Source organism: Phyllobates terribilis, unplaced genomic scaffold, assembly GCF_046119375.1.
Source record: "Phyllobates terribilis strain yellow unplaced genomic scaffold, ASM4611937v1 Scaffold_5__5_contigs__length_657084704, whole genome shotgun sequence".
Lineage (NCBI taxonomy): Eukaryota > Metazoa > Chordata > Amphibia > Anura > Dendrobatidae > Phyllobates > Phyllobates terribilis.
Genome location: NW_027362765.1, coordinates 315,077,809 through 315,149,897, shown reverse-complemented (window position 1 = coordinate 315,149,897; position 72,089 = coordinate 315,077,809). Strand labels below are relative to the sequence as shown.

Here is a 72,089-nt window from a genome sequence, read left to right as displayed (position 1 = left end):
ACCAAGAATGTTAAAGCTGATGCTTTGTCTCGCAGCTTTTCTCCCATGGTCGGTGCTGAGGAGGAGGAGAGCATTTTACAAGAAGGTGTTGTGATTGCTGCTTTGGACTCCGTTTTGGAGGATGAGATTCTTAAAGCTCAGGAGAATGCCCCATCTAACACTCCCCATGGGAGGTTGTTTGTGCCTAGGACCTTTAGGAGAGATTTGTTTGTTGAGTGTCACGAGTCTCGGTTGGCAGGTCATCCAGGAATTTCTGAGACCAAGAGACTTGTGGGTCGCAGTTTTTGGTGGCCTGGATGGCAGAAGGAAGTCATTAAGTGGGTGCGTCAATGTACTGTGTGTGCTAGATCTAAGTCTTCGCATGCTCCTGCTGTGGGGTTGCTTTGCCCTCTGGAGGTTCCTAGTGCACCTTGGACACATCTGGCTATGGGCTTTATTACTGACCTTCCCCCCTCTGAGGGTTTCACGGTCATCTGGGTGGTCGTGGACCGTTTTAGCAAGATGTGTCACTTGGTTCCCTTCATCAAACTGCCTTGCGCTAAGACACTCGCTAAGGCCTTTGTCAAGGAAATTGTGAGACTACATGGCGTTCCTACTGACATTGTTTCTGATAGGGGACCTCAGTTCGTGGCTCGTTTTTGGCGTGCCTTTTGTGACAGGTTGGGAGTTCATTTGTCATTTTCATCCGGATATCATCCGGAGTCTAATGGCCAGACAGAAAGAAAGAACCAGGATATTGAGCAGTTCTTGTGTTGTTTTGTGGCAGACAATCAAGAGGTGTGGTCTGAGTTTCTGCCACTTGCTGAATTTGCTCTTAACAACCATACATCCTCTTCTGCTGGGTGTTCGCCTTTTTTTTGTTGTTCTGGGAGACATCCGTCTTTTGGGTCATTCTCCAAATTGGTATCGGCTGTGCCTGAGGAGGAGAGTTTTTCCCGTGATTTGGAGAGAGTTTGGACGGATGTGCGTGGTAATCTTCAGGAGGCTAACAAAAAATCTAAGAGGTACTTTGATAGGAAACGGCAAGAGGTTTCGTTTGCTATTGGTGACATGGTTTGGTTGTCCTCTAAGAATCTGCGATTGAGGATTCCTTCTAAAAAATTGTGTCCCAAGTTTGTAGGGCCCTTTAAGGTGCTTCAGGTAGTTAACCAATCTGCTGTTAGGTTGGAGGTTCCTACCTCCTGGAAGATTAATCCGGTGTTTCTTGTTTCTCTATTGAAAAAAGCTGATGTGTCGGATGGTGACGCCTCTGCCACTGTTCCTCCGGTGGTGGAGGACGGGGAATATGAAATTTCCCGCATCCTAAATTCTAGACGGTATAGAGGGAGTTTGCAGTATCTCGTCGCTTGGAAGGGTTTCGGACCCGAGGATAACTCATGGGTGAGGGCGGATGATGTTTCTGCTTCCAGACTTGTCAGAGCGTTTCACAGGAGGTTTCCTGATAAGCCCGGGCCTAGGGGATCCGGAGGATCCTCTTAGAAGAGGGGGTACTGTTAGAACTCTCCTGTTAGGTTTTTTCTAGTTTGCTGGTCACATGACCTTTTTTGCCTATTTAATCCGGCTCCGCCCTCCTGGCCTTGCTGGACTTCATTGTAATTTCTACTCATGAGCTAGCTTGGTGCTCTGTTTCCTTTCTTAGTCAGTTTTGCTAGGTCTTCGGACCTCTATGTTCTATGCTGTTTGTTTGTCTTATTTTTGCCACAATTTCTGCTAGAAGGTGTCCATCTTTCTCCCAGTCCCTAGTTCTTGTAGGGATCCCTTCCTCACATCTATAGGTCTTCGTTCAGACTAGCCGAGGACTTAAGCGGGTCTGATCGCAGGATCAGGTTCCCCGTTACATCGTAGGGATCCAGCTTAGTTCTATTGTAGGGTCAGATCTCCTGTCTTTCCTTAGTGCTTGTAGCAGATCATAACACTCCAGGCTTGAGGGTATGACAACCTTCTGCATCAGCTGGATCTGGAATAGAAAATGATACTAACGCATGGGTGTTAGTTAAGGCTTTGGCAAGCTGAATCACATATTGCACAACATAATCTGTTTCTTCTGATAATTGTTGTGGGGTAAATCTAGCTATGGCTGGTTGTGACCCAAATAGTATCTCATAGGGTGACAGTTTGTGTTTCCCTATGGGGGTGGTGCGTATGTGATATAGTGCAATGGGAAGGAGCTCAGGCCACTGGGCCGTAGTTTCCTGCATCATTTTGGTTAATTGCCTTTTCAGTGTGCCATTCAATCTCTCCACCTTGCCACTTGACTGTGGATGGTAAAGAGTATGTAACGTCACTGTTGATCCGATCATGGTAAGTATTTCTTGATATACACGAGGAAAAGGCTGGTCCTTGATCACTTTTGATATCTTCTGGGACTCCATACCGGCAAACAACTTCAGAGACCAACTTCTTGGCGGTAGTCTCACAGGAGAACTTGCAATCGTGACAAAGCCTCTCCTTGCCCAGATCTCCCCAAAATCATGTGCAATCCCGAAGGCGTATCTCGAGTCAGTAACTATATTCACACGTTTTCCTTCGGCCTGTTGACAAGCAGCAATCAGAGCTTTGAGCTCTGCTTCCTGTGCTGACATACTGGGAGGTAAGGCTGCAGCCTCTACCAATGTATCTTCAGTTGTGACAGCATATCCAGTATGAAACCTGACAGAGGTGTCAGCATATCTTGATCCATCCGTATATAATGTAAGTTCTGGGTCATCCAAGGGTACTTCCCCCACTAGATCAAGTGGAGTTGACTCCGCAGTAATTTGTTCCAGACAATCATGCGGTGGAGCCTCTTTCCCCTCTCCGTCAGGAGCTGGTAGCAGGGTGGCCGGGTTGATGGTGGTGCACCGGTGTAATTTCACATTTTCTGGCAAAATCAACGAACACTGCAGCCGTAGATGTCTCTGTGTGGACAGATGTTAAGGTTGCTGTAAAGCCAGAACAGCCGCAATATCGTGTGGAGCATAAATGCGAGTCTCATGTCCAAGGATGATATCCGCCGTCTTTTCAAGTAACTGCTGTGTGGCGTGAACCACTCGTAGACCGCTGGGGGAAGCCCGGGCTACTGGGTCCAGATGCGCTGAGTAATACCCGACTGGACGCGGCTTTGTACAGTGTCTCTGCGTGAGTACTCCGGCCGAATGCCCTCCCGTCTCAGAGACATACAAATGGAAAGGTTGAGCATAGTCCGGATTTCCAAGGGCAGGGGCTGTCATTATCCTTGACTTTAGTTGCTCAAAGGCTTGTTGCAGCAGTTCTTGGTGGTCCTTGTTGTTTACATCAGCCAGAGTGTCTTCTTTTAATGCATCATATAAGGGCTGCATCAGACGTGAGGCGTCTGGGATCGATCGTCTGCAATATGTACATAGTCCGAGGAACCGTTGCAGCTCTATGGGATCTTTTGGAAATGGTAGTAGGTAGATGGCAGTCTTCCTATCTTCTGTGAGATGTCTGGCACCCTGAGTAAGGCAGTGGCCTAAGAAGACCACTTGACCAAGGCAAAACTGAAGTTTCGAGGCTGAGACTCGACAATTCAGTTTTGCTAGATGCTTGAGGAGGCTAACACTGGCCCTGATGGACATTTGCTCCATGGGGGCACACAAAAGAAGATCACCCACGTATTGTAAAAGTACTACCTCAGAGTTGTCCAGCTGCCATGGCAGCAGACAGCTAGACATGATCTTTGCAAACTGATTAGGGCTATTCTGCGCACCCTGCGGCATCACTGTCCAAGTCAATTGCCTGCCCTGATATGTAAATGCAAACAGAAACTGACAGTCTTTGTGTAGTGGAATGCTGAAAAAAGCATTTGCTAAATCAATTACTGTAAACCAGACAACGTGTATGTGCATCTATTAGAAACTTAAGGATATATCACCATCTAGAGCAGGGGTCTCAAACACGCGGCCCGCGGGCCACATGCGGCCCCTGAGGCTGCTTTATGCGGCCCGCAGGCACAGACCCCTTGATGATCCTGACCAGGTCCAGGAGGAGCCGCCGACAGCAGCGCTGAATTGCCACACAGAGACTGTTTCCCAGCACAGCATTTCCAATGACAGCCGCTGACCAGAGGCCAGCAGCTGATATCTGCGTGTCGGCGCAGTGAGTATGACGTCATTGCCGTACGCTGATGTCAGCTGCTGGCCTCTGATTGGCCGGCGGCTGGCATTGGAAATGCTGTGCTGGGAGACAGTCTGTGTGCGGCAATGCAGCGCTGCTGTCGGCGGCTCCTCCTGGACCAGGTCGGGATCGTCAAGGGGTCTGACTATGAGGTGCCTGCGGCCACATCTGCAGGAAGGACGCCGAGGGAACGGAGGACAGGTGAGAATCATCTTTTTTTTTTTTGTGTGTGTGAAGAACAGCACAGGGGGCACATAGCCAAAAGATGGGGACCTGGATGGGGCACAGAGCCACTAGATGGGGACCTGGATGGGGCACAGAGCCACTAGATGGGGACCTGGATGGGGTACATAGCCACAAGATGGGGACCTGGATGGTGCACATAGCCACAAGATGGGGACCTGGATGGTGCACATAGCCACAAGATGGGGACCTGGATGGGGCACATAGCCACAAGATGGGGACCTGGATGGGGCACAGAGCCACAAGATGGAGACCTGGATGGGGACACAGAGCCACTAGATGGGGACCTGGATGGGGCACAGAGCCACTAGATGGGGACCTGGATGGGGCACAGAGCCACTAGATGGGGACCTGGATGGGGCACATAGCCACAGTATGGGGACCTGGATGGGGCACATAGCCACAAGATGGGGGCAAGGATGGGGAACATTGCCACAGGATGGGGACCTGGATGGGGCACATAGCCACAGGATGGGGACCTGGATCGGGAACATTGCCACAGGATGGGGACCTGGTTGGGGCACATTAGTACAAGATGGGGACATTACTACAAGAGGTTTGCCATTATTACTATATGATGCTAATTGTAAGACAATTTTACTGTATGTGGCCAATTGGGGGAAAGAAATTGTAAAAATCAAAAAAATAAAAATAAAGCATGAAAAAATATTGGGCACTAAAAATGCTGTTTTATATGTAAACTAAAGTAAACACAAAAAAGTACACGTTTATTATCGCCACATCCATAAGGACCCAAGCTATAAAAAAATAAACACGGCAAAAATGTTCAAAAGGTGTATACAAAAAAAAAAATGGTATCACTAAAAATGTCACATTGAACAAAAAATGCGGCCCCCCAAATTCAAATTTTTTCCATTTGCGGCCCATATACCCAGCCGAGTTTGAGACCCCTGATCTAGAGAATTAGTTTACATCACCATATTTTGGCTCTAATGTCAAAGTGGACCTAAATATGTGCTGTTGGGGGTAGTGCATTGATCAGCCAACTTATCCTGAACCCATATTTTAAGGGCTTGACAGAAGTCAACCCCACTCTCCTACGTATTGGCGTCTAATGCTCTGTCACACACTGATCATGATGATCTTCCTCATACACATTCCGGGTGTAGTGTGTATTGCTGCCTGTATTCCGGGTGTGCCAAGATGGCCACCACCAGAAGGAAGCACACTACAGGAGGGGTGCACCAAGATGGCCACCACCAAAGGGACATCTGGTCAGAGGCCAAAGGTGATGCTATGGGTGTAGCAACATGGCCGCTGCAGGAAGGGTTGGAACTTTGGGCGGACATAGGTATAGCAGATGAGGATAGGGCACTAGGAGTGGCTTGGGTAGTAGCAAAGGGTGGGCCTCCTGGATGGGGCACGTACATGCAACACAATAATCTTTTGACAGGAATTCTGCTGGCCACAATTAGAACATTCCCAACAATTCATTACGCCGCCATTATCGGAGAACAGTATCTTTGTAATACACATAACATAGCGTCTTTCCCTTATTGTCTGCATTTTCTATATTCTCTGCTGTTCCGTACCAAGCCAAAGCTATTTGTAACAATCCTCTATCTTCTAACTTGCCATTTTTCTTCTTCATAATTAACCGGCCCTTATCTGGTAGCTTGCATGTTTTAGTTAACTGTTTAAGATTCTGTACATAACTTTTCCCTTCTTTCAATAAACCCAGCGCAGCATTTTTTTCACTTCTTTCAATAAACCCAGCGCAGCATTTTTTTCACATCAGCCTCATTTTGTAGCACAAAACAGTCAGACACTGCTGTTGCAGTGCTAGATAATTCTCCCTTATTTACATAAAAATAATTAAAAACAACCAGGCTTAGTCTCCTCCTCTGCGAGCGAGACGGCGGATGGCAGGCTGAGGTCTCCCTCCCACAGGAAAATTTAACACCTTAAACACTTTTAGAGCATTCTTAAATGATCTTTTCCCCTCTCGACTGACCATGATATTCATCACATCTTCTCCCTCCTGCAGGGGAGACAAATTCTTTCTGCTCCACGGAAACATTGATTAATCACTACAACTGACAAAAAGATCCTTAGTTTTTGTGCACAGCAGAGTCCGGCCGGACCTCCCAGCTGTTCCACTGACTTTATTTCACCCCCTCCCCCCAGGGGAGTCTCGAACGGTCAGATGAAAGGAGGAGAACTCTCGTCCGCAGTTCTCCGGACACTAGATATATGTAAATCTGTGTGCGTGTCCTACCCAATCTTCGATCACCCTCCCCGAACGGGTTTACCCCGAACCGGTTTAGGTGAAAGGAGGAGAGCTCTTGCCTGCAGCTCTCCGGACACTAGATATATGTATATCTGGGTGCGTGTCCTACCCAATCTTCGATCACCTGCCGCGACCGAACCTAACCGTGTTCAGTCTCCTAAGGATCTTTTTCAGAAGTTGAGAAAGATTCACACAATATTCACTTGTCAATCCGAGGTGATACTGTTCTGAAAGTAAATAATATCAGACCCCTAATGGGACTACACCCCTTATAGTCTCACCTTTGACTATATCCAACCAAGACGTCCGGAGATACTGCAAACAACCACACACCATGTGGAAACCACGCCAAACGGTCAGTAACACTAGTAAAGAACTTGTGGACTTACCGTGGCTTTTTGTGGGGGATGATCAGTCCCAATTCCAGTGGGGGAGGCTGAAAGCAAGTCTCTCTTTGTGGATGTCCAGAGGTGGTGGGGCGTCCCTGGTTAGGGATCCGAGTCACGGCACCAGCTGTTAAGGGAGGGCAATAACCCTTCACGGTTGACCAAGTGAGTGTCAAATTATTATGTTGATTGCGCAATCCACAGACAACCAAACGGAGGCAATGCTCTGTATGGGAGGATTCAAAGAATCTCTGATCCCATTTATTTTGCTTAGCATTTTATATTGTTTTGAGTTTATTAATGTCCAATCATCTACAGCCGTACTACAGGCTTGAACCAATGTTAGTACAATTATTACGGAAATACATATATGGTCATATTATCGTTAGTTCGAAGCCTGCTGGAAATTTACAAGGTCGATCCAGGCCTAGACTAGTTAGATAACAGGAGCGGGGTGTCTGACAAAATGTTCTTGAGATAAAAAGTGAGTGTGAGAAAGTTCCATGGGAAGAGAAAGAAAGAAGTATGTTATGCAAGGAGTGATAATAACATGATTTTAAAGCAAGTTGACAAAATGGAGTTGCTCTAGCATGAGTATCAATATGTCCTTTACACTTGGATAGCATGAATATTAATATGTCCTTAACAGACCCTCTTGCACTATATGCACTGCAGTCTGCCACATACTCTGCCTGCCTAACTCCTGCTATCACCTTCACCACTGAAAATATGCACCTGGATTAGTCCTCAGAAGGACTGTTAGTTCAGATGGATATATATATATATGTTGTGGAATACCTATACTAACTAGTGATGAGCGAGCATGCTCGTTACTCGAGATTTACGAGCATGCTCGGGTGTTTCCAGAGTATATTCAGCGTGCTCGGGTTTTATGTTTTAGTCGCGCTGTGTGCATGATTTGCGACTGTTTGACAGCTTTAACACATGTGAGGAATGCGTGTTTCTTAGGCATTCCTCACATGTATTAAAGCTGTCAAACATTGTAGCCATGTCTATAATGACCTGGGGAAAAGCGGAGAGACAGTGCTGGAGTGTCAGCAAGCCTGTATACACTGCTCTAAAAAATAAAGGGAACGCTCAAATAACACATCCTAGATCTGAATGAATTAAATATTCTCATTGAATACTTTGTTCTGTGCAAAATTGAATGTGCTGACAACAAAATCGCACAAAAATCATCAATGGAAATCAAATTTATTAACCAATGGAGGCCTGGATTTGGAGTCACCCCCAAAATTAAAGTGGAAAAACACACTACAGGCTGATCCAACTTTGATGTAATGTCCTTAAAACAAGTCAAAATGAGGCTCAGTATTGTGTGTGGCCACCACGTGCCTGTATGACCTCCCTACAACGCCTGGGCATGCTCATGATGAGGTTGCGGATGGTCTCCTGTGGGATCTCCTCCCAGACCTGGACTAAAGCATCCGCCAACTTCTGAACAGTCTGTGGTGCAACGTGATGTTGGTGGATGGAGCGAGACATGATGTCCCAAATGTGCTCAATCGGATTCAGGTCTGGGAAACGGGCAGGCCAGTCCATAGCTTCAATGCCTTCATCTTGCAGGAACTGTGGACATACTCCAGCCACATGAGGTCTGGCATTGTCCTGCATTAGGAGGAATCCAGGGCCAACCGCACCAGCATATGGTCTCACAAGGGGTCTGAGGATCTCATCTCGGTACCTAATGGCAGTCAGGCTACCTCTGGCGAGCACATGGAGGGCTGTGCGGGCCTCCAAAGAAATGCCACCCCACACCATTACTGTCCCACTGCCAAACCGGTCATGCTGAAGGATGTTGCAGGCGGCAGATCGCTCTCCACGGCGTCTCCAGACTCTGTCACGTTTGTCACATGTGCTCAGTGTGAACCTGCTTTCATCTGTGAAGAGCACAGGGCGCCAGTGGTGACTTTGCCAATCCTGGTGTTCTGTGGCAAATGCCAAGCATCCTGCACGGTGTTGGGCTGTGAGCACAACCCCCATCTGTGGACGTCGGGCCCTCATACCACCCTCATGGAGTCGGTTTCTAACCGTTTGTGCAGACATGCACCTTTGTTGCTTGCTGGAGATCATTTTGCAGGGCTCTGGCAGTGCTCCTCCTTGCACAAAGGCGGAGGTAGCGGTCCTGCTGCTGGTTTGTTTCACTCCTACGGCCCCCTCCACGTCTCCTGGTGTACTGGCCTGTCTCCTGGTAGTGCCTCAAGCCTCTGGACACTACGCTGACAGACACCGCAAACCTTCATGCCACAGCTCGCATTGATGTGCCATCCTGGATTAGCTGCACTACCTGAGCAACTTCTGTGGGTTGTAGAGTCCGTCTCATGCTACCACGAGTGTGAAAGCACAACCAACATTCAAAAGTGACCAAAACATCAGCCAGAAAGCATTGGCACTGAGATGTGGTCTGTGGTCTCCACCTGCAGAACCTCTCCTTTATTGAGTGTGTCTTGATAATTCCCAATAATTTCCATCTATTGTCTATTCCATTTGCACAACAGCATATAAAATTGATTGTCAATCAGTGTTGCTTCCTAAGTGGACAGTTTGATTTCACAGAAGTTTGATTTACTTGGAGTTATATTCTGTTGTTTAAGTGTTCCCTTTATTTTTTTGAGCAGTGTAGTATTTATACATGGAGCACTCCTGAAATCGACTTAGTTAATAGTCTGCACCACAATTACACGAGCTGCAAGCAATCCTCAAAGAAAACCCATAAAAATACCCTTGACAAAAGATATTTGATTATTTGTGGTTCACTTGTTGGATCTAATATCCTTACAGTGTATCATTTCTGCGATCCAGCATGTATTAATTGTACCAGTGATTCTACTATGTCACTATGGTGCACTGCCATCCTACACTGCCCAGTACACATCAGAATTCATTCTTCCTGCTGCTTCGGTCTTCAGTCATATCATCAATAAACACCAGTGACCAAGTGCCATTGGAAGCAATGCATGCCCATGCCATCACACTGCCTCCACCATGTTTTACAGAGGATATGGTGTGCTTTGGATCATGAGCCTCTCCAAGCCTTTTCTATACTTTCTTCTTCTCATTATTCTGGTACAGGTTGATCTTAGTTTCATCTGTCCAAAGAATGCTTTTGCAGAACTGGACTGGCTTCTTTAGATTTTTTTGGCAAAGTCTAATCTGGCCTTTCTATTTTTAAGGCTCAATAATGGTTTGCACCTTGTGGTGAACCCTCTATATTTGCACTCAAGAAGACTTCTCTTTATGGTAGACTTAGATGCTGAAACATCTATTTCCTGGCACGTGTTCTTCACTTGGGTGGATGTTGTGAAGGGGTTTTTCTTCCATAGAAAGGATTCTGTGATCATTCACCACTGTTGTCTGTAGTGGCCGTCCAGGCCTTTTTGAGTCCCCAATTTTTTTTTGCAGAATGTACCAAATGGTTGATTTAGCCACTCCTAACATTTCTGCTATCTCTGATGGATTTATTTTTTTTAGCTTATGATGGTCTGCTTCTCAGCCATTGAGAGCTGCTTTGACCACATGTTGTGGGTTCACAGCAACAGCTTCCAAATGCAAATGTCATGCCTGGAATAAGCTCCAGACCTTTTACCTGCTTAATTGATGATGTATTAATGAGGGAATAGCCCACGCAGCCCATTAAAAGAGCTTTTGAGATAATTGTCCAATTACATTTGTTCTATTGAAAGAGAGGTAGCTACATATTAGAGCTGTAATTCCTAAATCGTTACTCGAATTAGAATGTGAATATCCTTAAATTAAAGCTTAGAGTCTGCACTTTAAGTCCATATTGATTATATAATTGTATCTTTTATATGTTTTTGATAAAGAGCTAAAATGCCAAAACTTGTGTCACTGTCCCAATATTTCTGAAGCTAACTGGATGTAGTCTACCACAAAAATAAGGGATAGAATAGTTTACTGGTCTATGCTTAACCATCCTGCAGGAATGAATTAAAAAAAAACCTGTTAAAAAAGATACATTTTTAATATAGAGGTCGGTGGCTGACAAATTAGGCATCCATCAGAACAGGAGCTTTTTCTGAGGTATGCGATAAATTCAGGATTCAAAGTCTAAAACGTTCAAACCATGTTTTATTAGCAAATACCAAGGCTCTTATTGGCACTGAAGGAATGGAAATATGTTTGTTATTTGTAAGACTGGTACAAGGTACTAGGACATGACTATCCTGTGTAGGGACGGGAAGTTAGAAGCACAATCTCTTATGCTTTTACAGCAGGCAACCACATACAAAGCATTTCTAAGAGCGAGCCTTTCCAGCCTAAGGGTATGTGTACATGATCTCTTTTTCATGCATGTCCACTCCTGAATCAGTTTGAAAAAGCACCCAGAAAATGCTCAAAAGAATGAACATGTCCATTTCTATGTAAAACAACCTGCTGTTCATATGTTCAATCTTAACCACTTCATATTTCCAAAGATGCCAAGCTGTTAAGATTAGAAAGCTGACCCTTCTTGAGGGGTTTTCTGCTCCAAGACGCTCTTTACAATACAAGGCAATTACCTGGCTCAAAATACTGCTGATGGCAAAAAACAAAAAGCTGGCATTTCCCATAAAAAAAAAAAAAAAAAAAAAGTCTTCCTCTCAGAAAACACTCAGTGTGTTCACCCGCTTGTAAAAGACGTTATGTGCACATACCCTATGACTGGGATGGGGAACCTAACGGGGTGCGCTATAGTGCTTGGGCTACTAGCCCTTTAACTCTTTCATTGAGCGCAGACACACAGCGTTCACTACTGAACACGCTTGTGGCGCACTGGATTTTCAGGCCCAGAAAGTTCCTTGTGGGCAGAGCTTGCATGCTGTGCACTCCTGTCCCGCTCCTGCCTCCGATGCAGCAGTCGCAGTGTCCTCTATGTGATGTGTGTAGCAGTCTCAGCGTCTGCTACTTGATGTATATACAGCAGTTTTGGTGTCTCCGATGTTATATCTACTTCAGATCTCCCACTGTTTGAGTGCTATAAACATTACATGAGCAGTGATGAAGTTCCCACTATGAGAAGACCTGCAGTGTAATATATATCTGTGTTTGGAACAACTTATTGCTGTGAGTTCTTCTTACAAAACTTATAACAAAGAGTTGACTGCACTACGGACCGACGCAAACCTGGAAAAGCAGTTGTGACTAGCAACCTCATCAATACCACCTAACATCACATCTCTGAGTACTAGTACTATGATGATGAGTACTAGTTCCATCCATCACAGGATTTAGTTAAGTAATTGTTTTACCAAATATAGCAGGTTATTTTGTAAGTTGATATTTTTGTGTAGCCCCTCAATGACGTTATGAATATCCAAATGTCCCTTGGCAGAAAAAGGGTTCCCATCCCTGAGCTAAGTGGACACAGTCCAATTATCAGGCTGTGTGAAGAAAAGCAAAAATGGCCAAGAACATATATAGAAAATACTAGATGGCGGCCCGATTCTAACACATCGGGTATTCTAGAATATGTTAAATTTAGCGCCAAAATCGCTGATTGGCCTCGACCAATCGGCAAATCAGCGACGGGGGATTTCCTGGATGGACAGACAGACGGGATAAGCCGATTATATAGTAGATATGTAGAAACCAGTCTAACGATAGATCAAGTCATGCTGAATTTTACATACAAGAGAGAATCTGTAGTTATGAAGGAAACAAATAGGAGAAAGATCTCAAAGTGGCTCAGTTTATTTACTGATAAGGTGCACAATACAAGTTTCAGAAGAATAAAGAACTGTAACAAACTAAACATTGCTTATTAATACAACCGCACTGTAGTCGTGCACCATACAATACAGTGTACTGCAGCGTTTATATGGTCATAGAATCAATTATCCTAACAAGGACAAACTTTCTGCAAAATCTGGGAGTGGATCCTATGTGAGGCAGTAAAACCTTGTTTTCATTTTGTTGTGAATGTAGTTAAACACAATATTCTGTCATATTGTGGGTCAGCTTCTCAAAACATTGTCAGCTTTAAACTTTAAAGAACCTCATATCATCTTAAATTTCTACTGAACCAAAATACTTCACTCAATACCCTAAAAGGGTCACCCTTACACTTTTATTGTTTTTCTGTTTATGGGCTATCAAACAGGGATCTTGATATTGATCTGGAATCTTAATAAATCCGTGGCCTACCATGGCTCAAATTATCCAACCAAAAAAACAAACATTTTAGGCAAGACTAAAGCGAAAAAGTAACTACTCCTTTTTTTTTGCAAATGCAAAACAGTGTCTCAATGTTAATTGGGATAATACATCCAATGCCAGCAATAGCTGTATCAAGGCTTGGTAAATCTTACCTGACATCATGCCAAAAAGTGTCAGTTGTGCCTCCCTTTTACTCAATCTGCAGAACAGGCATATATAGTTTACAGCAACAACTTAGAGCCACTCAAAATGTCAAAAGTAAGAAATATAGTGTGGTAAGAAATGTACCACAATAGTTATTTTGTCTCATCATACTTATGGGGCGCCAGGAGATATTGGGACAAGTCTGGAGAGTTCCTCAGATACTTTAGCTAGCCATGAGACTGCCTCTGGAACATTGTGGCCACTGTCAACTATGCCCACCAAACAAGTTTTATATGTTAGGCGATGAGGGAAACTAGTCATACCTGAATTTTGGGTATTTAGAGAATTTCCCAATAGTCAGTTTGTCTCGGTACAAAATTCTTCAAACAAAACACTCTGATTGGGTTTCTCCAATCAAACATGAGATGTTCTATTTTTCATGAATTTTGGCATGTCTGTCCAGAAACCCCTTAAATCTAAAGCTCTTTCCACACTCCTTACAAGAGAAGCCTGAATCTCTGCTGTGAGTCTTAACATGCACGGCTAGATGCGACTTCCGTCTGAAACACTTGTCACATTGTGTGCATGGGAATGGCTTCTCCCCCGTGTGAATCCTGATATGTTTAACAAGGTTCGGTTTACTACAAAATTTTGCCTCACAGTGTGTGCAAGTATAAGGCTTTTCACCAGTGTGGGTCCTTTGGTGAACAACGAGTTGGGCATTAAACACAAAACTCTTGCCGCATTCTGGGCAAGAAAATGGCCTCTCTCCTGTGTGAGTCTTCGTGTGACTAACAAGATTGACTTTATTTGTAAAGCGTCTGTCACATTCACTGCAAGAATATGGCTGCTCCCCTGTGTGAGTCCGTTGATGCCTCATGAGGTGTGCGTTCCGTGCAAAGCTTCTGCCACATTCAGTGCAGGAGAATGGTTTCACCCCTACGTGGGTATTCTGGTGTTTGCAAAGTCGTGATTTGTCAGAAAAGCAAAGTCCACATTCTAAGCATTCGAATGGTCGTTCTCCAGTGTGCGTGCGAAGATGCACGACAATGCTCCCTTTGCTGGCAAAACATTTCCCACATTCTGAACAAGAAAATGGCTTCTCTCCTGTGTGCACCTGCTGATGTTTTAGAGAGCTGCCTCTATCAGTGAAACACTTGCCACACTCCATACAAGAGAATGGCTTCTCCCCAGTGTGCAGTCTTAAATGTCGCGCCAAGTGTGAGCTGCCAAAAAAACGCCTTCCACACTCTTTACACACATGGGGTCTCTTTCCTGTGTGAACCCTCTGATGCCGGACCAGATAAGACTTGCAGGTGAAGGACTTCTCGCACTCAGAGCAGAAGAATAGTTTTTCTCCTGTGTGGCTTCTTTGATGGACAACATAACGCCATTTCTTTGTAAAACATTTGCCACAATCTTTGCAGCTGTAGCTGTCGGGCTCAGAGTGAGTCTTGTAATGGGCTATGAAAGCAGATTTACATGTGAACTGTTTGCTGCATTGGTTGCAACTGATGTTGGGTTGTTTTCCTCTCCGGGTTGTGGCGTCCATGTCTTTTTCAACCCCCTCCTCAGACGCACCCTGTGAACCTTCATCAGAATCTGTGAGGTTCCCTTCTTCTTGTGAAGTCTGGTCCATTGAGGGATGTCCTGTTGCATCAGCCTTGTGTTCTCCTTTACTCAAGGTTCTCGATTCTTCCTTATCCGGGATATCTTTGATATCAGCCTGTATATCGTTCTCACCAAATGAAATGTCGGAGTCTGCTGTGGAACATTTTGAATGTGGACTCTGCTTTTTAACCGGTTTATGATTCCTCCCAGTAAAGCCCTTTTGTTTTTGAGAATTTACTTTCTTGGCTAACTTTTGAATACGACTTCCAGGTTTAGTTTTTGGAATATGATCGTGAGATTTTTCTGCCAATAAATGGAAGAAAAAAAAAAAAAAGTGTGTTAGGCAGCAGACATACAGAATCTTCCACACAGACCTCAAAAGGTCCAAAAATTCACACTGCAGAAGAAAACATTTTGTAGCAGAAGAGCCTATTAATGAATTTGGCCCCTCCTCAGCTACTGCGTCGTGGACTGGTGTACATCTTCATAATTGATGTGGTTTATTTTAGTGGTGAAAATTATAATAAATTTGTTAGACAAGCTCATTGCCTCTTGGCCTGCTTTTCAAAATGGTGTCAGAGCTGCACAAAACAAAAATTTTTATTTCAAAGTTTTACGCCAGATTTTTGGTGCAAACTGCTTAATGAATCGGGCCCTCTGTCTATATTCTTCTTATAAATAAAGACCTTCCATACTCAGGGATGTATCTAAAATTACATTTTAGTAATAGCCAAGTAACAAACATTGTTCTGCGTTATTGTCGGCAAGAAAATTTACACTATGACCCTCAAGCAGAGGTGTATTTAGGTTTTCTGGCACCCGGGGCTAGAATTCAATTTGCCCCCCCTCCCCACCCGCACAAAGCACATATGCGATTTGCACACTTAGGCTGAAGCCCCACTAATGCTAATGACACTCGGCTTCTGCGAGCGTGAGCCAAGTGTCAGTGCTCTGTGCTCCAATCCTCTCGCACATAGAGAATCATAACACAGCTGCGGAGGAGATGGAGAAATGAATTTCTCCATCTCCTCTGTTGCTGGAGTCGGCAGGAATCGCACTGCACTCGGGTGATTACAAGTGAGAGAGAGCCCTTAGTCACATGCCGACAAGCTGCTTTCCCAAATTTGCTCTATATTCAGTAAAAAGTGAGAAAAGCTTGTTGTCACGTGACCGTAAGATTTAAAAATCGCACATGAGTGAAGTGGCCATGTGATGTCTGCTGAAACCTGCAAGCAGAGCTGAATCCTGACAGCGAGTATATTATACACTATTAGGATTGGCTTGCTACAAGACTTTATTTTATAATTAAAGGGCTTGTCCAGGTTTGAGAAGAAAGTCTGCAGTCAGTCATTCTAGGTGACTTCAGGCTTCTGAATTCTCACAGCACACTTTTAGGCTGGTTTCACACGTCCGGATATTTCCGGTACCGGAAAAACCCATACCGAAGATATCAGTGTCCGTGTGCATCTGTGTGGCATACCTGTGCTGCATCAGGATCACATGTACCAGCGTTTGGGAATCAGCGGTCCCCGGACCTCTGCTGAGCTTAGTGAGTGACAGAACACCGCTCACTGAGCGCAGCTCTGGGGCCCACTTAATGCAGGAGTCATTCTCCCCGGCTCCTCTGCTGAGCAGTCACATGGATTACAGCAGGGGACACTTAGGATAGGTGAGTATAAGGATTTTTTTTATTGTATTCTTATTTTTACAGGTGGAGACACCAAGAACAAACTACAACTAAATTAACCCCTGCTGGTGCTGATCACAGCGCCGGCAGGGAACCATGATGAGGGCAGCATTCAGCACCCAGCGCTTGGGAACAGTGCTAACTGTACCACTGATTTCCAAGCGCCGTTACGTGTCACATGGATGGCATCTGTGTGCGGTACTTGTTTACATGGACCCATTCACTTTTAATGGGTCTATGTGATCCGTGTTGCCGGCCAAGAATGGACGTGTCTATGTGTGGGTCACATGGTCCGTGGAAACACACTGACATGTGTGGAGACCCATTAATTTGAATGGGTCTACGTGTGTCAGTATCTCGGGAACGTAATGAAAGGGTCACCACATGTACTGGAAATACTGATGTGTGAAAGAGCCCTTAGGATTCTCCCATGACTGCGGCAAGAGTGGACAGTCATGTCGGTACAAGTATGCAATTTGTATACCTCTGGCCACATTCCGACTAGATGTGTCCAGCCCCGCTCAATTCATTTTCATTGAGTGAGGCCAAGTATGTCTAGTCGGCACGTGACCGCAAATGTTTAAATTGCCAGCACGAGAGAATTCTGAGTGCAGTGCGGTGAGAATTCAGAAGTCTGCAGTCACATAGAATGACTGCTGACCCATCACAAACTTGGAGAACCCCTTTAATGCTCCTAACAAATAAAAAAATGAGAATTAGTATCACAAAAAAACATTTACATCCTGCTACCTTTTTAGATGAACGACTCCAGAGACAACGTCTTTCTTTTAATCTTCATCTTGTTCAGACTCCATGATGACTTTTCTCATCCATAGCTCGTCTCTGCAGAATTCTATCTTCTCCGGGCTTTTGCAGCACATCTGTGGCGCCCTGCTGTGCATTGGTGCCACAGATCCCAGAGGGGTGCATGGACGGATTCCTCCACAAGAGGCCCTCATAGCATTCACACACCTCCACCTTCCACCTCAGACCAGCAGAGGGAGGCTGTTAGGGATATAAAAAGGGAAGGTGGAGCTAGGCAGTTCAGTCTGAAGTCTGGAGTCGCAGTCTAGAGTCTACAGTCTGTGAGAAGGTCAGTCTGTCAGAAGTTTAGTCTGTTGAGAGGAGATCCTGCAGAAGCTAGCCTGCAGTGGAGCTCAGTCAGTCCAGCCCAAACTCAGTGAGCTCAGATTAGTGAGCCTAAGGCGTGCCGACGCCGAAAGAGCGGTGAAGAGTAGCGAGGCCTACTGCCCGTGTGAAGCCTAGCGAGGGCCCCTAGCGTGGCCGAAGGCAAGTGGAAAGAGTGTAACATAGGCGGCAGAGGAGCTTTACCCGCTCACCCAAAAACCATTTACCGGACACCGGGTCCGCGTCTGCAGGGATCCCTTATGCCCAGCAGAAACAACCGGAACCCCTGGTGAACTATATGTCCCAGGAACACCCAAAGCTGACTGTTATACCAGGGTCAGGAGTCACGGAGGCCCAAGAGACCAGGGAGTGTGATCTCCAACAGAAGGCCCTACCACCAGGTCAGCAGGTGCAAGACAGAGACCAAGTTAGGCCTAGCTCCAGGCAGGTCAGAAACTTATCAGGAAAAGGCAAGAAACAGAAGGGCCCACACCCGCTCACTGGGGAGAGTCCTGATATGCACCCTTCACCCTAAAGTGCCCTGGATCGTGCCTGAAACACCACCAGTAAAGGTACTGAAGTGAACTCCGGTGTGCGTGCCTATTCTTCTATCCTTCCTCTGACCCGGCTGGGTCCCCTCTGTCCTGCATCCCTTCGCCTACGCTGCCCTGAGGCCCCACTCCACCTGTGGGGAGCTGCACCAACTAAGCTGCCTGAACACCGGCCTCAGAGGACTGTCGCAGCGCTGGTGGTCCTCACCAGACACCACAGGTGGCGTCACGAACATTCCCCTTTACCATATAACTTTCCCCCTTCTTTTAAGAGTGACCCCAGGGTACGGGCCTGGGAGCAGACCACCGTGACATCCCCCCCCCCCTCGGAAGGTCAGGCAACAACAAGGCCCGGGCGCCGAGTCGCCCCATCCCCTCGGCGCGTCACATCCCCACACGATGCCCTTAAAGATAAGTGTCATTTTTATTCAGGAGCTTTGTAATATCTGCCTTACACTGAGACCCTGAATAAATAATTGCCCCTCACTATATTCCCTGAACAAAATATGACCCAGACACTATCCCTCTTAAGGGACATGCCCTCCACACTGCCCCTCCTTTCCATACTGGTCCCCCCCCCTGTTCATCCTCTCCCACACTGTGTCCCATCTATAGGGCCCAATCTCTACACTGTGCCTTCTCATCACACTCCCCATCCTTAGCTTATTATCCCCTCCTAGCTGTGCCATTACAATGACCCCCACTCTCCCCATCACACACACACACTGCTCAGTCTCTATCCTGTGCCCACTCAGTTTTCTCCCCCCATACTGTCTAACACAGGGGTCCTCAAACTACGGCCCGCGGGCCACATGCGGCCTGCGGAGTATTTTTATCCGGCCCGCTGGGCTGTGGGCAGAGGAGAGCGGTGTCCGCGCCCCGCTCTAGTGTGTTCCTCTCCTTTTGAACTTCTCCTGCCTTGTGTCCCCCACTTAGTCCCGTACGGGTACTACAATGTCCCTTGTGGGCAACGTGTTGTTCCCGGACTGACTGGGTGCCCTTTTTGGTGACTTGTGGTGAGAACGTGGCGTAAGGCTGGGTCCCTCTGGATAAACTCAGATTAGGGCATACAGGTGGCGACTCCGCTCCGTCCGCACCCCCTGAGATCCTTTCGCCTGTGGAGCCTATCTCCTCTGCTCCCCTCCTGGGCCTTCTTGCTTGGACCCTGACCGGGGACAGAGCCGGTTGTAACTCTGCCCCGACCCCCCGTCTCGAGGCCCGAGACCAGGGACCGTGGACCCTCAGCCGGCTGCAGCCTTGTGCCGACTTGCTGTCCCAAAGACCCACGACCAAAGACCTGGTTATTAAAATGGCCTCCAGTTATATAGAATTCTAATAAAGTGCTTAGGGTTAGGGTTAGGGTTACGTGGTTCCCCCTTACTTTGGTTCCCCCCAACTCCTCCATTCAGGCCCGTGGCAGCACTATGATGCTTTAGGCCCCCTTCAGAACTGGAGTGGTGTAGTGTTGAGTGTGTGGTTGGGGTCCTGTGTGGTACTCCATCCTTACCTGGGAGAGGAGATACCACATCTCGTTCCAAGGTGCAGTACCCCTGTGGCGACTGAACCCTCAGGGGCGCCACACATTATAAAGACAGGGGAGTGATATCCTGCATGGGGCATTATATGGGGGGGGTGACATCCTGAATGGGGCATTATAAAGACTGGAGAGGGATATCCTACATGGGGTATTATACGGGGGGGGGGTGACATCCTGCATGGGGCATTATATGGGGGGGTGACATCCTGCATGGGGCATTATATGAGGGGGGTGACATCCTGCATGAGGCATTATATGAGGGGGGTGACATCCTGCATGAGGCATTATATGAGGGGGGTGACATCCTGCATGAGGCATTATATGAGGGGGGGTGACATCCTGCATGGGGCATTATATGGGGGGGGTGACATCCTGCATGGGGCATTATATGGGGGGGGTGACATCCTGCATGGGGCATTATATGGGGGGGGTGACATCCTGCATGGGGCATTATATGGGGGGGTGACATCCTGAATGGGGCATTATATGGGGGGGTGATATCCTGAATGGGGCATTATATAGGGGGGTGACATCCAGCATGGGGCATTATATAGGGGGGTGACATCCAGCATTGGGCATTATATGGGGGGGGGCATTATAAAGACAGGGGAGTGACATCCTGAATGGGGCATTATAAAGACAGGGGAGTGATCTCTTGCATGGGGCATTATAAGGGGGGGGGGGACGGGACAGCCTGCATGGGGCATTATAAGGGGGAAACAGCCCGCCTATTGAGGACTTATGCTGCCTATTGGGGACATTTACCTGCCCATTGAGGACCTATGATGCCTATTGGGGACATTTGCCTGCCTATTGGGGACCTATGCTGCCTATTGGGGACATTTACCTGCCTATTGAAATACTGGTTGATTTAACTTTACTTGTTCATTTTAAATATTGTATTTGTTCCTGTATTGTTTTTTTACTTCAAAATAAGATATGTGCAGTGTGCATAGGAATTTGTTCATAGTTTTTAAAAAAAAATATATATTCCGGCCCTCCAATGGTCTGAGGGGCAGTGAACTGGCCACCTGTTGAAAAAGTTTGAGGACCCCTGGTCTAACACATTTCCCTCTCCTTCCTAATACAGTCTTCCCACACATCCCCCCCTGCTAACCATAATGCCTCCTCACAATCCCCCCCTCCCGACTCCCCATATTGTGTCTGCACCCACCCCCCCCACACTGCGTTCGCACCCATACTCCCCATTCTGTGCCTGCACCAGTCCCCTCACTCACCATACTGTGTCTGCACCCAGTGTCGGATTAGGGTGCCTAGGGCCCACAGGAGGTTTTGAGTCCACAGGGCCCACCTGACTGTTTATTTACATATCAATTGTACCTGTTTACACTCAAAAGTCATGCACATTGAGGCACCATACAGTGTTTAAAACAGTGTGCCTCTTAATGAACTTGGCGCATTTTTCACCTTACATCCACCACTACAAGTGCAGCGTTATGCCCGGCGCCCCTGCATGGTGTCCCCTTCTCCCTCCATGCAGGGACGCCGGCTTACTCCCCGCCCCGGCCTGGAAGTGCCGTTGCCTCAGCGGTGACGTTTTTATCATATATGTGGCTACTGACTGACTGCAGCGGTCACGTGACCTTCAGGCCATAATAGGAAGTGAGAACACGACTGGGGCACATGGGTATCGGTTCTGGGAACTACAGGGGTCCTGTAAGTATATAAATTCTTTTTAACTTTCACGCTACAAAGAGACACAAATGTGCCAGGGGAGAAGATTACACAAATTCTTTATTTTACACGCTGCTGTTTTTAATAGTGAGTTACCAGAAAGATCTGCACCAAAAAGCTCGCAATTTAATGCAGATGATTTTTTGTTGTGGATTTTCTTTTAGATTCTTGCTGATTTTCTATTTAAATTCTCCATAGAAATTCTGCTACATTTGAACAGAAACCTACAAAATACTGGAAGCAAAAGGGCAGATAATATAAAATATTCACCTTTACAGCCAAGCACCCCCTCCCCCACACAATGTAGCAAGTATAGCCAAATGACTCTCTTACACATAGCATATAAAAAACCTCCCCCAAAATCGATATACGGTATATAGGTCCACTATTCTATTGTACATACAAATTTCACATTAAATAAACTAAAAAAAATGAAAACTGCTTTTCCTATATGATGCTGAAGTTGCAGGATCGTTTTTCCTGCCAGTCTTCAACCTCACCGAAGTCTTCTTGATGCCGCCACTAGCAGCAGAAGAGGGAGAAGGCCCAGCAGCCGCATGGTTACAGTGGCAGCACAAGCTCCTACTCTGAGGTGCCAGAGAGGAGTGAGGGTGCAGACTGCCTCAGCATGTGCTCTGCCAAGCAGGCAGAGGGCAGCTATGGTGACCAGGGGCCTGATGGGGCTGGTCAGCTTGATCTCGCTGCAGAGGGAAGTGTCCCTAGCCCAGCTATGCACTGCCCAGCTAATCTCATTCTACAGGTGATAGAATTGGTGAGTTTATTGAGATCTGTGCAGGAGAGGTGGCACTTAGTGACACATCCTTGCAAAGGTGTCAGTCTGGCTAATACATAGCACTGGCACTGCAAAGGGAGGAATGAGTCTGCACTGTGGATGCAGATTAGCTAAGCAGTGCATTGCATGCTAGGATAGGAGGGGCCTTCCATCACTTGTCAGTGTCGGCCAGCAGCAGGGCCCACCGGAGGATTCCCCGATTTCCAGATGGGCCAGTCCCAGCCTTTCTGCACCCATCTCTCCCAATCACCTTACTGTAAATGCACACATGATAATATAAAACTCATTTCTTATACTAAAATCACAATAACACAGGTGTGGATAAAAATGGCTGTAACGTTTATTTTGGGTAACTTTGTTAATAAATATAATATTAATAACCAACAAATAAATAATTAATTTACCAATAAATAATTCCAATCCACCCAGCATTCACTGCGTGATTTTCCCACAAATCAACAATCACGACAAAAATATATCATAAAAAGAGGGAGGGAGGGATGTTCTGACAGCTGGAATGCCGCACAGCTGGCAAACAGCTGTCTTTTATATCCAACATCTTTCCAGCACTCTCTGATATCCAATCAGAATAGAGGAAAAATGACCGCCAAAAAAAAGATCAAACCAGAATAACTTGCTCGTGGCTCCCACAACTGACAAATTCAAAACAGTTAACCCTTAAATAACCTGAAGAAAAAGGGGTTGTGAGGGCTGAGTACTGCAATAAATAGAAGGGTCCGTATTATCATGAGACCCCCCTTTTACTATGGCATATGGTGGGTGGGTGGGGGCTTACATTATTATACAAAACCCATTTCTTATAATAAAATCACAATAACACAGGTGTGGATAAAAATGGCCGTGAAGTTTATTTTGGGTAACTTTATTAATAAATATAATATTAATAACCAACAAATAAATAATTAATTTACCAATAAATAATTCCATTCCACCCAGCATTCACTGGGCGATTTTCCCACTAGCCAGACCTCAAAGAGTAATGGCCCCCCTAAAAACAACACAGCCATTTTTCAATAATAGACTGCAAGTCTAAATTAAAGATGTCCAGACCAATATCTGACAGATGAACTAGATCCCTACGGTATATGACTCACCCCCCAGGGGGATATATGGGGGAGACTCGGTACCCGGGCCTTTACCTTCTTTGCAGGATAAAAAACCAAGCAATGTGAACTGAGGTCTAAGATGGTAGACATGCAAGAATTAGGAGCATGTTCACACTAGCAAAAAGAAGCAAAACCTACAAAAGACAAAAATATATCTCATACCCTACCATAATTATATATAAATGTAAAGCAAAGTTGCATAATAAATATAGGGTACTTAGTGAACTATTTTTGATCAAAAAAAGTATACAAGCCGTCCCACCAGCGGCAAGGTGACCCTAAATTGGGACGGTACCTATACTGCCTATATTAAAAACCTTCCTGTATATCAAAGTTGAAGTAATGCATATAAAAGGGTAGACAAATAGGACCGGGTCCCAACTCCAGACCACCCAGGCCCGTGGTAAGCTACATATATACCAGTCAGCTCAACAAAGGGGATGCCACACCCTTAAATTGCACAGAATGCAAACAAGACAAAAAACCAGACAATGTGAACTGAGGTCTAAGATGGTAGACATGCAAGAAATAGGAGCATGTTCACACTAGCAAAAAGAAGCAAAACCTACAAAAGACAAAAATATATCTCATACCCTACCATCATTATATATAAATGTAAAGCAAAGTTGCATAATAAATATAGGGTACTTAGTGAACCATTTTTGATCAAAAAAAGTATACAAGCCGTCCCACCAGCGGCAAGGTGACCCTAAATTGGGACGGTACCTATACTGCCTATATTAAAAATATATTTGATCAAAAATAGTTCACTAAGTACCCTATATTTATTATGCAACTTTGCTTTACATTTATATATAATGATGGTAGGGTATGAGATATATTTTTGTCTTTTGTAGGTTTTGCTTCTTTGCAGGATATCACGGCAGTCGGCTCCCGGGCCTGTCCTCTGGGTCACTCTTTAAAAGGGCTTTTGTTCTTTTTGTTAACAGTTTGTCTCGTGACGCCACCTGTGGTTTCTGGTAATAGTTACCAGCGCTGCTGCAGACCTCCGGGGATGATGGGATGGGATGCAGGTGAGAGATGGCCCGGTCAGGTCAGGGGGACTGACGGACATGCACACAGGGGATTCGCTTCAGTACCTTTACTGGTGTAACGGCAGGTAGGGTCCAGGGTACTTGATAGGAAGGGTGCACTTCAGGTCTCTCCCCAGTGAGCGGGTATAAGGCCTCCTGATCCGTGTCTTCCGCTCTCTAAGCTTCTGGCCAGCCTGGAACTTGGCCTAGCTTCTATGTTGTGTTGCTCCCTCACCTGACCGCTTGGTAGTAGGACTTTTCTTTGGCAACCACTATCCCTGGACGCCGGGGCCTTCGTGGTTCCTAGTCCTGTATTTGATGGTAGCTTCAGGATGACCAGGGGGTCTGGAAGCCTCCTGGTATGCCAGTAGTCCCTACTGGGTATAGAGAACCCTGTAGGCGCGGACCCGGTGTCCGGATTGTGTCTTGGGGTGAGCCTGTGATGCTCCTCTGCCCCCTTAACTCCTCTCTCCATGCCTCGGCCACACTCGGGGCCCTCAATACAGCAGCAGACGTGCTGCGTCTTCACTGCTCTGACTGAACAACTCACTACTCACTAACTGAACTCCTGCCTGACTCCACCCTCCATATATATATCCCTAACAGGGCTCCCTCTGGTGGTATGAGGTGGAAGCTTGGAGGTGTCTGTAATGAGGGCCTCTTGTGGAGAAGTCGTCCATGCACCCTTTTGGGTCCTGTGGTACCTGTAGTAGCAGGGCGCCACATATAAACCTGGGGTAAAGCCTTCCAGGTCTCTATGTCTGAATGAAAAACCCTTTAACAAAAGCATAAATTTCTCCATGCTCCTGTTAACCCTCTTCCTGATTCTTTCCATAAAACGAAGGTTGTTAGATGACCAAATTAATCTGGGAATAATCTCGGAAAAAACAAAAGCATGAATGGTAAAATTCGGTCTTTAATAATGAAAGATCCCTACGCATAAATGATAAAAGATCCAATGTGTTGATCTTTCCGAGAAAATTCCCCCCAAGGTGAAAAACAATTAAGTCAGGGTATGGCCACTTTAAAGCTAAAATCCTCTTTTCATCTAGCAAGTTTTTCCACTTCATCCCTCTGACGCTATGCCACCAGACTTCGGTTGAAGAAGGGTGAAATGACAAGTTCTTTGTATAAGACTTGAGTGCTGCTCTTTTTTCAGCCCAAAAAACGAATGAATGTCCCACAATCCATATAACGATAGGACCTAAAAGATGAATTCAAACATTAATGACTGTATAGGTTTGGACGAACATACAATCTAAATCTGTTTGATTCCCATCTACCCAGTTTCATAATCCGCTCGTCGCATAATCCCAATCGGGAAGCCTCAGTTTCACCTCCTATGCGAAAGGAGTGGGAAGAAATCCTCAAACTAGATTTCCCAATCTTATTCAAACATCTTTTAAGTACCCCATTAAACTGAAAAACCGTGGCAGGGAAGCCATTAGCATGGGTGAACAAAGAGCCAGGGCCTTGAATCCTTAGTGTCAGCCATTTTTTAATGTTGTTTACGGGACAAATGGAAGAATCTGTTATAGCGTTCAGTCTAATTGACGAACCTCTGCCTAGTTGGTAAGTTTTTAAATGTCTAATAAACAAGTTAATGCCATTACAAACTACCTCGACATCTTCAATAAACAGACCTGAAGGTACAGTTTTTTTGTAAGAAACTATTTATTCTACCCGTAATGCAGCAAAAATGCTAAAGAAAATGCGGTATTAAATAACCACGCTTCAATTACATCCGAACATACCGAGTAAAGAGCTATGCACAACTCTTTAAGCAAGGAAAAGGAAATCGGACGCCTATTGTCCGGAGTTAAATTCTTCTTCTTAAAGCCCTTCAGAAATTGTTTAACTGGAAATAAGCCCGACAAAGGAGTCTTTCCAGCTAATTTAAGAAAAAAGGTCTCCCCTGCCATTGTTTTTGAAAGCGCTGAATAGGATAGACCCTTTTCAATCAAATGCTCAGCAAATTTTAAGGCTGAATCAGGATGAGATTCACCGTAATTAAAATTATTTCTAGTGCAAAAAATTATCCATTTATGCCATGCTACCGAATAATCGGTCCATGTTCTGTTGGCTAAGGACTTTTCGATGAAATACGGTATCAATCCCAAATCAAATCCCATAGCTGAGTTGGGCAATAAGTTCCTGTCACGTCTGCTTCCGGGATCCTTTGGATAAATGCCGACCACTGGCGATGACAAATAAATTGGGAGATTATTGGTTCCTTGCTAAGAGAATAGGACGCTAAGCGTCTGGAAAAAACCCTACCCATTGTAATAATTCTCAGAGCAAAGTTCAGCATTTCCAATAGGGACTGCAATTCCTTTAAAGTAACTTTTTCTTTATCAATGCAGGTTAGTAAAGCGCTGCAGAGTTTAGAGATTTTATCCAAGGGTAAGCAGCATTGCATGTTATCCGAGTCTATTAAAATACCCCAAAACTCCAGAGACGTACAAGGATATACAGTCTTCTCATTAGCTAATGGGATACTAAAATCATTGCAGATAGCAAAAAACCTCTCCAGTAACTTGATACAACCATTTGTATTATGTGGGCCTAAAAACAAAAAGTCGTGTAAGTAGTGTAAAATCCCTGTTATGATCTGCTACAAGCACTAAGGAAAGACAGGAGATCTGTCCCTACAATAGAACTAAGCTAGATCCCTACGATGTAACGGGGAACCTGATCCTGCGATCAGACCCGCTAAAGTCCTCAGCTAGTCTGAACGAAGACCTATAGATGTGAGGGAGGGATCCCTACAAGAACTAGGGACTGGGAGAAAGATGGACACCTCCTAGCAGAAATTGTAGCAGTAAAAAGACAAACAAACAACATAGAACATAGAGGTCAAAAGACCTAGCTAAACTGACTGAGTAAGGTAACAAAGCACCTGGCTAGCTTAAGAGTAGAAATTACAATGAAGTCCAGCAAGGCCAGAAGGGCGGAGCAGGATTAAATAGGCAAAAAAAGGTCATGTGACTGGAAAAATAGAAAAAACCTAACAGGAGAGTTCTAACAATCCCACCCCCAAATATACCGTATTGAACGACCCAATGTAAAAATGATGAAAAATTATCAAAATAAAAACAAGAGAGAAAAACCCATGGGCAGGCACTTATCAAAAAAATATTGATAAACAAAACAAAAACGAGAGAATTAAAACCGTTAGGATCTACCGGTAGTAACCTAAATGCAGATTTAATATCTGACTTAGCCATAAGGGCACCTTTTCCAAATGACCTGAGCATGTCAATAGCCTCATCAAAAGAAGCATACTTTACTGAGCATAATTTCTTATCCACAGAATCATTTAAAGATAAGCCTTGAGGATAAGAAAGATGTTGGATTAACCTATAAGCTCCCGGATCTTTTTTTGGAATTACACCAAGTGGGGCAATCCTTAAATTAGCAAACGGAGGAGAATCAAAAGGACCAGCTACTCTACCAGATTCAATCTCTTTATATACTTTTTCTTTAGCTACATCATACAATTTTATTTTAGAAGGCAAATTATTAACTACATTACAACCAGAACCTTGAAGTGGTGGAACAAAAAAACGCAAAAAACTAAGTTACTGCTCAACCGATCTGGGTAAATGTCTAACCACGGTAGTATTTTTTGCAACATCACTGGAGTCGCTGCTTTTTGCATTACTGTCGCTGAAATTATTTTGTTGGCCCTGATTCTGCTTCCTAAAACACTTTGACATTGGATGAGAGCCTCCACAAAATGAGCATTCGTGGCGAAAGCGGCAGTTATTGAGCCATTTACAAGATGCCTCATTAAAGGCGAAACAAGCAACTTTTTTATTGGTGTTGCTCAAACCTGTCCTAACGGATGAAGTCCTCTGAGGGAGCATGAGATTGAGCCATAGGCCAATATCTTTGCTCCCCCAGCACAAATTTGGATAAACTGCCAGCTTTTGCCTAAAAGCTTCATCGTAAGATAGCCAGGCCATGCCGCCAAAATTACGATATGCTTCCAGGATAATATCAATATGTGGAAATAAACCTGAACAAAGTTTTGGATATCTTTCACCCAGAATAGCTGAATAAATAGCAAAAGCCTGAAGCCAATTATTAAAAGATCTGTGCGTATTACTCTTTTTTTCATTGGACTTGGGCTTCTCATCTTTTTTCCCATATTTGATCAGCCGTTCTTTTGCTGAGGGCAGCAAGGAAAAAATATAAATGTAATCCCTATTCCAAATAATTTCTTTTAGAGAAGCACTTAAATGAAAGTCTAATGGGGAGAGCTCACATGTAAGTGCTTCTTTTAGATGTATCTCAGGTAAACCTGGCCTTATATTAAAGTTTACACCAGTGTTAGAAATGTTCTGTGAAGTATTAGGGGGAACGGTACTAACTGACCTGCCTAATACCTCAATTAAAATGTTCCTAACGTCAGTGTGGGGAACAGACAGGGGGACATGGAAGTTCTCACCCCTTCCTTTATCGGCTGGATCCTGGACGATGTCCTGATGGTTGCCAACTTGCCAGCACTCAAGCCCTGTGACTGGGGCAAGTGCGGCATGTGGGGAGCTGCGCTGTCATCATCTTCCTCCTCGTCCTCGGAGTCAGCTGCTTGGGACCTCCAGGACATAGCTGCAGCTCTGTCAACCCGCAGCCTCGGTGATGCTGCCAGAGGGGGAATCTCCGGCGTTGAGTATCCCTTGGCTGCCGCAATGCTTTTCTGATTGTGGCGGCTAGATGTGTCCCCAGCAGGTCCACACGACGCCAGCACCTCAGGACCCCTCAGCTGCTGCAGTCCGGATGATGCCGGCGTCTCCCCTCCTCTCAGCTGATTCTAGTCTTGCGCCGGGCTGCGAGACTTCCTGGACTCCCGCGGTTTCTTCACACCGCTCACTTCAGGTGCGCGGCGGCTGTTCCGGGGCGACGACGGCGGTGAGTAGATCACTCTGGCTCTGTGGCTCCTCTTGGTACTCAGGCTTCTCCTGGGCTGCGGCAGTGATTCAGGGACGACATGGAGAGAGGATGACGATCCTGGCATCGGAGCTGCCAGCTCCCCAGAAACTGGGGCAGGTTCTATAGCAGGTTTCATAGCCAGGCAACTCCTCAGCCAGTCCACGCCACTCTCCCGCTCCGCTGATCAGCTGCTGAAGCAGGGATTCCATCTTCAATCTTCTTATCTTCTGACAGCTGGAATGCCGCACAGCTGGCGAACAGCTGTCTTTTATATCCAACATCTTTCCCGCACTTTTTCCGATATCCAATCAGAATAGAGGAAAAATGACCGCCAAAAAAACCAAATCAAGCCAGAATAACCTGCTCGTGGCTCCCACAGCTGACAAATTCAAAACAGTTAACCCTTAAATAACCTGAAAAGGGGATGCGACCCCCTTTTACTATGGCATATGGGGGGGGGGGGGCTTACAACCCCCCACACTGTATATTCATACATGCCCCCCATCTCCCCTTTTGTTCCTCATACTATAAATTCAAATCTCTCCCGTTCTCCATATGGTGTCTGCACCTGACCCTTCCTTGCTCCCCCAGAATAAATATTCCCCCCCACAGCATAGCAGAGGTAGTAGATAAGTACCATTTATTCTGATGCAATGTGTTTCTGGTTTACGCTACTGACAATTGTGGCAGGCAGGGGTTGCAGAGGGATATATTGCAACTTGTTTATATGGCTTTGGGGCTGGTACTTTACTAAATATACCTGACTGCATGACTCTTACTCACTGGGATCAGTGATTAAGCTACCTTCAAGAATTTCTCTCTACATGTGTACATGTCTAGAAATGGCTCTTGAACTTTTTCTCTACAGAATACTGTTGGTATCATTAACTAACAGACCTATAAATCTAGGATTAGAGCAATCTTGGTTATTTCCTCCACTTGGGCATTGGTCTTAATGTACTCTGGAGCGAGGCATCTCTTGTAAAAGACTGATAATGTAAACTGATATTTGACTTGGTAGAAATAGTTTGATTCATCCTGTTATCTTGGTTGGTTATATTTCGTTCCTTAAAACATCAGTTAGTTCAGGGAATCTAGTAGACCAGAGGTCCCCAACCGCCGGTCCGCGGACCAGGACCGGGCCGTTGGGGTTTTTCAGCCGGTCCGCGGCACCGCCACAGACAATCACAAAGCAAAGCGCCGGGTCCAGGACATCTCATAATTCCTCTGACTTCCGGTCATGTGACGGCGCCGTCACATGACCGGAAGGCAGGAGAACCTGGTGTCAGCGATTTGGACGAGCGCCAGGATTCTGCAGGGATCGCATGGGGGTAAGTATAACAAGTTTTATTTTTTTTTTAAATACAATTAACTAGGAGAGGAGGAATGGGAGATGCACATGGGGGGAATGGGGGGAGGGGAGAGATGAGAGATCCACATGGGGGGGAGGGGAGAGATCCACATGGGGGGAGGGGAGAGATGAGAGATCCACATGGGGGGGAGGGGAGAGATGAGAGATCCACATGGGGGGGGAGGGGAGAGATGAGAGATGCACATGGGGGGGAGGGGAGAGATGAGAGATGCACATGGGGGGGAGGGGAGAGATGAGAGATGCACATGGGGGGGGAGGGGAGAGATGAGAGATCCACATGGGGGGGAGGGGAGAGATGAGAGATCCACATGGGGGGGAGGGGAGAGATGAGAGATGCACATGGGGGGGAGGGGAGAGATGAGAGATGCACATGGGGGGGAGGGGAGAGATGAGAGATGCACATGGGGGGGGAGGGGAGAGATGAGAGATGCACATGGGGGGGAGGGGAGAGATGAGAGATGCACATGGGGGGGAGGGGAGAGATGAGAGATGCACATGGGGGGGGAGGGGAGAGATGAGAGATGCACATGGGGGGGAGGGGAGAGATGAGAGATGCACATGGGGGGGGGGGGGGAAGAGATGAGAGATGCACATGGGGGGGGAGGGGAGAGATGAGAGATGCACATGGGGGGCAGGGGAGAGATGAATCATAGAATCATAGAATGGTAGAGTTGGAAGGGACCTCCTGGGTCATCTGGTCCAACCCCCTGCTCAAAGCAGGATTCACTAGATCATCTCAGACAGATGTCTGTCCAGCCTCTGTTTGAAGACGTCCATTGAAGGGGAACTCACCACCTCTCGTGGCAGCCTGTTCCACTCATTGATCACCCTAACTGTCAAAAAGTTTTTTCTAATATCTAATCTGTGTCTCCTCCCATTTAGTTTCATCCCATTGCTTCTAGTCTTTCCTTGTGCAAATGAGAATAAAGATGATCCTTCTACAATGTGACAGCCCTTGACATATTTGTAGACAGCTATTAAGTCTCCTCTCAGTCTTCTTTTTTGCAAGCTAAACATTCCCAAATCCTGCAACCGTTCCTCATAGGACATGGTTTGCAGACCAGTCACCATTCTGGTCGCTCTTCTCTGAACTTGCTCCAGTTTGTCTAGGTCTTTTTTAAAATGTGGTGCCCAAAACTGTACACAGTATTCCAGATGAGGTCTGACCAAAGAGGAGTAAAGACCGATAATGACTTCACGTGATCTAGACTGTATGCTTCTGTTAATACATCCCAGAATTGTATTTGCCTTTTTTGCTGCTGCATCACACTGTTGACTCATGTTCAGTCTATGATCTATTAATGATGAGAGATGCACGGAGGGGGATGAGAGATGCACGGAGGGGGATGAGAGATGCACGGGGGGGGATGAGAGATGCACGGGGGGGGGGATGAGAGATGCACGGGGGGGGGATGAGAGATGCACGGGGGGGGGGATGAGAGATGCACGGGGGGGGGGGATGAGAGATGCACGGGGGGGGGGGATGAGAGATGCACGGGGGGGGAGGAGAGATGCACGGAGGGGGAGGAGAGATGCACGGAGGGGGAGGAGAGATGCACGGAGGGGGAGGAGAGATGCACGGAGGGGGAGGAGAGATGCACGGAGGGGGAGGAGAGATGCACGGAGGGGGAGGAGAGATGCACGGAGGGGGAGGAGAGATGCACGGAGGGGGAGGAGAGATGCACGGAGGGGGAGGAGAGATGCACGGAGGGGGAGGAGAGATGCACGGAGGGGGAGGAGAGATGCACGGAGGGGGAGGAGAGATGCACGGAGGGGGAGGAGAGATGCACGGAGGGGGAGGAGAGATGCACGGAGGGGGAGGAGAGATGCACGGAGGGGGAGGAGAGATGCACGGAGGGGGAGGAGAGATGCACGGAGGGGGATGAGAGATGCACGGAGGGGGATGAGAGATGCACGGAGGGGGAATGAGAGATGCACGGAGGGGGAATGAGAGATGCACGGAGGGGGAATGAGAGATGCACGGAGGGGGAATGAGAGATGCACGGAGGGGGAATGAGAGATGCACGGAGGGGGAATGAGAGATGCACGGAGGGGGAATGAGAGATGCACGGAGGGGGAATGAGAGATGCACGGAGGGGGAATGAGAGATGCACGGAGGGGGAATGAGAGATGCACGGAGGGGAATGAGAGATGCACGGAGGGGAATGAGAGATGCACGGAGGGGAATGAGAGATGCACGGAGGGGAATGAGAGATGCACGGAGGGGAATGAGAGATGCACGGGGGGAGTGAGATGCACGGGGGGAGTGAGAGATGCACGGGGGGAGTGAGAGATGCACGGGGGGAGTGAGAGATGCACGGGGGGAGTGAGAGATGCACGGGGGGAGTGAGAGATGCACGGGGGGAGTGAGAGATGCACGGGGGGAGTGAGAGATGCACGGGGGGAATGAAAGATGCACGGGGGGGAATGAGAGATGCACGGGGGGGAATGAGAGATGCACAGAGGGGGATGAGAGATGCACAGAGGGGGATGAGAGATGCACAGAGGGGGATGAGAGATGCACAGAGGGGGATGAGAGATGCACGGAGGGGGATGAGAGATGCACGGAGGGGGATGAGAGATGCACGGGGGGTGGATGAGAGATGCACGGGGGGTGGATGAGAGATGCACGGGGGTGGATGAGAGATGCACGGGGGGTGGATGAGAGATGCACGGAGGGGGATGAGAGATGCACGGAGGGGAATGAGAGATGCACGGAGGGGGATGAGAGATGCACGGAGGGGGATGAGAGATGCACGGGGGGTGAGCTGCACATGGGGGGGGTGAGAGATGCACATGGGCGGGGATTATGTTTACATAACTTTGTTGCCTTATGAAGGGCGGGGGGGGGGCCCCCCAAAAATTTCTTGCACAGGGGCCCACTACAGTCTGTGTCCGCCCCTGGGATGAAGTAAATGCAGCTGAACAGCAGCTGTCAGGACAGCTGCCCTGTCTTGCTGCAGGGCGTGATGGGGCCTCAGTGATGCGGCTCCTGGCACAGCACATTATGTGGGGCTCCTGGCATAGCTCCTGGCGGGGACCTGGTCTACACTATATGATAAGTATGCACTAAACTCCAAATCCCTCCATTACCCCGCCCCCATATGACCAAAGCCCCGCCCACCCCACCCCCTCCTTGCTGGGCCATGGAAAAATGATCTTGCTTCAAGCCGGTCCCTGGTGCAAAAAAGGTTGGGGACCACTGTAGTAGACAGTATGAGGGAGAGCCATTGGGGAGCAGGGGCGCCAATTTGCGTTCCAGCTAGGGTGCCAGCCTCCACAATCAGGTAGGGATACCTACCAGGGATATAGTAGGGTGAATTAGACCATCAATTTATTCTACTTGTTAAAAGGTGGAAATTCCCCACCTTAAAGCCAACAATAATATCTTGTGTTGTGGCAATTTGTATATGATACCTTGTGCATTTGATTGAGATAGTCACAAATTATTTTGCCCTGTTAGGAGGAAATATTGATTTATCTAATTTGGCTAGGGTATTGCAATTTTGTATTTCCCCATGTCCTTGACCGGTTAGAATTTGGGTTCCCCCTTTTTGGAATATATGTATGCTCAATAGTAGTTTCCTATTCCTGGTAGCCATAGCTGGTATCCCTTGTGGGTTTATTGGTCCCAGAAAGGGTCTACCAGAGCATATCAGTGATAGCCGTCATTGAGCTGGGGTGCCAACCTCTGCGGCTAGGAAGGGTTAATCACCTAGCGAATTAACAGGGTGAGATTGTTCCCCACACCTCGAGATCGTTGGAGTAATTAGCTCCATTAATTGCATGTAGTGTATCGATACATTGTCAAATTGATTTTTCAGTTTTTTTCGTCTTTTGACTATTTTTGACAATATTTTAAATGATCTAATAAAATGTTATAAATTAACTACCAGTTTAAAATTTAATACCAGAGTAAATATTACCCCCACAGAATAAATCCCCCCCACAAAATAAATAGCTCCTCCACAGAGTAAATCCCCCCCCCCCCCACAGAGTTAAACAGTGCCCCCACAGAGTAAATCTCCCTCCCTCCGTTACATTTAATCTTCGGTGTCTTCAACTCCACATCAACAGGAGCACTTACCACCGATACTGTCGCCGGCGAGTGACGTCAGCAGCGTGATCGCACAACCTGATCACGCTGCTGGTTTGCCCTGCGGTCAGAGCTTCAATTGTACTTATGTCTGAAGGACGCAAGTACAATTGAGCACTCAGCACTGGGAGCCGGCGCACTGCCCCGGCTGCCCTCCCCCCCCCCCCCCATCCCGCCTAGATACACCTCTGCCCCCAATGCATCATTTGCAGAGGGTTTAAATTCACTTTTTTTTTTTTGTGTTTTGGCATTCTTGCCATTCAAAATTCTTAAAATTGGCGCAGGCAGTCCATACATTTTGTGCAAAGTAAAAAATAAAATAATTGTTCTTTATTTCAGCCTTTACATTTTTTTCTGACTATTTTTAGTGCAAAAAGTGACAGGTCACAAAATAGCCAAACTATTTGGCGTACATAAAATCACTCCAAATTTTGCAGCTTTTTTTAAAAAGTTGCAAATGATGAAACATATGAAAACCGTAAACTCTGCCAACAGTGGAGAAAAAAAAAACAGAAAACTGACGAAGATATAAAATATTCTTCAAAAGAGACGCAAATGGAAGGATGAATATAGTGCAAACATAAAAACGTGCAACACTAAGTAGTAAAAAAAACAAAACACAGGCACAAATACAATAATGATTTTGGCCCTTTATAGCTTTACCTTTTAAAGAAGAAGACTGTTGATCCTCCGTTACAATGTCTTTGTAGGGATCCTTGTGTCTTTCTATATAATCCCACTCTTCCATGGTGAAACAGACCACGATGTCCTCATATCTTACAGGAACCTGACATATACGATAATGCAGTCAGAATTTATAGGATATCACCAAGGGAGGTGTCTAATACCATTCCAGCATTCACAGCAGCAGCGCTCACCTCTCCAGTAAGCAAATGAATGATCTTTTTGGTGAGGTCTAGGATCTTCTCATTCCTCTTCTTCTGTCCTAGTGATGGAGACTGCAGCTTCAGGATTGGGATCGAGGACCTGCACCCTTCCGATAGTGGAGTGTTACGAATGGCTGTGACATGGTCTCTTGACTTCTTTACCATCTTGTAATCCTTCAAGATTAAGAGATATCAGTAGTGCAAACTTTTTGCTCTCAATTAGTTGCAACATGCGTGCCCTACAACTGCACAGGTAGCTGGAAACAAGGTGGTTAAATGTGGATGCTTCTGCAGAGGTTTCTCCCATTTTTTGTTGCATAAGAGTTTATAAGTTTGTCTCACAATAGAATATCAGAAACAGAATACATATTTTTGTATCGAACTTAAGTGTCTCTATATATAAAAAAAAACAACAAACACACACACACACACACACACACACACACACACACACACACACACACGGTACACTGCCCCTCCAACCAAAAACAAAAAAGCACAAGACTATATGTATCTGCCATTTGCCTCGGCTCGTAATTACCGAAACAAATGAAAACTAAAATTGTGCCTGCGCTTGCTGCAGTGTGATTGATGGTTTGACGATAGGTAGACTATATGATCTTCCAGCCTATTACAGTACAAACTGTATAAAAAGATGGCACCATTACCTTTTGGTCCCAATAGAGTAAATTTGGGGTTTATGGATGAAGCACTAAATATACAAACATGTTTCACTTATCCCCAAAAGGGTTTATTGCTACAAACTTTAAAATGTAAGATACATTGATATATTATCACCGAGTGAGGATGTAAGTGCAAGAAAATTATGATTACTTGCTGGTAATCAAATTTTCCAGAACCCACGACGTCACCATGGAGAGAGACAATCCGCCCCCAAGGGCAGGAAACCCTACAGCTTTAAAAGGCGGAGCCCTCCAGTTCACTTCAGTGGTTTACAGAGCACGAGAGGAACTCTGTTTGGTCAGTGTAGTAGACACAAATATATACAAGTTTGGCAATACATGGCACACCTATGATACCCTACCATACCCCGTACGCAAATACATCTGTGGGTTTTTTTTTTTTGCTGTCGTGGGTTCGGAAAAATCCAATTACTGGTAAGTAATCATTTTTCCCCATTCCCCATGACAGCACCATAAAGAGGTTAAAGAGGAATTCCCTAGGAAAGGACCACCACTTGTAAAACTTTCCTCCCGAAAGTAAGATCCCCAGCATCCAAGTTCAACCTATAGTGTTTGAAAAAAAGTGTAAGGTAAAGACTGCCCTACACATTTGTTCTAGAGAGGTGTTAGCCCTCTCTGCCCAGGATGTGGAAACAGCCCATGTGTAGTGTGCTTTTAAATTATCAGGGGAAAGGGGGGGGGAGCCTCCCAACATGTAGGCCAGACATGCTGCCTGGCCTTTTCTGGGAAAGAGAACAATCAGGGAGTTAGACTTTCTGATTGATTAAATACTGTAGGAGTTATCTCCTGACATCTAGGGTGTGAATTTATATTTCCCCCTCAATTTTAGGGTCACCACAAAATGACGGCAGAACCATCTCCTGGGACCTGTGAAAAGGTTGATACTAACTTGGGGAGGAAGGCTGGGTCAGGAGTATGACCTCATCTGGTAAAAATCGTGTAAAAGGCTGAATTACAAAAAAGGCGTGTAGTTCACCAATCCGGGCCAATGTAAGGGCCACTAGGAGGGCTGTTTTCAGTGTCAAAATTCTAATTGGGCATTCTAATAGTCCTTAAACCCTTTAACCAGAACTCCATTTGAAGCACTAAGTTTACATCTCAAGGAAGGGCTCGAGGCTGAGGAGATATACCGGAATGACCGACTGCTTTGAAAAATCTAACTATTAACCCCTTCACGACCAGGCCATTTTCAGTTTTCTTTTTTTTGCTCCCCTTCTTCCCAGAGCCACAACTTTTTATTTTTAGGTCAATATGGCCATGTGAGGGCTTATTTTTTGCAGGACAAGTTGTACTTTTGAACGACTCCATTGGTTTTATCATATCATGTACTAGAAAACAATTCCAAGTGTGGTGAAATTGAAAAGAAATTCCACAGTTGTTTTTTTTACCATGTTAACTACATGCTAAAACTGACCTGCCATTATAATTCCCCAGGTCATTATGAGTTCGTAGATACCAAACATGTATAAGTTAATTTTTATTTAAATGTTGAAAAAAAAAAAATCCAAAAGTTTGTTAAAAATAAAATAGCGCCATTTTCAGAGACCCGTAGCGTCTCCATTTTTTGGTATCTGGGGCCTAATGAGGACTTATTTTTTGCGTGCCGAGCTGACGTTTTTTTATTGATACCATTTTGGGGTTGATCCGATGTTTTGCTCGCCTGTCATTGCAATGTAGTGGCGACCCAAACAAAAAAACGTATTTCTGGAGTTTTTAGTTTTTTTTTTCTCATTACACCGTTTACCAATTGGATTAATTCTTTTTATATCTTGTTAGATTGGGCGATTCTGAACTCTGCGATACCAAATATGTGTATATTTTATATTTTGCATGCTTCAATATTCTCCATGGGAAACTAGAAGCTGCAATTCTCTGATCGCCTGTGTGTAGCAGAAATGCTCACCTGTTATGAGCACTGACCACTGGGCGACGCTCATAGCTATCTGGCAATGACAACCGTAGGGGTCTCCTGCAGACCACGGGTTGTCATGCCAACCCATCGGCGACCCGCGGTCATGAGACAGGTGCGCCGATGGGCGGCGTTAGTGACGTGCTTCCTGTAAGCGCAAGTTAAACGACGCTGTCCGAGATTGACAGCGGCATTTAGCTAGTTAACAGCCATGGGTGGATCGCGATTCCACCCTCGGCTGTTAAGGGCACATAACAGCTGTACAGATCATGCGCCTGGAAATGTGCGGGCTCAGCGCTGTAGCTTGCATCAAAGGGAGGGAGCCGAAGTGTGTCGTACTATTGAGGGCTCTTTCGATACACTAAAAAGCTATGCAAAGAGTGCAAGCGGGCGCTAATCTGCACTTGCTCAATGCACACTCCTTGTACTTTGACTTAGGAAAGCGCAACCTAGGCCTGTCCTATAAAACAAATAAAAATACAGGCATTTAGGAGAATTTACCCAGGGATCAACCCTGACTCACCCCACCTGACGCAGAACTACTGAGGTCGGAGAGGCTGCTTCCGTAAGTTCTCCAGGATGGCTTTTGTCCTCCATCTGCAAATTCCTCTTGCAGCATGGTCTTGATGCAAGTGTGGCGCCCCTGAGGGTTCGACCGCCACAGGGATGCTGCACTTCTCTAATGGAGTGTAGTGTTCCTCCTCTGAGGTAAGAACAGTGTGATGGTCAGGACCCCACCTCCACATCCAACACCACACTTTTCCCACCAGAGGGGGCTAGAATGCACTAGGTGCTGTACCTCCTGGTAATCGGGAGACTGGGAACCAAGAGATAGAGGAACCATGTAGTGGGTGAGGGTGGAGGACTCACATTTTAGTGACACTTTAAATTTCATATTTAAATAAGAAAGCCATTTTGGTTTGGGTTCTTTGACGGTTCTTTGATTGTGATCTCCCACGCTGAACGTGGATCCTGTGTGGGCCTGCAGCGGAGGGAGACACGGCCCTCGTACCCTGGCCTTGGGTCGAGGGGCAGGTTGCAGATAATGAATGTCTCAGCCCGGTCAAGGACCATGACCAAGAAGGGCCGGAGCTTAAGAGTGTAGCTCTACCGCAAATGGGTCCCAGGGAGGATGCAGACGGAGCGGTGTACGCCACCTGTCCAGGGACGCACTAAGTCATACCAGGAGGTGACCACGGAACTGATGTCACCTGCATAATCAAATTTCTTACTCAATATAGGGGGCCTTGGTTACCCTACACTTATGCTAGTGTGTCCCTACCTTGCCGAGGAGGTTGGCACCCTAAAGATAAACGCAATTTGCAGCTCCGCTCACCGTTGGCTATACCTTACTGACCGTATAGCAGGTAAGGGAATAATAACAGAACCACAGGTACCCATAAAGCTTTGTGTATGAAAGATCCAGAAATTTAAAACAAATAACCACAACCACATTTGATGGAGCGTGTCAGTGTTATAGCATGATATTATATAAAAACACACATATACACATACATATATATAAAATTTATTTATTTATTTTTTTTTTTTTTACAGGTTCTATGGTACCCGGGTCCGGAAGAGAGTCTCCTGTCCTCTAGACCTGTGTACTATCCGCACATTGGAACGCATGGATTCCGCATGTCCTTATCTAGTGATGCGTAATCCATGTGATCTTATGCAAGTCAATGGCGGCGAAAACGCAGCACTTCCGCAAAATAATTGGTAGTGCTGCGTTTTTTTCCGCAATGATAATCCGCAACGGAAATTTCCGCAGCATGTGCACAGCACATGCGGATTATCATTGGGGAACATGGCAGGCCTTCTATCAACCGTTTTTTTAAGCGTTTCTGCAGCGTTTTTGCCGCTGCGGAAACGCTTAAAAAGCGCATCGTGGGCACACAGCCTAACCATTAACCAAGCATCATTGTGTAAAGTAGAGCATGTTCTCCTGATGAGCCTTCCTATGAGAAACGCATTGAGATTTATACACACACACACACACACACACACACACACACACACTAGTATAAGTGTAGGGTAACAAAGTCCCCTTTATTGAGTAAGAAATTTGATTGTGAGATAATTTCACCTTTGGGTTTTTATATTTTTCTTTATATATATAGTGATTTTAATTAGTACAAGTTATATTTTATGTATTTATGTATACAAGATACTGTAGCGTCGGCGTCCCTGCCTCCTGCTAGGCAGGGACGCTGTTCCCCTCACCTCTCCGCTCCGTGCCCGGCGTCCTCCTCCCGCTCTGCTGGCAGCGCGCGCTGCTTCCCGGCCACTGTGCTTAGGGAGCGCGCGCTCCCCCTCTCTTAAAGGGGCCGCGCGCGCCGTCCTAAGGAGTCCCCGGCCAATGGCCGGAGGACCTCACCATATATAAGGCACCTCCTCCAAAATGGAGGTGCCCGAGCAATGTTGTTGCAAAGCCTTCACTCTGCTTCAGCCCTCAGGTCCCGTTACCAGTTACCTGCCAGATTCCTGCTTGATACCTGCCTGATATCCGTTTACCTGCTTGCAAGCCATGCGGTCCGACGGTCTGCCTTCCGACACCTTTCAGTCTGTCTATGGACCAGCCTGCCCGCTCACCTGGGAGCGCTCACCTGCTACCTGTCTGCTAGCCTACCTGGAGGCTCTGCCGTCACTTGCCGTGACCACCTGCCCGTCCAGAGACTCTTGCCCGCTCACCTGGGAGCGCTCACCTGCTACCTGCCTGCTAGCCTACCTGGAGGCTCTGCCGTCACTTGCCGTGACCACCTGCCTGTCCAAGGACTCTCGCCCGCTCACCTGGGAGCGCTCACCAGCCTCCTGCCCTTCTACCCAGAGACTGTCCCTGTCACTTGCCGTGAGTACCTGCCCTTCTACCCAGAGACTGTCCCTGTCACTTGCCGTGACTACCTGCCCGTCTTCCCTGGGAGCCACCCGCTTCCTTACAAGGACCGCCCCCTTGTATAGTTGCTCAGAGGTTCCGCCTCCCAGACCCGTTACAGATAAATTGATCATTACAAAAAGAACATTAAAAAAGTAGGAAAAAAAAACGCTTGATCAGGGAGGATGAATACACAGTAAAATGTCTAAAGGTTTGTTCGTTTACAAAACATTAGCAGGAGACATTGGGGATGAAAATACGGCTATGGAACTGGATAACATGTTTCATGAGTTTCAGGCCAGATGGTATTACCAAAAGATGGCGTAACTGAGTCAGACGCTTCTGATTAATCGAGAGGCCAAATATGCAATCAATTCCAATGGACTAAGTAAGTTTAATTGAGGAATGTATATCCTTCATTTTTAGTCCTTTTTTTTTTATAATTCATGTTATTTACAGTTATGGGAGACTAATGAGGACTAGGTTTACACTGAGATTTGCCAATCTGCAGCAACACCAAGAAGTCAAAGTTGTGGAATTATAGAAATACACCATCTTCAACACGTATTAAAGAGAATCCGTTCAGGTTTTGGTACAACATCTGAGAGCAGCATGATGTAGGGCCTTTGAGCTTGATTCCAGAGATGCATCAGTTTAGTGGGTGCTGCAGTTTTAATTAAAAAAAAACCAAAAACACTAAAATTACTTACCGGTAATGTGATTTTCCTGAGCCCATGACAGCACCACAACGAGAGAGGGGATCTGCACTTCCAGGACAGGAAACCTACAAAATAAAAGGGCGGCGCCTCTCCACCACCTCAGTTGTTTACAGAGCATGAGAGGACACTAGTTAATAGTTATATATCCCATGATTTTTCCTTCTACACACCGTGTGAATCAAACACCACGAACGAAATGAAGTGATCAACTTCTACCAGAAAGGGAGAGAATATAAGGATGCTGTCATGGGCTCAGGAAAATCACATTACCGGTAAGTAATTTAGTGTTTTCCTATCACCCATGACAGCACCACAACGAGAGATTTCCAGAGAAAAAAACTTTAAAGTTAGGGTGGGATCACAGCCTGTAGATCCTAAAGGAAAGGATAGCAGAAGATCCCAGATCAAGCCTATAATGTCTATAGAAGGTGCAAGGTGAAGACTGAATCGCAACCTTACAAAATGCTTGATGGGGACATCCGCTTTCTTATTGTTCTGCCGTGGATTCCCCAGATTAGCACAGAAAGTAGGGTGCACAATTTCCTGACTTCTATGGAAATTGGAAGCTATCTTCTGAAGATGGGTAGCACCGGAAGCGGCCCATCTTCTAGGATCTGTATAAACAAAGGATTATCCGACAAAGCTTGATTGTCACTAACTTACCATGCTGAAGTCATGGCCACCGGGATGATAGTCTTTAATGTGAAGACCCTGAATCCATGGGTTCAAGCGAAGGCTTGTTAGAGCCGTAAGCAATGGATTCAGATCCCAGGGTGCCATCTTTGGACTGGAAATGGGCCTAGATCCAAAAATCACTTTCACATTCCTGGCTTATTCAATGCAGGTTGGACACTGTTCCAGTAGTCTATGGCTAAAAAGGTCCACTTGCAATTCTCTTCCTCTTTATATGAGGTGCTGTTAAAGATAAAAGGTGAGATGTCGCCATCTGAACTGATTAGACATAAGTGTCATTAGGGATCTTGGCAGAGTTCCTCCATAATGGTTTATGTAAGCTAAAGCTACTCTATTGTATGACAAGACCTTTACATGGTGACCATATATAGATGAATGGAGCTTTCTTATATACTGCTTAAAGCTTCTTTAGGTTAGTGGCAGGGCTGGCGTCACCACCCGGCGCACCCGGGCAAGTGCCGGGGCCCTGGACAGCGGGGGGCCCACTCATCTTGATTGACTGCTATGTGAGCACTGGCGCTGCAGTGCCTCCCGCGGCGTCCTGGGTTACTGCCGGCCGGCAGATCCTCTTTTGGACAGCGGAGGGTCCGCACTCACATTGGTTGCTATGTGAGCAAACACCGACCGCCAGGAACTTTATCTGACTGTAAGAGACTGCATTTCTTATGTAATGTCTTTCTATATATAGATACAGTGACAGTCACATGCATCATGTACAGTATCTATATATCCATGTCTTTCTATATATTACATATAGTCAGCATAGCACTGTCAGCAGCATCTTACAGGAAATCCTGGCCTGACCTGTCTGACTGTGTGGAATGGCAGAGAATTAAGTGGCAGGCAGGGGCAGAGATGATGGTGACAGTCTTCTCCGCTATAGGAGGGCTATACTGTAATGGTATGTGACGCTTTCACCTGGCACTGTCTGACCACCTGGTGCCCATCTCTCCACGATGTGGGGTCACTGGGTGAGTTACCACCATGGCTCCTGTCAGGACTAATTATATATATATATATATATATACACACACACACACCAAAAGTTTGGACACACCTTCTCATTTCAATTTTTTTCTGTAGTTTCATGACTATGAAAATTGTACATTCACACTGAAGGCATCAAAACTATGAATTAACTAACACATGTGGAATTATGTACTTAACAAAAGAGTGTGTCTTATGTCTTATATTCTAGGTTCTTCAAAGTAGCTACCTCTTGAAGCTCATCAAGAGAATGCCAAGAGTGTGCAAAGCAGTCAAAGCAAAAGGTAGCTACTTTGAAGAACCTAGAATATAAGACATAAGACACACTCTTTTGTTAAGTACATAATTCCACATGTGTTAATTCATAGTTTTGATGCCTTCAGTGTGAATATACAATTTTCAGAGTCATGAAGGTACAGAAAAATTTTTAAATGAGAAGGAGTGTCCAAACTTTTGGTGTGTGTGCGTGTGCGTGTGCGTGTGTGTATATACACACACACACACTGTGTGCAGAATTATTAGGCAAGTTGTATTTTAGAGGATTATTTTTATTATTGATCAACAACTATGTTCTCAATAGAGGCAAAAGACTCAAATATCCAAGCTTAATATTTTTGGAAGTTGGAGTGGGATTTTTTTAGATTTAGCTATCTTAGGAGGATATCTGTTTGTGCAGGTAACTATTACTGTGCAGAATTATTAGGCAACTTAATAAAATCCAAATATAATCCCATCTCACTTGTTTATTTTCACCACGTAAACCAATATCAGTGCACAAAATATAGAAATAAACATTTCTGACATGCAAAAACAAAAACCAAAAAAAAATTAGTGATCAATATAGCCACCTTACTTTATGATGAAACTCAGCCGCCTTCCATCCATAGATTCTGTCAGTTGCTTGATCTGTTTTCGATCAACATTGCGTGCAGCAGTCACCACAGCCTCCCAGACACTGTTCCGAGAGGTGTACTGTTTTCCCTTCCTGTAGATCTCACATTTTATGATGGACCACAGGTTCTCTATGGGGTTCAGATGAGGTGAACAAGGGGGCCATGTCATTATTTTTTCTTCTTTTAGACCTTTACTGGCCAGCCACGCTGTGGAGTAGTTGGATGCATGTGATGGAGCATTGTCCTACATGAAAATCATCTTTTTCTTGAACGATACCGACTTCTTCCTGTACCACTGCTTGAAGAAGTTGTCTTCCAGAAACTGGCGATAGGTCTGGGAGTTGAGCTTCACTCCATCCTCAACCCGAAAAGGTCCCACAAGTTCATCTTTGATGATACCAGCCCATACCAGTACCCCACCTCCACCTTTCTGGCGCCTGAGTCAGAGTGGAGCCTCTGGCCCATCCATCTGGCCCATCAAGAGTCACTCATTTCATCAGTCCATAAAACCTTTGAAAAATCAGTCTTAACATATTTCTTGGCCCATTCTTGACGTTTTATCTTATGTTTCTTGTTCAAAGGTGTGGTCGTTTTTCAGCCTTCCTTACCTTAGCCATGTCCCTGAGTATCGCACACCTTGTGCTTTTTAATACTCCGGTAACGTTGCAGCTCTGAAATATGGCAAAACTGGTGGCGAATGGCATCTTGACGCTTTATTTTCCTCAATTCATGGGCAGTTATTTTGCGCCTTTTTTGGCCAACACGCTTCTTGCGACCCTGTGGGCTATTTGCCATGAAACGCTTGATTGTTCGGTGATCACGCTGCAAAAGTTTGGAAATTTCAACACTGCTGCATCCCTCTGCAAGACATCTCACAATTTTGGACTTTTCAGAGCCCGTCAAATCTCTCTTCTGACCCATTTTGCCAAAGGAAAGGAAGTTGCCTAATAATTAAGCACACCTTATATAGGGTGTTGATTAGAGATAAGCGTTGTTCTACTCGAACTGTTCGCCAATCTCAAATTCGAGCTGTTTTGGGCGGTGTTCGAGCCGTTCGGCGAACACGAACAATTTGAGAAAAATTCGGCTGTTCGAGGTTATGTTCGATAACTGTTCGTGCACCAAAATCATAACTGGATTTTTTCTCAGTAATGATGAAAATTAGTGTTAATACGCAGTTTGAGTGTACAGCGGGGTGGGGGGAGGGGCAAGGGATGGATCTCTGCAGGAACAATGAAGATCTCCATTTTTTTTTCTCTTTCCCGCATTTGCAGTGGGGAGGTGCAATCTGTCAGCCTATCAGCAGCGCACACACGGAGCGAAGTGCTTTTTTTCACACAAGCAAGGGCATGTGTCATTGGCAGTGTATGTCACATGTCCTTGCCCTATAAGACCAAGCCATTTTCCCCGTCGCCACCATTTTCTCACTGCTGCAGCTGCGTGTTAGACGGCACCGCTGTTGCTGTGTGCGCTATACCTTGTTAATTTCAAGCCAATTTTCGCACAAATCTACAGATAGCTTGGGAGTAGGGAATAGTTGTGATTGCAGTCCTTTTAAGGACTAGGTTACAGCATTTCCTACGACTTTTATCAGGCAGGTCTGTGCTCTTAAATAGATAGATTGTGGGAGTAAAGACTAATTGTAATTGGAGTCCTTTTCAGGACTAGGTTACATCAGTTCCTATCAGTTTTTGCCAGGCAGGTCTGTGCCAGTGCTGTGCAAGTTTTTTTTCACAGCATTTGGCTGAATCTAGCAAAGCTAATCCTTTTTGGCCTATTGCAGAGTGTGTTAGTCAGTGGAGTAGCCTATCTGTGTTGCAAGATATACCACCTGTGTATAGAATACCAATTTTTTTACTGCACCTAGTGAAGTAAAATCTTTTGGGCATAGCATCATTCTAATAGTCCATCTATACTGACCTCCATCAGGTTGCAAACTGCATATATTTTTTTCTTCATCTACCTCTGAAAAAATATTGGGCTTCTAGCTGTGTGTGGGACTTGTTCTATTAGTCCATCTATACTGACCTCCATCAGGTTGCAAACTGAATATAATTTTTTTCTGCATCTAATCCAGCCAATAGTTTTGGCCTAATACCACAGTTTGGCCACTCAGCTCTGCTCGGTTCCCATCCATTGTTTTTTTGTGCAAACAACTCCAGAGTTGTGAATTAGTTAACCACCAAAATGAGTGGAAAAAGGCCTGCTGCTGGTGGAAAGGGGAATAGGCATGTTGGGAAGGGGAAAAAAGGTTGTGTCCGTGGGGTAGGTGTTAAAGCAACAGTAACATCTGCAGAAGAAAGACCATCTTCCAGCCAAACTAAAATGTCTACTTCTTTTAGCGGACAATGTGATAAGATCCCTTTCTTACGGCCACGCCAATCGCTACAAATTCCAGATGAGGCACAAAAACAGCAGGTGCTTCAACGGATATCAAGTGCTCCTTTAAGTGGGCTCTCCTCCACATCAACTTCAACATCACAAATACTCCAGTCCTCAGAGGTGTCACCCCAATCGCACTTGCTTCCTCACAGCTCCCAAATCTCCAGCTGCCCGTCTGAGTATGAGGTAGAACAGATGGTTGAGTCTGCAGAGCTGTTTACTCATACTATAGCCTGGGAATCAGAGGTCGACTCCAGCGCTTCTGTGAATCCAGACGAGGAAATGATCTGCACTGATGCCCAGAATCTTTATGAGTCGGATCCAGGACCAGACGCAGAAGGTTCTGACCATAATGTAGACCCTCATTCCCAAACTGTAACTCCTGTTGGTGGAGACAATGAGGAAGACGATGATGAGACTCAAATACCTGACTGGAGCGACAACTTTAGTTTTTTGTCAGGGCAGGAACAGGTTGGCTCTGAGGACGACGGGTGTGATAACACACAGGGTGATGATGATGAGGTTGGAGATCCCACTTACTGTCAACCCACAGTCAGCCAAGAGATGAGGTCAGCAGAGGAGGTGGAGGAAGATGCTAGTGACGACGAGGTCAGGTTGCGCCTTCCTGGACAGAGACGTAGTACTGGAAGCACGTCAACAACTGCATCCTCAAACACAACTCTGCCTCTCACCACAAGTCGTGGTGGCTCTTCAGGTCGCATGGGTGCTAAGCCTTGCATAGCCTGGGCATTTTTTCAGATCGATAAAGATGACCCAACTCGTGTTATCTGTAACATTTGTCAGCAAAAGCTAAGTAGAGGCCAAAAAATACATAGTTTGAGTACTTCATGCATGAACCGGCACATGGACATGAAGCATAAGTTGCAGTGGGAAGCTCAGTGTGCTACAATGCGGCCTAGCCGGCCGGGCCAACCACCGTCTGCCATATCTTGTGCATCCGCGGCCTCTTCATCCTCTGTGACTGGGGGGACAGCAGTCACACCTGTTTTGGGGCGCAGACCTGCCACCTCTTTACCCGCAACAGCCAGAGTGATTGGCAGGTCATCATTTTCTTTGGAGGTGGGAACACCAGCTGGTGTTGAGCGCTGTCCGACATCGATAGCACCACCTTTGGATCAAGGCAACCTAACATGTCCGCCTGCATCTTCCTCACAGACCGGCAGTTTGCCGGGGACACCCTTATCAACCCCGTCTAAGCACAATAGACAGCCCTCGGTCCCTCAGATGTGGACAAGTAAAAGACCATTTCCTCCTAGCCATGAGAAAGCTAAGAGGTTGAATTTCACCATCTGCAAGCTCTTGGATACAGAAATGCTGCCTTTCCGCCTGGTGGACACATAGGATTTTCGAGACCTTATGTCCGTCGGCACTATTTCTCAAAGAAAGGTGTGCCTGCGCTCCACCAGCATGTCGCACACAACATCACCGCTTCTTTGAGAAACTCTGTGTGTGACAGGGTGCATTTCACCACAGACACTTGGACGAGTAGGCATGGACAGGGGCGTTACATGTCGCTGACTGGGCACTGGGTAACTATGGTGACAGCAGGACAAGGGGCTGCTGTCCAAGTCTTGCCGTCCCCACGAGTTGTGCGTCAATCCTCTTTATGTCAAAGTTCCTCCACTGCTTCTGCCTCCTCAACCTCCTCTCGGTCCTCCACCTGCACCCAAAGCCTGTCTGGTCATGCCACAAGCTTTCTAACTGCGCAGAAGGGATCCTGCACACCTCCTTACTATGCTGGCAGTAGGGCTCAACGTCATCAGGCGGTTTTTACATTGAAATGTCTGGGAAATGTGAGTCACACAGCTGAGGAGTTGTGGTCAGCTCTGGAGAACCAATTTCATGAATGGTTGTCTCCACTGGACCTGAAACCAGGGAAGGCCGTGTGCGACAATGCTGCAAACCTGGGTGCGGCCCTTCGCCGGGGCAATGTCACACACGTGCCTTGTATGGCTCACGTGTTGAACCTGGTTGTCCAGCAATTTTTAGCCCACTATCCCAGACTAGATGGCCTTCTGCAGAGGGCACGGTCGCTGTGTGCTCACTTCCGCCGTTCGCATCCCGCAGCTCAGCGACTTACATCTCTACAGAAGTCGTTGGGCCTGCCACTTCACCGGCTAAAATGCGATGTGCCTACCCGGTGGAATTCAACTCTGCACATGTTGCAGCGACTGTGGCAGCACCGACAAGCCCTGGTGCAATACGTTCTGACGTATAGCCTGGGCCAACGAGATTCAGAGGTGGGGCAAATCACGCTGGAGGAGTGGTCTCAGATCAGGGACCTATGCACCCTTCTGCACAGTTTTGAAATGGCGACGAAGATGTTTAGTGCTGACTATGCCATTATCAGCATGACTATTCCGGTGATTTACATGCTGGAGCACATGTTAAACAGAATTCGGAGTCAGGTGGTGGCACAAGAGGAGGTGGAGGAAGTAGAGGAGGAGGAGTTGTATGCGGAAGGGCTAACATCTGCAAGGTCCAGACGGTCGGCAGCACCAAGGCGGCAGGCATGTGAGGGTGGGGGAGATGGTTTTACCAGGGCGCATGGTAGCAGCCAAACTAGTGAGGAAGGTGCAGGAGCCCAGGAAGAAGTGGAGGACGAACTGATGGAAGACTCATCAGATGAGGGAGACCTTGATCACATTTCTGTTGTGCGAGGTTGGGGGGAGAGGACAGAGGAAGGAAGCATGATTGTTACCTCGCCACCAACACAACAGGGACTTGGTGCTCCTGGATGCGCAACACACATGAGTGCCTTCTTGCTGCACTACCTGCAACATGACCCTCGAATTGTGAGAATTAGAAATAATCCTGACTACTGGGTTGCCACACTGTTAGATCCCCGGTACAAAAGTAAATTTGCAGAAATTATTCCTGCCATAGAAAGGGATGCACGCATGCAGGAGTATCAGCAGAGACTGTTGCAGAATCTTACATGTGCTTTTCCACAAAACACCAGTGGTGCACGTAGTGAATCTCACAGTTCCAACTTGCCAACCGTGGGACCGTCAAGTGTTCAGCACTCAAACCGTAACAGAACCACAGTATCTGCTGGTAACATCAATTTTGCGGAATCATTTCACCACTTTTTTAGCCCATCCTTTGCAAGGCCACAGGAGACAAGAAGTCTGACACATAGTCAACGCCTAGAGACGATGGTACAGGAGTATCTCCAAGTAAACATTGAAGCCACGACTGTGTCACTGGACTCTTGCTCTTTTTGGGCTTCCAATCTGGATAAATGGCCGGAGCTAGCCACTTACGCCTTGGAGATCTTGTCATGCCCCGCAGCCAGCGTTCTGTCTGAACGTGTGTTCAGCGCTGCTGGTGGTGTGCTGACAGATAAGCGCACGCGGCTCTCCACTGATAATGTAGACAGACTCACGTTCATAAAGATGAACAAATCATGGATCCGAAACGACTTTTCTACCCCTGTGTCATCCTGGGGAGAGTAAAAGCTTGATGATTGGTTAAAATCACCCTACCAACCGTTTTAAGCTTTCAAATTACTAATCATGTTTATCTGTATCTTGGCTGGAAAATAATTTGGGCTTTGTAGCAGTGTGCAGCACTGATTCTATTAGGCCATCTATACTAAAGCTTCACCAGATATAAAATTAATAATAATTTTTAGCTGCATCTAGCCCGGAAAATAATTTTGGGGCTCAGAGATGCGCAAGACACATAAGTGCCTTCTTGCTGCACTACCTGCAGCATGACCCTCATATTGTCAGAATTCGAAGTAATCATGACTACTGGGTTGCCACACTCTTAGATCCCCCAAACTTTTTTCGATCAACCTTTTCATTTTAATAAAGACCAAAAAAATGGTCATTTTTGAAATTATAAGCATTAGCAGGTTATTACAAACTGAAATCAAACAGTTTTCAACTCAAAACTTTATTCTAGGTGATGTTACATTTTCACATAGGACCCCTTGGTCGAAAGGAGCTTCTGAACTCTCTCGTCCATTGAATTTGTCAGGTTTTGGATGGTTTCTGCTTCAATTGTTTTGCATGAGGACAGAATACCCTCCCAGAGCTGTTGCTTAGATGTGAACTGCCTCCCGCCATCATAGACACTCCTTTTAATGATGCTCCAAAGGTTCTGAATGGGGTAGAGGTCAGGGGAGCATGGGGGTCACACCATAAGTTTGTCCCCTTTTATGCCCATATCAGCCAGAGATGCAGATGTTTTATGTGCAGCATGAGATGGTGCATTATCATGCAGAAAAATGATCTTGCTGTGAAATACACGGTTCTTCTTCTTGAACCATGGCAGGAAGTGCTGTTTTAGAAAATCCACATACATTATGGAGTTCATCTTTAGCGCCTTCAGGGATCCTAAAGGGGCCGACAATCTCTCTCCCCATGATTCCAGGCCAAAACATTACTCCACCTCCTCCTTGTTGGCGCTGTAGCCGTGTTTGCGTGGGGTGTCCATCAACCAGCCATCCTCCACTCCATCCATCTGGACCATCGAGCGCTGCACGGCACTCATCCGTGAACAAAACAGTTTTGAAATCAGTCTTCATGTAATGTTTGGCCCACTGGAGCCGTTTCTGCTTGTGTGAAGTGGATAGAGGAGGTCGACAGGATGGCGTATGCACAGCTGCAAACCTCTGAAGGACCCTGCATCTTGTTGTTCGGGGGACGTTGGAGGCACAAGCAGCTTCAAAAACTTGTCTGCTGCTATGACAAGGCTTTTTTGCCGCTGCTCTTTCAACCTGACGTAATTGCCTGTAGGAAAGAGTCCTCAATTTGCCCTTATCAGCACGCACACGTGTGTACTGTGAATCAGCTACATACTTCTTGATTGCCAAGACACTTCATCCTGATCATCGCACAATGTTGATTGTAGTCATGCCTTGACCTAAACACTCCACAATTTGTTGCTTCTCAGCAGCCGACACATCCTTTTTCTTTCCCATTTTGGCAGAAAATGTAGGCTGCTTAATAATGTGAGAGAGCCTTCTTAAGTAGTCTTGCCTTTCCTTGGACACACCTGCCAAACTAATTAGCACAGGTGTCTGCAATTGCTTACAGTGATATAAAGAGCCCTGACACACATCACCATCAATGAGTTTAACTGACAAACAAACAAATTCTTCCCTTATCACTCCTAAACACTTTTTGCATAATAATTTGGAATGCAGTGTACATGTGCTTTTCCACAAAACACCAGTGGTTCACGTAGTGAATCTTACAGTTCTAACTTGCCAACCGTGGTCTGTATGGAGTTGTTCAATAAAGGGCCCAAAATTAAGATAACAGATGGGAGAGGTCTCTATGAATAGGAATTCCTAAGTATTTGATACCCTGTGAGGGCCAGGCAAAGGGAAAGTTGGACTGGATGGAATCCTATATGGATTTGGGGAGGGAGACATCGAGGGCCTCAGACTTCGCTGCATTGATTTTAAAATTTGACCATGTAACAAAGTGATCTATTTCAGCCATAACAGCATGGATGGATATATGTGATTGAGTGATATATACTAGGACATCATCAGCAAATAGAGAGCACTTGTACTCGGTGCCTCCCACCTCAATCCACCTAATATTGGGGTTATGGCGAATTGATGAGAGCAGGTGCTCCGTCACTAGGATGTATAAGAGGGGACAGAGGACATCCCTGCCTTGTCCCATTGGTGATTGTGAAAGGTGATGAAAATGTTCTGACGCACCCCCTGGGCCTTGGGACACCCGGAGCCGGACCCTTTTTGGTGGATGCTGGTGGTTGTAGTCTTCGTGGCGGCGACCCGGTTCCGTGGCTCAGGGTGGTCAAACCAGTGGCGGAACTATTTATGTGGTTTTGATGTTTAAATGTCCGACTACGCCACCCGTGGATTGCGGTCAGAGTGAACCACCGCTACAGGGCAGACCGCTGAGGCTGGTGTTGTGGGTGCAGCAGAGCGTAGCATAACTCCCCATTGGAGGAGTATAGCCTCAGGGCAGTGTATGCGGAGGATGGGGGTGATGGTGCAGGGCAGCAGCAGTAATGACACGGAGTCAGTGATGCAGTTCAGGGCCTTTACTGACAGTTCTTATTATCCAGACCACGTCTGCAGGTAACGGCTGCCCACGTCGTACTGTGCTCACCAGGTGAGGGGCTCAGACAACTCCCAGATAACTTTGGAGCGCTTCACAGGACCCCCTTTGTGTGTCCTTTGTCTGGCCTTTCTTACCAACACTTCTGTCCGGCTGCCTCGGGCCTCCTCTTGGTAAACTTGGCGCCAGTTTCCCTGACCCTATGTGGTGCCTTCCTAGCGGGTGTAGCGAGGGGCTGCGCCACATAAAATGTCAGAGCCTCCGGTTTCTAGCTGAGGGTCGTTTCCTGCCTCCACTAGTTCGGGGACCGGTCTCCCCCTTTGGCCTGACCCCTCCACGCAGGTGGATTCGGGCGTGCGGTGGCGACTCGCCCGTCCGCACCCCTGGGATCCCTTCATTCCTCGTTCCTGGAGCCTTCTCTGCTCCTCTTCCTTCCTTCTCCCTCTTGCAGGCCTGGGCCTCTGTTACTAGGCCCGCCTCCGGAGCAGAGCTCATGCAGAGCCCCTGCTCCCTGCCACTTCTGCTCAGACTTCTCTGCACTGAACTAAGATGGTGCCCACCTTTTATACTCCCTTCTCAATGCACCCAGGAACTGCTTCCTCCCTGCTCCTGCACTACAGGGTTCCCCTTCCTCAGTGTTCCCTCCCCCCACTCCAGCCAGGGACAGGGACGGTCGTGCCCATCTCAGGGGCATATTGGTCGCCCTGCCCCACGGCAATGTGGTGTAATGCATGCAGGTGTCGGGTCCTGATCCACACTCCATCCTTACCTGAGAGTGAGATATCACACCTCTGGGTGAGGTGCAATATGTCTGTAGCAACCGAGCCCTCAGGGTGCTACAGTTCCATTTATCTTCAGCCTAGGTGACGTATTGTGATACAGGGCCGTGATTTTGGCTATAAAAGGGTCCCCTAGACCCCTACCCCAAGCTTTTTAAGAGAATCATATATGGCGTGCCAGGAGACTCTATGGAATGCTTTCTCAGCATCCAACGAGAGTATCTAATTACAAATTTTTAACTGCATCTAGCCCAGGAAATACTTTGTGCCTAGTAGCAGTGTCTGCTAGTCAGCGTTTTATCCCGGCTGTTAAGCAAGCTACACCACCTGTAGTTTGGACACTTAATTTTTTCAAAGGAAATGCTTCGGGACCACGAGATACTCCGTGAAGAGCATCAGGAGGCACCCCAAGGCATAGGGGCTGGGACTGGCAGTAGGATGCCTTGCAGTGGGCAGCCGAGCTCGATCCTTATAAAAGCTTTTTAACTGCAGCAGCTTTAGTGGACGCTACTGGAGCTGGAATTACGCGGCTGCTGGCATGAGACTTGCCCTCCAATAGATCCTTGTAAATGGATTTAAAGTGTATTCATTCAAATTAAAGAGACAATTTAAATTAAAAAGCTTAGAGCTGCCTCCACCACAGGGGGGCTCGCTCGACCCACCAGCGGACAGGCACCAGTATTGGGAGAGGGGGGCTGGCCGTCAGGGTTCACCGCGGCTCTGGCACGGGCAGGAGCGGACTGGCCGTGTCGGCTTCTCACTTTTTGGATTTTAGAAGGGCATGACATGCCTATATCTGTGTCTCCCCCTCCTTTTACTCCTCCACCTCTTTTCTTTTCTCATGACTATATGTACTTGTCACTTTTCCATGTGTTAGTTATGTCTTCTGAGCAGTTTGTCAGCTTTTGGACACCTTTGAAGGCGTTTTCTATGTGTTTCTATGTGTTTTTGTTTGCCTGCCATTGGTTTTAACGGTGTTCGAAGGTGTTCGACGAACAGTTCGGCGAACACACGGGTGTTCGACGAACCGAACCGAACTCGAACACTACGGGGGTGGCTCAACACTAGTGTTGATGTCATTAGTCAACACCCCTCATTACAGAGATGCACATGACCAGATTTACTTAATTGGTAATAGGACAACATGTATAAAAAGTATCATGTGATCAAAATGCTCATTTGCCTAATAATTCTGCACACGGTGTATTTCTCTGCCGTATCTGTGCATCATGAACCGTGGTATGTGTTAAAGGTGCCAACTGACACGCTTTCGCCCGGGGCCCACAAAAACCTGGAACTGGCCCTGCCCCTGTATATGGTGCAGGCCTATGGACATTTGTGTAGCAGTAACTATTGTGTGGACACTGTATGTTCACATCACTGCTTTGTGGTGGACACGAGTAGTGTTGAGCCACCCCCGTAGTGTTCGAGTTCGGTTAGTCGAACACCCGTATGTTCGCCGAACACCGTTAAAACCAATGGCAGGCAAACAAACACATAGAAAACACCTTCAAAGGTGTCCAAAAGCTGACAAACTGCTCAGAAGACACCACTAACACATGGAAAAGTGACAAGTACATATAGTCATGCGAAAAGAAAAGAGGTGGAGGAGTAAAAGGAGGGGGAGACACAGATATAGGCATGTCATGCCCTTCTAAAACCAAAAAAGTGCGAAGCTGACACGGCCAGTCCATTCCTGCCTGTGCGACCTCCGTGTCGCCGGGTTTGTGCCAGAGCTGCGGTGGACCCTGACGGCCAGCCCCCCTCTCCCAATACTGGTGCCTGTCCATTGGTGGGTCGAGCGAGCCCCCCTGCGGTGGTGGCAGGTCTAATCTTTTTAATTTAAATTGTCTCTCTAATTTGAATGAGTACACTTTAAATCCTTTTACAAGGATCTATTGGAGGGCAAGTCTCATGCCAGCAGCCGTGGTAATTCCAGCTCCAGTAGCGTCCACTAAAGCTGCTGCAGTTAAAAAGCTTTTATAAGGATCGAGCTTGGCGGTCCACTGCAAGGCGTCCTACCGCCAGTCCCAGCACCTGTTCCTTGGGGTGCCTCCCCGATGCTCTTCACTGAGTGTCCCGGGGGCCCGAACCATTTCCTTTGAAAAAATTAAGTGTCCAAACTACAAGTGGTGTAGCTTGCTTAACAGCTGGGTTAATCTGCTGACTAGCAGACACTGCTACTAGGCCCAAAGTATTGCTTGGGCTAGATGCAGTTAAAAATTTGTAATTAGATACTCTCGTTGAATGCTGAGAAAGCATTCCATAGAGTCTCCTGGCACGCCATATATTCTCTTAAAAAGCTTGGGGTAGGGGACCCTTTTATAGCCAAAATCATGGCCCTGTATCGCAATCCATCAGCCAGGCTGAAGATAAATGGAACATTATCATCACCAATGGGACAAAGCAGGGATGTCCTCTGTCCCCTCTTTTATACATCCTAGTGATGGAGCACCAGCTCTCATCAATTCACGATAACCCCAATATTAGGGGGATTGAGGTGGGAGGCACCGAGTACAAGTGCTCTGCATTTGCTGATGATGTCCTAGTATATAATCACTCAACCACATATATCCATCCCTGCTGTTATGGCTGAAATAGATCACTTTGTTACATGGTCAAATTTTAAAATCAATGCAGCGAAGTCTGAGGCCCTCGATGTCTCCCTCCCCAAATCCATACAGGATTCCATCCAGTCCAACTTTCCCTTTGCTTGCCCCTCACAGGGTATCAAATACTTAAGAATTCATATTCATAGAGACCTCTCCCGTCTATTGAACAACTCCATAGAGATCTTACTTCTTGGACGGTGATTGATTTTTCCTGGTTCGGCAGAATAAATATACTAAAAATGAACGTCCTACCTAAACTCTTATACCTCTTTCAAACCATTCCCGTGGTAATTCCCTCAAATTTTTGAAAAAGACTACGCAGTAGCTTTTGCAGATTTATCTGGGCAAGTGGGCGTCCACGCATTCGGGGGAACGTTCTGATCAGACACAAACAAAAGGGGGGCCTTAGCCTTCCGGATTGTAGAAGGTATTACATGGCAGCAGTACACGCTAGAATCCTGGACTTCTTCCATCATTCGGAGGGGAAATTGTGGGTCAAAATAGCTCAATCCATTTGTCCTAAAGCTCTTACTACTCTCCCATGGTGCGCCCATTTAATTGTCCCCTCTCTTGGCCTCATGTCATATAGTACTTATGCCACTGCTTTGGCTTTGAGATCCCCCAAAAAAAGCTCATCCTCAATCGACCCCCAGGGCCCCTTGCTCCCGATTTCAGATAATCCAGATTTCCCACCAGGACTATCTGCAAATAGATTTCTCGGTTCAAATAAATCCCATCCGATATTATTTTCTCATGTCATCTCCAATACTTCGCTGCTCCCCCTCAATGACTTGTTACAGGGAAGAGCCAATTCCCCGAAGGCCAATTTTGAATATAGCCAGTTACAACACTTCTATTCAACTGTGAAGAAGCGCACACATCTTCACAGAGATCTCACAAACTTTGAAAAATTGAGCCTATCATTGTCACCCCCTACACACTCCATCTCCCTACTGTACAATCTCCTCATTGCCCAGGTAACTGACAATAGGCCAGGATTCTGCAGTGCATGGGAAAGGGAACTGGGGAAGTCCTTCTCTGACTCACAATGGGATAAATGTTTCTTCCTAACACATAAAACCTCAATAGGGTCCAAAGCTCAGGAAACCTCCTTCAAAATTATCTCTAGATGGTAACGGGTACCAGCAGTCCTTCATAGATGGTATCCAGTGGTCTCAGATAGATGTTGGAGATGTGGGGAGGGGGAAGGGACAATGTCACACATATGGTGGGCATGCCCTATAATAAATGCATTTTGGGCAAAGGTGGTTCCCATGATTGAGAAAATAACTGGTTTGACTATCCCTAATACGCCAGAAGCGCTCCTTTTATCAATGTTACCAATAAGTAAACGTAGTTATAAAAGGTCATCAATAGGCTACCTAATACAGGCGGCTAAGAATGTCATTCCACGACACTGGAAAAGCAGAGACCCACCCACTGTGGAGGAATGGTTTGCGGAGATCTCCCTCCTTAATAGGATGGAGCATTTGATTGCCATCTCATCGGCTGATGTTGATAGATACTGTGTGATTTGGAGGGATTGGATTGATTTGCAAAACTGACGCCTACCATCTAGCCCCCAACTAAAGTTATCCGTGATGTCGGCACAACACTCTCGCTCTTTCATATGGAAAAATACATGCTTGATCTGGATATTGATGGAAAACCCTCCCTGTACCCCCCAATGTACTGTCGTTATGCATAGATTTATAGTTATACTACCCCTTTTACTATGTATATTGTATTTTCTTGTACTTTTTCAACACAAAAATAAAAAAAAAAAACTTGAATTTGGAAAAAAAAAAAAAAAAAAAAAAAAAAAATTGTAATTAGATCTACAGGCGGTGGCTACTCCGCTGACTAGCAGACACTGAAGCTTTGGAGCAGACCTCTGATTCCCAGGCTATAGTATGAGTAAACAGCTCTTCAGACTCAACCATCTGTGTTACCCCAAGCCAAAGTGTATGTAGTTTCTTACGGTTAAAAGAGGGAGGGGGGAGAGACCCGACCCACCTGGAATTGACGATGGCAACGTCACGTAAAACACAGCAAGGGCACTCAAAAAAGAGTCTCCATTTTTTCCCAAAATTGTGGCACAGACACCACTTAAGTGGCATCAATTGTCCCAGAGTTGCTGTTATGTTCTGCTACCAGAGCTAAGGAAAGAGAGGAGATCTGTCCCTACGATAGAACTCAGCTGAATCCCTACGATGTAACAGGGAACCTGATCCTGCGATCAGACCTGCTAAAGTCCTAAGCTAGTCTGTACGGAGACCTATAGATGTGGGGAAGGAATCCCTACAAGTACTAAGGACTGGGAGGAAAATGGGACACCTCCTAACAGAAATAGTAGCAGACAGACAAACAAACAAAATATATAGAACATAGAGGTCCGTAGACCAAGCAAACAAACAGAGTTAGATACAGAGCACAGGCTAGCTAGAAAGTAGTTATACAATGAAGTCCAGCAAAGCCAGAAGGGCGGAGCAGGATTAAATAGGCCAACAAGGTTCTAACAGTACCCCCCCTTCTAAGAGGATCCTCCGGATCCCCTAGGACCAGGCTTATCAGGAAATCTCCTGTGAAACGCTCTGATAAGTCTGGACGCGGAAACATCATCCGACCTCACCCAAGAGTTATCCTCGGGTCCGAAACCTTTCCAGGCTACAAGATACTGCAAACTACCTCTATACCGTCTAGAGTTAAGGATGCGAGAAATTTCATATTCCCCGTCCTCCACCACCGGAGGAACAGAGGCAGAGGCGTCACAATCCGATACAACAGCTTTTTTCAACAGAGAGACATGAAATACCGGATTAATTCTCCAGGAGGTAGGAACCTCCAACCGAACAGCAGATTGGTTGACAACCTGAAGCACCATAAAGGGCCCTACAAACTTGGGACCCAATTTCTTTGAAGGAATTCTCAACCGCAGATTCCTAGAGGACAACCAAACCATGTCACCAACAGCGAACAAAACCTCCTGTCGTTTCCTATCAAAGTAGTCTTTAGATTTTCTGTTGGCCTCCTGAAGATTACCACGCACATCCGTCCAAACTCTCTCCAAATCACCGGAAAAATTCTCCTCCTCAGGCACGGCAGATCCCAACTTGGAGAACGACCCAAACGACGGATGTCTCCCAGAACAACAAAAAAAAGGCGAACAACCAGCAGAAGAAGATGTATGATTGTTCAGAGCAAATTCAGCAAGTGGCAGAAACTCAGACCACCCCTCTTGATTGTCTGCCACAAAACAACGCAAGAACTGCTCAACATCCTGGTTTTTCATTTCTGTCTGGCCATTAGATTCAGGATGATATCCGGACGAGAACGACAAATGAACTCCCAACCTGTCACAAAAGGCACGCCAAAAACGAGCCACGAACTGAGGACCCCTATCAGAAACAATGTCAGTAGGAACGCCATGAAGTCTGACAATTTCCTTGACAAAGGCCTTAGCGAGAGTTTTAGCGCAGGGCAGTTTGACAAAGGGAACCAAGTGACACATCTTGCTAAAACGGTCCACGACCACCCAGATAACAGTAAAACCCTCAGAGGGGGGAAGGTCAGTTATAAAGTCCATAGCCAAATGTGTCCAAGGAGCACTGGGAACCTCCAAAGGACAAAGCAACCCCGCAGCAGGAGTATGTGAGGACTTAGATCTAGCACATATAGTACATTGACGCACCCACTTAATGACTTCCTGTCGCCATCCAGGCCACCAAAAACTGCGACCCACCAGTCTCTTAGTCTCAGAGATTCCGGGATGACCTGCCAACCGAGATTCGTGACACTCCTCAAACAAATCTCTCCTAAAGGTCCCAGGCACAAACAACCTCCCATGAGGAGTGTTAGATGGGGCATTCTCCTGTGCTTTAAGAATCTCATCTTCCAAAACGGAGTCCAAAGCAGCTATCACAACACCTTCTTGTAAAATGTTCTCCTCTTTCTCAGCACCGACTATGGGAGAAAAACTGCGAGACAAGGCATCCGCCTTAACATTCTTAGTACCAGGGATGTAAGTAACGGAGAAATTAAACCGCGAGAAAAACAGTGCCCACCTAGCCTGACGGGCATTCAGGCGCTTGGCAGCATCAAGATATATCAGATTTTTATGATCCGTAAGAACCTGAATGGGAAATTCCGCACCTTCCAAGAAGTGGCGCCAGTGTTCAAATGCGAGTTTAATAGCCAATAATTCCCGATTACCAATATCGTAATTCAGTTCAGTCTCCGAAAATTTTTTGGAAAAAAAGGCACAGGGATGTAATCCATCCCCGTTATCCTGAGACAATACTGCGCCAACCCCCACAGAGGAAGCATCAACCTCAACCAAAAACGGCTTAGTCACATCAGGCTGCATAAGGATGGGAGCAGAGCTGAACCTCTCCTTGAGATACACAAAAGCTTCAATGGCCTCAGAAGACCATTGAACCGCATCAGCACCTTTCCTGGTGAGATCGGTCAGAGGTTTGACAATACTAGAAATTTTTTTTATGAATTTTCTGTAATAATTGGCGAAACCTAAAAACCTCTGTATCGATTTCTAACCAATAGGCCTAGGCCATTCCTGTACAGCTTGAACTTTCACCGGGTCCATCTCAAAACCATCGCTGGAGATAATGTAACCCAAAAAACTAATTCTCTGTACAGCGAACTCACATTTCTCCAGCTTAGCAAAAAGCGAATTGTCCATTAATAACTGTAATACCTCACGTACGCTCCGCCAATGAGACTCCAGATCCGGCGAATAAATCAAAATGTCATCCAAATACACAACCACATTTTTGCCGATCAAAGGTCTAAGGATGTCATTAATAAGATTCTGAAAAAATGCAGGAGCATTAGTAAGACCAAAAGGCATAACCAGATTCTCAAAATGACCCACAGGAGTGTTAAAAGCAGTCTTCCATTCGTCACCCTCCTTCATGCGCAACAAATTGTATGCCCCCTTAAGGTCAATTTTAGAGAACCACTTGGCCCCCATTAACTGGTTAAACAGATCAGGAATCAATGGCAGTGGGTAAGGATTGCGTACAGTAATTTTGTTAATCTCACGAAAATCCAGACAAGGACGTAAACCGCCGTCCTTTTTTTTTTACAAAAAAAAATCCAACCGCCACAGGAGACTTAGAGGGCCTAATGTGACCGGCGGCCAAACTTGTCTGTATGTATTCCTCCAAAGCCTTTCTCTCAGGAATAGTAAGGTTAAATAAACGACTTTTAGGAAGAGTCGCTCCAGGGACAAATTCAATAGAACAATCATAGTCTCTATGGGGAGGCAAAACCTGCGATTCCTTCTCAGAAAAAAACTCTCCAAAAATCCTGAATAGGAACAGGCAATTCTCCCCTATCCAAAGCTGCAATACGCCCGTTACAACACTTGTCATAACATTTATGGCTCCAGGATTTAATTTCACTGGTAGACCAATCCAGTACAGGATTGTGAAATTTTAACCAGGGCAATCCCAATATTACTGGAGAAGGCAAGTTATTCAAAACTACCAAATCCAATTTCTCATGGTGAACACCATTAATAGTGAGAGGAAATTCACAGACCTTGAGAGTAATATTCTTCAAAGGGGAACCATCCACAGAAACCACAGCAATGGGGGATGATAAAGGTTCGGGTTTTAAATTGAGTCTTTCCAAGAATCCCCCATCAATTACATTCAGAGTAGACCCACAATCGACAAACACCCGAAATTCCATTAATTTTTCCTGAGCAATCGTGGAAGCAGCTAAAAATACACCCTTGGAATTTAAACAGGCAATACGGGCATGACTGACCATTTATTTTTCCTTTCTTCATACGAAGCTCACAGCCTTTAATCAAATGACCAGATTTTCCGCAATAGAAACACAAGCCTTCAGAAAATCTACGGTCTTTTTCTTGAGAGCGAGGTGCCACCGATCCAATCTCCATCGGTTCACCACTGTTAGTACACACATTCTCATAACCAGAAACTGACATAGCAGAGGATTTGCTCTCATTAACCCTAGCACGCAGTCTTCTATCCACCCGTATAGCTAATTGCATAGCCTGTTGCAAATCTTCAGGTGTAGGATAAGCAATTAGCAGGTCTTTAACCCTTTCATTGAGCCCAGCAAGAAATAGACTTTTCAGAGCAGAATCGTTCCACCCTGTTTGAGTAGACCAACGACGGAAATGAGTACAATATTTTTCCACATTACCTGATCCCTGTTTCAAACGTCTCAACTCAGTCTCAGCTGATGCGACACGGTCAGGATCATCATATAATAGTCCCAAAGCAGAAAAAAAACTATCCACTGATCTGAAGCATGTATCACTAGGTTGCAAAGAAAAGGCCCACTCCTGAGGCTCTTTGCGCAAAAGTGACATTATGAACCCTATGCGCTGGGAATCATCCCCAGAGGACTTAGGTCTCAAACGAAAATACAATAAACAAGCATTTTTAAATGAAAAAAATTCTCGGTGTTCACCAAAAAATAAATCCGGCAAACATACCTTAGGCTCCAAGAAATGTGCTCCAGGACAGTTACTCACGTGCTGACGGAGCTCGGCCACCTCCAGAGAGAGTCCCTGCAGGCGATGAGCCAAATCCTGAACCGACACCATGATGGAACAGAAAAATCTTTCCTTAGAGAATTTGCAGGCTGGACTTACTGTTATGTTCTGCTACCAGAGCTAAGGAAAGAGAGGAGATCTGTCCCTACGATAGAACTCAGCTGAATCCCTACGATGTAACAGGGAACCTGATCCTGCGATCAGACCTGCTAAAGTCCTAAGCTAGTCTGTACGGAGACCTATAGATGTGGGGAAGGAATCCCTACAAGTACTAAGGACTGGGAGGAAAATGGGACACCTCCTAACAGAAATAGTAGCAGACAGACAAACAAACAAAATATATAGAACATAGAGGTCCGTAGACCAAGCAAACAAACAGAGTTAGATACAGAGCACAGGCTAGCTAGAAAGTAGTTATACAATGAAGTCCAGCAAAGCCAGAAGGGCGGAGCAGGATTAAATAGGCCAACAAGGTCATGTGACCAGCAAAGGAAAAAAAAACCTAAGAGCAAGGTTCTAACAGTTGCTTAAAATGGTTGGTGGGGTTATTTTCCAAAATCCTCAAGCTTTTAGTCTCCCCAGAATGACACAGGTGGGGCAGATGGTGGTTGTCCCGGCCCGCTAGGCCGCATTGTAGCACAGTGAGCTTCGCACTGCAACTTATGCTTCATATCCATGTGACGGTTCATGCATGAAGTACTCAAACTATGGCTTTTTTGGCCTCTACTTAGCTTTTAGTGACAAATGTTACAGGTAACACAAGTTGGGTCATCCTTATCGATCTGAAAAAATGCACAGGCTATGCAAGGTTTAGAGCCCATGCTGGGTTAGATGCAGAGCGTCTGGGTTTGGTTGGGGGTCCCCACAGTGTGCCTAGGCTAGATGCAGTTAAAAATTATTAGATACACAGGCGGTGCAGCTTGCTTCGCAGCTGGGCTAATACGCCCAAAGTATTGGTAGACTCTATACTAAATAAGGAAGGATTCACTGACTGAGGTGGCCCCTCCGTGGGCCGTGGTGATTGGTGGAGATTTGGTGGATGATTATAGGAGAAAGCACCTTAATAGAGAAAGTTGGTGGATTTATACTTTAAATACACGTGTACCAGCAGGTTTAAACATCAGACATGATTTGATTTATCATTATGAATGATCATTTATAGATATATATATATATGTTCCTCTTTTCTTTTTCTTTTGGATTATTTACATTTATATGCATTGTTTCTATGCTATACAATTTTAACATGGTATGTGTGTTTAAATTTCTGATTAACTCAGCCTTGAACAGGATAGCAGGACATGACAAATACCACTTCCTTGCTGTTTTTTTGTTATGCAATGATTAAGAACCTTTAGTTCGAAACACGTTTGCTGTTCTTCTCCAAGGTGGACTTTTAAAATATTTTTTGTATGACCCAATAAAAAGTGGATTTTAGAAGATTTGTTCAGCTGGATCTTCCTGGTTCCTCATGTTCGTCTGGTAGCACTCCTGGCTCCGTGCTGTTGATCTTCTAGGTGGGTGAGCTGATTTTTTCCTTTCTTTTTTTGCCATGTGGCGATTGGTCATGCCCCTTACTCAATGAATTCACAAACATCTCCCGTCGGTTTGGAGTCCCATTATGCCCAACCAAAAACATAGGCCCCACAACTAAAAAAAAAAATCATTCTTAGGCATCGAAATCGACAGCACAGCAAGGTTGTTCTGCCTCCCATGGGAAAAAATACCAAAACATTACACCTGATCTAGTTTTTTTGCGCAGTATGGAAAGTAACACTACAGCAGATGCAAGTATTACTAGGTCTCCTCGTGTTTGCGAGCCGGGTGATGCCAGTCGGAAGGGTTTTTTCTCTTCATTTATCGCCCGCAACAAAAGGGGCATCTAAACCGAGTCATACAATCTGACTCAGCAGGCAGCTACGGGCGGACTTAGAGGTGTGGAAAACCTTCTTATAATCATTCAACGGTCACACGTTATTTATGTCAGCAGAACAGTCCAACACTCAACTAAGATTATTCACCGGGGTGGCAGAATCAAGCGGATATGCAGCGATACTAAATAACCAATGGTGCACAAGCTTATGGCCTCCGTATTGGGCAGAACAAGTGCGGACAAAAAAAAAAAAAAAACAGTCCTGGAACTGTTTCCAATAGTGGTAGCAATAGAAATATGGGGCGCGCGCCTGGCTAACAAAAATATACTCTTCATAACAAAAAACACCAGCCTAGCGCACTTCATTAATACTATGGCATCATAGTCACTCCCAGTGCTAGGCCTACTACGCCGGCTAGCATTTCTGTGCCTAAAACACAATGTATGGGTCCACGCTAGCCACGATGCTGAGGGGGTCTAACGCTGCTGCTAACGCTTTATCACAATTCAATTGGCAGATTTTCACAGAGCTCCTCCCGAACGCCCACCCATCGGGCAACAGTTGCCCACCCTCCCTATGGGATCTAGTGGAGACTAGTTGATGCCATTAATCAGAGCTTCAGTTGCCCCGTCGATGTGGCAAGCATACGATAAGGCATGGGAACAGTGGACACGACTAGTAGCAGGCAGACAGGTTGACCAATGTGAACAAGCCAGATTACAAGTCACCATAGAATTTGTCCACCAGCTAATGAGGGACATATCAGGGGCGTCAGTGCAGCGGTGGCTGACCGGAGTAGCATTTCACTTCCAACTACTGAATTGGGGACATGTGACAAAGATTCATCATCGACAATCCATAAAAGGGTGGAAAAGGGGTCAGCCAAGTCAGGAGTGTAGACGTCCCGTCCCGTGTCACTAAAACTGATTTCTCACATCATATCCCTAACACCATTAACATGACACTCACAATTTGAAGCAACACTACTATCTACTGCATTTGTGATAGCCTTCTTCGGGGCGCTATGCATAAGCGAATTAGTCCCTCAATCCAAAATTAACACCAGTGGAGTCTTATTACACCAGGACGTAGTCATAGCCAATAATGCAATAAGTCTACGCAAATCGAAAATGGTTCCAGCGGGCAGGGGCACTTGGGTACTTCTACAACCCACAAATGGTACGCCGAGTCGGGTAACAATAGTAAAAGCATATATAACCATCAGATCACAAGTAATTTCTTCCTATCACACATTGATGGAACGCCATTATCAAGATACCAGTTCCAAGCTATATTTAATAAATGCATAACATTGGCAGGGAACCACCCCAAAGATTATGGGACACACTCATTCGGCATAGGCGCGGCCACGGAAGCAGCAAGAGCAGGACTGTCAGAAACGGAAGTTCAGAGGATAGGGAGATGGCGATCCACGTGTTTGGCGAGATGCATAAGACCTGACTTGTTATCCTAACGTGGTTGGTTTCTTTTACAGGTGACGCAAAGCCAACAGTGTGGGTGATAGGCCACTCGTATATATATTGGGCAGAAAAAAGGGCGAAAGTCCGCCCAGGCAGGAGGAAATTAGAGTTTCATAACACATATTTGAACTGGAGAGGTATTAGAGGCCTGCAATGGCCACAGGCACTAATGGAGGTAATCAAGGTAGGGAGAGAGGCAAGAGGTCCGGTCATCTTAGTTATACAGGCCGGGGGAAACGACCTAGGTTATAACAAGAGCGCATAACGGCAATAATGAAACTAGACACTGAGCGCTTCAGAGAATTTTTCACAAAAATAGTCAGAGATTGTGCCGAGCGCAGTATGGCAAGGTGCCCGAGACATCACGGCCATTGAACGGAGAAGGCAGCTAATACAGTAAATATTTGGATGCCAAAATTTATAAGAGACAGAGGCGGACAACTGGAAGGAGATAAAGCAGGCCTCATACGGCCCGACTATGTTCACTTAATGGATATTGGACTGGACATATTCCTGTCAGGACTCCAGGACGGAGTGGAACAAGAGTTAAGAGTGATGGATGGGGGTCAGAGTCCTGCATACGAGTACGCAGGATCCTCCGTGGCCTGGAAATAGAATGGACATGTTGAAGAGTTACACTTGTTGGCCAACTTGCCGTTGTGGAGACTGGAGACACAGGGCATGCAGCAACAAGCTGAATTATTTTAGAAATAAAGTGCCTTTCTAATGTAATGAGTATAAACAGTTAATAAAGCTGTGACCGATGCTCACCTATCCAGTTGTAAGAGTTACATGATTGCATTGTCAATGAAAGGGGGGGCGGTAGGGGGGCTGAGCGTCTGGGTTTGGTTGGGGGCCACCACAGTCTGCCTAGGCTAGATGCAGTTAAAAATCATTATTAGATACACAGGTGGTGCAGCTTGCTTTGCAGCTGGGTTACTATACTGACTAGCAGACACTGAAGCTTTGGAGCAGACCTCTGAGTAAACAGCTCTTCAGACTCAACCATCTGTGTTACCCCAAGCCATAGTGTATGTAGTTTCTTACAGTTAAAAAGGGGGGGGGGGGACCCAACCCACCTTTAATTAAACGATGCCAACGTCACGTAAAACACAGCAAGGGGACTCCAAAAATTTGGGGCACAGACACCACTTAAGTGGCATCAATTGCCCCAGAGTTGCTTAAAACGGTTGGTGAGGTGATTTTAACAAATAGTCGAGCTTTTACTCTCCCCAGGATGACACAGGGGTAGAAAAGTCCTTGCGGATCCATGATTTGTTCATCTTTATGAACGTGAGTCTGTCTACATTGTCAGTGGACAGCTGACGTGCGCTTATCTGTCAGCACACCACCAGCAGCGCTGAACACACTTTCAGAGAGAACAAAAATTATTATTAATTTGAAAGCTGTGGAGCTGAGTATAGATGGCCTAATAGCAGTGTGTGGTACTCATTCTACAGGCCCAAAATTATTTTCCAGGCTAGATGCAGCTAAAAATTATTAGTAATTTGAAAGCTGGAGGAGCTTAGTATAGATGGCCTAATAGAATGAGTACCACACACTGCTAATATGCCCAAAAGGTTTTACTTGGCTAGGTGCAGTAAAAAATTGGTATTACATACACAGGTGGTATATCTTGCAACACAGATAGGCTACTCCACTGACTAACACACTCTGCAATAGGCCAAAAAGGATTAGCTTTGCTAGATTTAGCCAAATGCTGTGAAAAAAACTTGCACAGCACTGGCACAGACCTGCCTGGCAAAAAGTGATAGGAACTGATGTAACCTAGCTCTCAAAAGGACTGCAATTACAACTAGTCACTACTCCCAACCTATCTGTCTATTTAAGAGCACAGACCTGCCTGCTAAAAGTGCTAGGAACTGCTGTAACCTAGCCCTCAAAAGGGCTGCAATTACAAACTAGTCCCTACTCCCTAAACCTTTCTGTCTGTTTAAGAGAAAATTCGCTTGCAATTCACAGTTACACAATATAGCGCTAACAGCAGTGAGAAAATGGTAGCGACGGGGAAAATGGCTTGGTCTTATAGGGCAAGGACATGTGACATACACTGCCAATGACACATGCCCTTGCTTGTGTGAAAAAAAAGCACTTCGCTCCGTGCGTGCGCTGCTGATAGGCTGACAGATTGCACCTCCCCACTGCAAATGCGGGAAAGAGAAAAAAAAAAAAATGGAGATCTTCATTATTTATGCAGAGATCCATCCCCTGCCCCTCCCCCCGCCCCGCTGTACACTCAAACTGTGTATTAACATTGATTATAGGCATTACTGTGAAAAAAATCCAGTTACGATTTTGGTGCACAAACAGTTATCGAGCAGCCGGATTTTTTTCAAATCGTTCGGGTTCGTCGAAGACCGCCCAAAACAGCTCGAATTTGAAATTGGCAAACAGTTCGATTCGAACAGCGCTCATCTCTAGACACGAGAGCATAGGCTTTTAATGTAGATCCTGATGCTACACTGGCGAAATGTGATATTGTGCCCGTAGCCTGCCCATATAGTCCTGTACCACTAGGTACCTCTGATTTTATATCAAAGCAAAAAAAAAAGGTTTTCCTTATGGCGTACAGAATTGTATTATGGGTGAAAAATGAGCATCTACTGCCCTGTAATAAGGCTCCATAGGGATCCACACACAATCATCTTCTGAAACATGTCCCACTCCAATCTTAGCTTCCTCATACAAGAAGTCAGGTAGCCAGACACTGTGCATATTCCCACGACTGCTCACCTCTCCAGTCAGCAAGTAGATGATCTCCAGTGTCAGGCTTAAGACGCCCTCTGCTATCTTGCCAGGTTTGTCCATCTTTGATGTATAAAGCTGAAATTCAAATGATGAAGTCCTGTATGTGTGCAAATGTAAGAAGACTGTACAAAACTGGCACGTCAACACCAATACAGAAGCAATGACCTTAGATTCTCCCTGCAGTCGCTCGCTGTCAGTCACCAGGGCAGCACAGAGGACTATAGCGATTACAGTGCACTGATGGTTACAACCCCGATGACTGGCAACGAGATTAAAACTTCATTTTCTCCCCATAACCATGCTTCTAGTTAGACAGCTGGACTTGTTTAAAACCTTTAAAGACAATACTTGAAAGGGCATGTAGGCAAATCAAACTTATTGTATATACCAGTAATACCCATTAGTGGGTGTATATATCGGACTTAGATCAATTCGGAATGTTGAAACAAACCAACAAGACGAACCTGAACAAAGACGATCAAGGTAAAGAGACCAAAATAAGTAAAAAACCTTTAATGAATCATGGTTAGGCCAGTGGGTTGCACTGCAAAGACAGGCGCTCACACAAAAATATATATATACAAATAATTATAGATCATAAAAACCATTGAACAATTCTCATGACCATAGGATGTACAGTACAGACCAAAAGTTTGGACACACCTCATTTAAAGATTTTTCTGTATTTTCATGACTTAAAATTGTACATTCACTCTGAAGGCATCAAAACTATGAATTAACACATGTGGAATTATATACTTAACAAAAAAGTGTGAAACAACTGAAAATATATCTTATATTCTAGGTTCTTCAAAGTAGCCACCTTTTGCTTTGATGACTGCTTTGCACACTCTTGGCATTCTCTTGATGAGCTTCAAGAGGTAGTCACCGGAAATGGTTTTCACTTCACAGGTGTGCCCTGTCAGGTTTAATAAGTGGGATTTCTTGCCTTATAAATGGGGTTGGGACCATCAGTTGTGTTGTGCAGAAGTCTGGTGGACACACAGCTGATAGTCCTACTGAATAGACTGCTAGAATTTGTATTATGGCAAGAAAAAAGCAGCTAAGTAAAGAAAAACGAGTGGCCATCATTACTTTAAGAAATGAAGGTCAGTCAGTGTGAAAAATTGGGCAAACTTTGAAAGTGTCCCCAAGTGCAGTTGCAAAAACCATCAAGCGCTACAAAGAACTGGCTCACATGAGGACCGCCCCAGGAAAGGAAGACCAAGAGTCGCCTCTGCTTCTGAGGATAAGTTTATCCGAGTCACCAGCCTCAGAAATTGCAGGTTAACAGCAGCTCAGATTAGAGACCAGGTCAATGCCACACAGAGTTCTAGCAGCAGACACATCTCTACAACAACTGTTAAGAGGAGACTTTGTGCAGCAGGCCTTCATGGTAAAATAGCTGCTAGGAAACGACTGCTAAGGACAGGCAACAAGCAGATGGATGGACTCTACATGCCTGGTTCCCACAGTGAAGCATGGAGGAGGAGGTGTGATGGTGTGGGGGTGCTTTGCTGGTGACACTGTTGGGGATTTATTCAAAATTGAAGGCATACTGAGCCAGCATGGCTGCCACAGCATTTTGCAGTGGCATGCTATTCCATCTGGTTTGCATTTAGTTGGACCATCATTTATTTTTCAACAGGACAATGACCCCAAACACACCTCCAGGCTGTGTAAGGGCCATTTGACCAAGAAGGAGAGTGATGGGGTGCTACGCCAGATGACCTGGCCTCCACAGTCACCAGACCTGAACCCAATCGAGATGGTTTGGGGTGAGCTGGACCGCAGAGTGAAGGCAAAAGGGCCCACAAGTGCTAAGCATCTCTGGGAACGCCTTCAAGATTGTTGGAAGACCATTTCCGGTGACTACCTCTTGAAGCTCATCAAGAGAATGTCAAGAGTGTGCAAAGCAGTCATCAAAGCAAAAGGTGGCTACTTTGAAGAACCTAGAATATAAGACATATTTTCAGTTGTTTCACACTTTTTTGTTAAGTATATAATTCCACATGTGTTAATTCATAGTTTTGATGCCTTCAGTGTGAATGTACAATTTTCATAGTCATGAAAATACAGAAAAATCTTTAAATGAGAATGTGAGGACCAGGCCACTTACTAAATACTTTTCCAGCACTGAGCAGTGAGCACCCATTTTCATCAATCTTATTTTTGGATTTTGTTAGAAATTTGCTTGCTGTGTTTTGTTAGTGATTTGTTTGCCCATCAGTTCAACCTCAGGTATCTATTCCATTCAGTGACCATATCTCCGAGACCTTGGGCCATTGTTCTCCCCGTCACCACAGGTAGTCTCACAAGCAAACCCAGGGAATGGGTTCCACCTGAGAAAATATCTCCACTAAGGCACAATTAGCTGGGGGAGGGAGGAGTGAGCTCTTCTGCCGATTCAGGGGGCTGAACCCTGTTCAGGAGAAAGAGAAGATTCATTGTTAGTTGGACTGAGAGCTGGATGGTATCATGGGCTGCGGTCGTGATATCCTTCATCCGAAGGAGCATATGCTGTGACTGCCAATATACCGGCGGCAGATACAAAAAGCTGTGGGCCAACCAAAAGTTGGGGTACAGTGGGTATCACCTGGTACGGGGCAGTGGAACTACTGATCCCAGGTTGGAAACTCGAGGACTAAGAATTGCCTGTTGGACATTTACCTGGAATTGCTGTTCACCATGGTCGGAAGGAATAAAAAACTATTTGCATCGATAACCTGCCTAGGTGATTACTTACAACCCACAACCTCAGATCTTTACAGAGAAGGCGTGTCCAAACTTTTGGGTTGTACTGTATATAAGGCAATGTAACCAATGTGATACATCATTATATATAATATCTAATTTCATACATAGTAGAACACATACAAAGCCAAAAAAACACAAGGCTTTGTATGTGATAGGTCAAGGCTGGCACCACTGCACTACAAAAGTGTCTTGTGCAAATCAATAAATAGTTAAAGTGCCGTGCATCAGTGTAAACAATGGGACTAATACCACCAGCCAACC

The 72,089-nt window shown here is 45.9% G+C and overlaps 1 protein-coding gene across 1 annotated transcript; it reads right to left on the bottom strand.

Annotated features, from left to right (window-relative positions):
- Nucleotides 1–13,744: 13,744 nt before the first annotated feature.
- Nucleotides 13,745–69,131, bottom strand: LOC141271555 (uncharacterized). Its single transcript, XM_073681606.1, has 6 exons — nt 69,057–69,131; nt 35,759–35,941; nt 35,544–35,667; nt 28,460–28,651; nt 26,755–27,042; nt 13,745–15,228 (listed from the first exon to the last, which is right to left on the bottom strand). Exons 1-6 carry the CDS (start codon nt 69,129–69,131, stop codon nt 13,745–13,747), a joined length of 2,346 nt encoding a protein of 781 aa, XP_073537707.1.
- Nucleotides 69,132–72,089: the final 2,958 nt, after the last annotated feature.

Excerpts from the sequence above, each read along its gene's own strand:
- LOC141271555 (XM_073681606.1), bottom strand. The coding sequence starts at position 69,131 with ATGGACAAACCTGGCAAGATAGCAGAGGGCGTCTTAAGCCTGACACTG. Across the intron at positions 35,942-69,056 it reads TCTACTTGCTGACTGGAGAG|GATTACAAGATGGTAAAGAA; the intron begins GTGAGCAGTCGT and ends TTAATCTTGAAG. Across the intron at positions 35,668-35,758 it reads TTCATTTGCTTACTGGAGAG|GTTCCTGTAAGATATGAGGA; the intron begins GTGAGCGCTGCT and ends CGTATATGTCAG.